At 38.7% G+C, this 72089-nt stretch overlaps 1 protein-coding gene across 1 annotated transcript; it reads left to right on the top strand.

Annotated features, from left to right (window-relative positions):
* The first annotated feature begins 25619 nt into the window (after nucleotides 1-25619).
* On the top strand, nucleotides 25620-64582 carry HECTD2 (HECT domain E3 ubiquitin protein ligase 2). The gene is made up of 21 exons (XM_050899038.1): nucleotides 25620-25841; nucleotides 31148-31277; nucleotides 37396-37534; nucleotides 39943-40045; nucleotides 40978-41067; nucleotides 41672-41736; nucleotides 42840-42885; nucleotides 43987-44096; nucleotides 45486-45634; nucleotides 47178-47301; nucleotides 49664-49760; nucleotides 50662-50769; nucleotides 52638-52770; nucleotides 56489-56577; nucleotides 57688-57846; nucleotides 58306-58380; nucleotides 59374-59461; nucleotides 59728-59834; nucleotides 61032-61147; nucleotides 61786-61929; nucleotides 64370-64582. The coding sequence occupies exons 1-21, from the start codon at nucleotides 25620-25622 to the stop codon at nucleotides 64488-64490; spliced, it is 2415 nt and encodes an 804-aa protein (XP_050754995.1). The 3' UTR covers nucleotides 64491-64582.
* The last annotated feature ends 7507 nt before the right edge of the window (nucleotides 64583-72089 follow it).

The following is a 72089-nucleotide window of genomic DNA, read 5'->3' as shown; positions in this document are numbered from 1 at the left end:
AAAAAGGAAATCAGAGGTGAAACATAATGCTGACCTGCGTAACGCACCATTTCTTTAAATATGTATGTTTTTATTAGCTACGAAAAGCTTATTTCTCCATTATAAAGTATTTTCAGTAGCAGCTTCATTACTGTGACAGAATTCTGCTTCCAGTTAAATTTGTAACACTAACAAAAGTTCCATATAGCCGTTTTTACAATGATATCTGCTTAAGATAAGCTTCAAAAACTGTCTGACATTTCATCCTTCTTAAAGACCATTCCTTGGCTGTTCATTATACTTGTTCCCCCGCTCCTCTTTTCTTGGAATTTCTGTATAAAAGCAGAGTATTGGTTTTCAGTTCCTTATTGTGGGTTTTCTCTTAACTGTGTAAAGGAGAAAGGACATTTTTCTTTTTAAATCCTCTGCAATGTTGGTTGGAAAACTGTTTTGGTTTGAGAATGTCCATGTTTGGTCTGAAAAGAACAGATTATAGTCAGAGAACCTGAAGACATCTCAAACAGTTGCTGAAGTTTGAATGACTTAGAAAGAGTCAGAGTAGATCCACTATAAAGTGTCTTCCATCTGGTACTTGCCTTCTTCAGCCTTGCAAAGGATTTAATATTATCCCTCATGGTTCTCATGGAGCTGTGCATGAGCAGCATCAGAGAAAGTGTTTTATAAATTACAGGGTTCGGGGTTTGTTTGGGTTTTTTGGTTGGTTGGTTGGCTTTGCTGTAAATAGGTTTGCATCTAATCTTGCTTCCATTGGTTTTAATGAAAGTAATGGCTGCTAGACTTGACCAAATGACAGTAGTATAATTCCTACCATAATGGAAGTCAAGCATTAGAAAATATAAAAATTAAAATCTAGTGGTCCCTGAATAATAAAGAGAGGTATTTAGCATAAGATAGATTTGTGATCCTATCTGTTCATTTTTGTACTAAGCATCCAAATTCTCTAAATTCTATCTTAGGTAACCTTATTGTCACCTGGCAACTTAGCAGATTTCCCTGAACAAAGGCTTTCAAATTTGGAAACACCTCCAGAACGGCCAGTTAAAAACAGTTTTGGTGGTGTTCATCTCTGATGTGATTTCTACAGTGGCTTCATAGCTCTGCAAATTTTGTCTGAAAGCAAAGGCCAAATTTGCTATTAATAATACCTTTCTTACTGTATGAACCACTACCTTACAGGTAGTAAGATGAATGTTTCTCTCCTTGCATTGCTGCAGTTCTTGGTATGGGGTATGCTGTGATGGAGGGTCTCTGTCTCAGGAGCAGTTCCCCAGGTGTCCATCACTGACTTGTAGCGGTTCGATTACAGTCCGGTCCCATCCAGACTGTAATGCAGATGGGGACTGGATCCAGCTGCCAAAACCCATCTAAGTCCCCTGTGTCTGAACAGTGACTGATGGCTGTTTTGTAAAGCCTGGGTGCATAAACGCAGTCTGATCTTTGCTGGGGCCATGGGACCCTGCAGTTCAGCTCCCCACATGCCAGAGCCACTGCCACCGTGAGCTGCCCGGGCCTGCTGCAAAACCTTAGTGAAGTGATGTCCATCTAATCCTCTGCAGGTGGTTGATAAATCCATTAGGTGGCTGTGGCTTAGTCTAACATGCAGCAAAGATGGGAACACACGAAAGCAGAGACAATCATGTGAGCCCTTTGGAGCTGCTGTGAGATGAGATGCATGCCACCCCTCATGCTGCAAAGGCTGATGGAGCTCTGCTCTGGTGCGCGTCCATCACAGGAAGAAAGACATAACAGCAATAGTGCTAGTGTTGGCTGCCAACCTGAGAAATCCACTGACTGTCGTGGCCCTGCTCACCTTTGCCTCCCTCCAACACATGAACTAGGCTGGTAATGGAAACAATTTACAAGGCAATAATTTTTAATTGCTGTCACTGATTAACAGCCACAAACACAGAGGCAGAGCAGAAACTCATCTATTATTCTTCCAAGAAATAAATACCTCAACAATTTATTTGGCCTTACAGTAAAAAAGAGCCCGTTACAAGGATTTATCTTAAATTTTCTGCTTGTCTGAGCACATAGCTGGTATAAAAAGTTCAACACTTTCTAACAAAACAGGGCAGGGCTTGCTTTCATTTTATAAAGACAAGAAAACAATCTTTGGCTTTGTAGAATGAAATGAAATACAGGGAGAGGTGGGAATACTGGCTGTGCTGGGTCCTTTGCTCAATTTTTCCCCCCATGTTTTCTGACCTCTCCTAAACTGATTATTTTGCTATTTGGTGTAGTCATGACGGTGGGTAGGACTGGAAGACTAAGTGGATGGCATCTCTCTCCCCCTGCTGCATTTTTAAGACCCTTTAGAGAGTTTTCAGAACATACTTCATCTCATGTAATTTGAACAGTTTTTTCTAGTAAGATTTATGACGTTCTCAATTTTAACTCTATTCCTTTTGCAAATGACAAATTATTTCATGTTGCTAAAAAGCGACATTAGAATCAGCACCAAACCCCAAAATAATCTGAGGTTTTCTGGGGGAAAGCTGTAACATAAGACAGGGAAAAAAGTTTTCCTATGTTACTGGCCTGCTCAGGGCAGCTGAAGATTGGCATGGCATCTGATGTAATTTTATCCCAGGCTTTGCTTGGAAAGTGATGTCTTGCTACACCCCTGATGAAGCCTGAAGTGCAGTACACTAAGCTAACCCATCACCTGGCCATCTTTGTCTCTGCTGTGCTGGAACGAGGGACAGGACTGACATAGCTCCTTCACTGGGGGAATCCTTCATACTGTAAATATGGTAAATTTTGGTTGAAGTAAATAACTCTTGAACTGTGGCACTCCTCTACTTGTGGAGCTGCTGCGTGAAAATCTTAGCTGAGGCCAGAGTTAGTTCCTTTACCTTTTAAACCTGACATTTTAACTTCATGTCTTTCTAACTCATTCAACTGTGAGCCACCAGTACTGGAGTCAATTAGATAAGGAGGTTCATTTGTGCTGTTGTTCATATCTGCTGTGATACTTCATTGGTTTTCTAGGCTGCGTGACAGGAAGGGAGAGGTAAGGTTTGTCTTCTCCTGCCTGCGTGTTAGCTATGCCAGGATGGGACTAACAGCATCCAAAATTATTGCTCCAATAATATTTGCAAAATACTTTGTCATCATTGCTTGGATATGTTGGAAATTATCATGGGCTTGAAGCAGAGATTCAGGGCCTGGGCTTCCTCTTCTTTTTTCTACATCTGCTACACAAAGTCCTTGTACTGTGAGAGTGAATAATCATCCCTAATGATCTCTGCAGACATGTTCCTACGTGCTGCCTATGTCCTTCTAATGTCATAGCCCAGTATTGGATTAGTGCCAGGATTAACATGCATTTCCTTAACACGGGGAAGTGGGACATCACATGAATATTATCTTTGAATTGCCTCCAGCTGTTTTTGCCAGCCATCTGTCCAAACTGTGCAACAACAATCATTTGTTTAGGCTGAATATGGTGCTCTGGTTCAGATCTGTATCACTGTTCCTTTCCATGGGATCTAACTTGCCCCCTCCACTCTAACCAGCGCATCCCAGCACAGAGCTCTCTCAAGACATGTGAAGTGCTTAAATTGCATTTTTGTTGTGTCAGAAAGAGAAGGCTCTCACTCTGAGAGAGTCTTGCTCCAGAATGGCCAGCAGCCTACTGCTTCAGGCTTATGCACCAGCAAGGCAGCAGACCCTGGGTGAAGCAAGGGCTCTGCCTCACAGGGAACAAGAACTTGGCCTGGACATCCCACGAGTGCCTTGAATGTCAGGCTGCTGTTGTTCAGAAGGTTTCTCTCTTTATTTATACCAAGCAGAGAAGCTTTTTCTTTCAAAGCTACTCTAAAAAAACAACAACAAAAAAATCTACCTTTCTTTGGCAACTAGTACCTAAGAGCCCGGTAGTTTAAGTTCCCCTAATAACATCTATGGGAAGTAGAGAAGTTCTGTTTTGTCACCATTTTACAGACCAGGAGATAAGAACAACCATCCCGCAAGATAAAATAGCCCTAATAGAGCACTGACACAGCTCTTCTCCTAGTTGAACCAGGCCATGCATCTCTTGGTCTCGTATCCTGAGCAACACAGGCTACAGGCAAGCATGTTAACCACTGAAACATTTATACCTAGTCCCCCTCTGTGGTATACCCCGTCTGGCTGGAAGACCTTTCCAACTTCTACCCCAGCCCATGTAACTGATGGAGTCTGGATCTGCCCTCTCATGTCTGATTATGGATTCAGAATTCAGGCTTGTATATACAGTTTGGAAAGATACTTCTCAAAACCTTCTAGTAAGGCAAGCTAAAAAGGCTACAATTTCTACAGGAAAAAACACATGAAGTATGCTTTTTAAAGGCCTAACTATCATGAAGTATAGTAATTGCCAACATGTGTATCTTATTTTCAAACTGTAATCCAGCCAATTTCAGTTAATAAACTGGATCATGTATTTGTTTACAGTACTCTGTTTAAAAGAGAAGTCACATTTATAATAATCACATACACATGGAAGTCTTTTTATTCATGTCTTATCAGTTGTTCATGCTTCTAGAATATTCCTTGTTCCAGTTTCACTGAAGCGAGAATTATTTCAGTTCAGAATCTGATTAAAGAAAAATTAGTGAAACAAATCTGTTTGCTAAGCACTGCAGATGAGGTGAGAAGTATTCCCATCCAGTACCAGATCTATCCTGGGGTTTCTGTTGATATACAACACTGGTATACTCTTTGCCTGCCCAAAAACTCGGCCACGTGCCAGGTAAGACTTTGTAGCTGCAGCTGAGTGATCAATATCACCTTATTTTCCTCGTTTATTCCAGTCTTTCCCAGAGTGAGCACGTTTCAAGCATTTGACAGATCGAAGTGCTGCTGTCACCCAGCACAACCTTGCAAACAATGTCTTTCAAATGCTGCTCTCCACATTGTCCAGATTGCATCATTCCCATGCAAACTAAGCCAAATTAATGACTTTTTAAAGTCCCTATTACAAAAGAGAAGAAAGTGTGTACATAGGAGTTTAAAGGAGCAAGGACTTGCTGCCAAAACCAATGGCGAACATAACATCATATTCAATTGTTTTCAACAGTTGCAAAACAGAATGTTCTCTTTTCCAGTTCATTTAAGTTTTACGATGGGCTTAGCCTAAACTATGATTGTATTAACAGAAGGAGGTAAATAGTGATGGATTTTCTGCTGTAACATATACTTTTTCGTTGTTGTGCTTCAGCTTTCATGTGAAGAATCATTTTCATTAATCTAGTCTTTATTGAATTAATATATTTATGTTCCCTATTTTCCTGTATTTTGCAATCCCAAAGTAAGTATTTAACCATACAAAAAGACCTTTTAATATTTCTGCCTGTTGTTGCTCCCCTAACTTCCACATTCCTAGCAAGCAGATCAACTGTGAGATACCCTTATTCCCTTTGAGCGGCGCCTTGCTTCACAAATAGCTTCACTGACATCAGTGCATGTCCTTGTTATGTCTGGCAGCAGCTGTCGAACTGCGATTTATCAGCCCAGTGAGATTCTGGCAGTTCCAACAGGGTGACTAGCATGACAGAAGTACAATTGTTCGTATAGTTTATATGGTCACAAGCCCAACAGAAGCGGGATAAAACAGAGGAAAATTTGGGAAGGGGTAGCGTAAAAGCTAAATAGCTGTGAACACAGATATTACAATCTGGCCCTCGATCATAAACAGTACCGTCGAATGCTGTAGGACTACTGCAAATGTTTTGTGATGCAAAATAACGGAGCAATCTTTTGCATTTGAAGATCATCTGTGCATGCCAGGATGCTTCGTCCATACAAACATTAAGTTTGTACCACAATGGCTATCTGCAGATACTATTTCAGCTTTGTTGCAGAAATTGTTGCAATAGCTTGTATGGACAAATGGAAAATATTATGCCTTGTTTTTTTCATCTACAATGTCATGAGGGATTTTTCTTTATAAGACTTAATCCTACTCACACCATGTCTCCCCAAATCGTCCTATTTGTTTTGCTATTTCAAAAAAACCACCTTACAAGCATTTATCCTTGTGTTTGCTAAGTAATACAATAAGAGCTCAGTTCAAATGCAGAGCTAATCCCACAACATTTCATTTCAGCTAGTTTATTGTTTCGTCATGTTTATTAAGTGTTTAAGAGGCCAAAGTCACTCTTGTAATAGTCAAGGAATGGGAGTTAGTTAAGATCCACATCTAAAACTAATAAACTTGTCAAAACCTATAGGGCCTGACAATAAATAGCAGGTTGTTTGGTGATGATAACTCCATCCTTACAGAAATCTGCACTTCATAAAACTGGAATTGAATTGTTAGTTTCATATGTCTGATTACTGTGAATAAGGATGCTAGGCACCTGGGAGACTGGCTGTGGGAACAGGTAAGGGCGTGCAAAGCCTTCTAGTTCTCCATCAGAAAACTTAGTGTGGATGAGTAAAGGCCATATGTAGGTATTGAGGGAAAAGCTGCCTCAAGTATTTGAAGCAGTGAAGTGTGGTTCTTGTGAATACCAATTTTAGAAAGTCAAAATTGATCTAGGTCATTCAGCTCAGAGGTTGGAGGACAAACAGTGGAAGTCTGAAACTCTGCCTCTTTCCTCCTTTGAGGTGTTTCCCCAGCTTCAGGCTGCTCAGTGACACAAAGAGTAGTGTGGAGAAATTATTGCCACTGTTGCTCATGCCGTTCACTGCTCTTTGGTTGCGCTGGTCTTACTTTATGCTGCTCTGGCAACACAGAGCAGCCATCAGCCCTTAATGCTCTCACTTGGAGGATTGTACCAGCAAGTGGCGGGCAGAATGCCACCATGAGCCCCAATGCTTTCTCTTGTAGGCCATTCCCAGCGGCTTTTGAGTTCTCAATGTGAGGGTCCACCTGAATGCTCAGCTAGACTTCGAGAGTCAGGCAGAAGCCAGGACGAAGGAAGACCCTCTTTCCCAATTGCAGCTAATGAGAGATGGGCTGCTGAACGTTGAGTATGAGTAAAGGAAGAACAGGGAACTTCAAAGGGTGAGACGAAGAGCCTGGACTTTGCCTTATACGTGTTTTCCTCAGTGTGCACAGTGCATGAAGGAACTGTGGCAAGAGCCACATACAAGAGCATGTGGCAAGAGCCTCTGAAACTGTGTCTGAAATATTGACACCCCAGGCGACAGGTTGTACACAGGGTTGTCTTGACCTTGGCCAAGGTACATGGAAAAGATTTCCAGCTTTGTACTGTATGTCTTTCCATTTGATCAAATGACGTAAGTGTTGGGTTTGGGGGGTTATTTTATTACCTCTGGGCCCATCAGATTGAAAAAGGAATACAGGTGGAGGGTTGACTGTTTGGGGTTTTTTTTACTACAACAAGAGAAGTGAGGTCAACTGGAAACTCTCTGAGTTTCTTAACTCCAAACGTGTAGGTGTCTAAGCAGACCTTGCTTCCTTGCTCAGGCAATACATAGTACTTCAAACTGACCTGGAGGGTTAAACATTACTTTGTTTATGGATACTGCTATGGGAATTTCCAGTATAGAAATTTAAGGTGGCTTTGGCTTGAAGAGAAAGGGAAGTAAGGATTACATTTTAGCAGTCTTGGGTTTTTTTACTAATGAGGCCATAGCTGGTTAACTGCAGGGTTTCCAAACCCTGTGTCTCTTCAAACTGTGTCGCTTCTTTATGCAGGAGACACTAAAAAGTGAAAATGAGGAAACACCAGAAATGAGAACTTTAACTGTCACATGAAGCTAGTTTTATAGTGTTAATGCAGACAATATAGAGAAGTGACAGGATTTGCCTTTACTATAGGCCTTGTTGAAATAATTAGCACTAAAGAGACGAAGCTTTGAAGAACAGAGTCCTGATATGCCATGAAATATTCATTTCTAGTAAGTCATTTAAATTAGAAGTGTTGAAAAGGGAAATTGTTCCAAGACTTCTCACAAAGTCTGTTGAACAGTTAGATGGGAATAAGGAGGGGTAGCGGGGAAGGAAGAGTTGTTTTGGTTTTGTTTTCTTTTTTAACTTAAAACCTGAGATGTAGCTTACTGCTTATATTATTGATGAATCCCTTGCTATTTCTCTCATGTAGTCATATGATGCTGACCAAAACTAAGAAGGAAATGTTTGAAATGTGTACCTAAGCCCCTTCTCCCATTTCAGCAATTTGTATTGTGGGATATAGAGTAATATGAACCAGCAAAACTGCCCGAGGTGTTGGTTAACACTGTTCTGGAAGATTTATTACCACCCAAAACATGAGGAATTCTTCTCAGCTGACTGACTTTATAGTAGTAAGATCTCAACTGAAAAAAACCATGCACTGTGGCAATGTTTGAAAAAAATTCCCTTTGTACTGCTGTGTTGTAACAGGCTGCCAGCCAATGTCATCCACATGTCTGCTTGGTAGCAAGAAAGATTTTCAGCATTTCTTCTTACTGAAATGAAACATTTTATATATATTTCAAAAGCATTCTGTCATTTTAAATTAGATCACATACATTTAGTTTTACTTTGAAAAGGAAAACAAGGTTCACACCACTTATAGTTTGGCTTCACTTCCTATCACTCACTTCTCTCCTTTTTCAATCATCTTTCAGCAGAAACTCCACTATGCCAACCAATTTTAAGCAGAATTCCTCAGATTAAATGGGCCCCAGTTTATACAGCAGAGAATAAAGGGCACAGTACTACAACTCTACTTAAGGAAGTGCCATCAGTGGAGTTACTCCCACAGACTGGGAGTCTGGAGTCTGACTTACCACGTGAGCTGAGCTCACATGAACCTCAAGTTCATCACAGTTAATGCTTTGCCCACAAGACTAGAACAAGCCAAGAGAACAGTCAGATAGTCATTGGAGACACTTGCATCATGAGCAAATGGAAAACTACTCAGGCAAGGACGTCTTGTGTCCTTGACCTGTGTTTTCAGTTGTACAGCAGTCTGTTACCATTAATAATTTTTATTTGTATTGTGGAGCTCCAGTTTGGATTGGGACTGTGTTATCCTTGGTGCAATACAAAGACCCAAGAGGCTTTTTTCTGCTTGGGATGCATTTGCCGTGACGCATGGACACTGGCAGCAGCCTGGTCTTGGGCTTATTCTCTTGATAAATCTACACCAGAGCCAGAGGTGCTGGATTTCCGTCTGCAGAGCACCACCACAGTGTACCATGATGAACTCTGGTGGGACCAGATTCAGCCTTAGGACAGACCCCTAAGGTTTAGGGGTCCCTCCTTAATCCAGAGATCACAACTTTGTGGCCATCCAAGAGGGTTCCACAACAGTTCATCAAACATGCACAAAGTATAAGATGAAATACTTCAAACTCACTAAATACCCATCAGTGTTAAGAGGAATTTCCAACCAGACTGTAACATGATACTGAGGAAAGTCCTGCTATTTGGAAACAGTCGTCTTGCTAGAAAACAGGAGGTTTTTACCCCCTCTCACCTTCCCTGCATACCAATTCTTCAGATCGCTGAGCAGTTTATAACAGAATTATTTCCTTATTTCGATCCATTAGCACTCATTTATTGTCTGTTGTATCACACACAGATTGCCAGCTTTCTTTAGGCCTGCCTTTTTATACCAGTTCTGTACAACAGTCAGCACAACAGATTTAGGGGCTCCAGAAACAGGGATGAATAATGCCTGTACACAACTCTGCTAGCTTCTCAATCGTAACTCTTGGAAGTGTGGATAAAAATCCAAATTAATATATTTTACCTCACTTTTCCCCTTTCATAGGGGCAGTAAAGGGAAATCTCTCCCTTCAGAGCTGTTGCACCACTGAGCCAGTCACCCTCTCAGTAATGCTCCTGAGAGGAACAGGCACAAAGGGAGTCTTCTGGAGTGTTACTTCTCATGGGCAGAATAAAAAACTGCCAGCCACTTCCTAAAAGTACCGTTGCTCAGGAAAGAGATGTTACCCACAACTTCATACAAAATTCTGCCAGCTCGGTTTCGCAGAATAAGTATTGTACACGTGCATATTAAAGATCATGATTTTTTACCGAGCTATTCTCCTGAATAGCCCTAAGTACTTCATGAATAGTATAAAAGAAAAGAAAACACACAAACAACTCTTTTAAAGAAAACTCGCTGCTTTAAGCCAATACATGCATAGCCACCCCTTTATCCTTAAAGTCATTATAAACATAAAAATGTGACAAAATAAAAAATATTTTAAAAACCTTCATAGATGTCACTCAGTACTTTACTAAAATTGGTACTTACAGTACAAGAAAATGGAGAGTAACGTTTCCAAATTAATTATTAAAGTTACAAAACCTTTGTCTTCGTACAGGTTTTGGATTGTTAATTTTGGGAGCGCACCTTTTAGATGCAATTATAAGGCACATCTGGTTTTATAGCAAATAAATGATTACTGTGTGCAAATCTAACCCCGCCGGTGTTTGCATGGTATTATGTTCAGCAAGACATGCGGTTCTGTGCGCTCAGCATCCCTCTTGCACATATCGGATGTCGTCAACGTTTTGGCATGGAATCCACTCAGTCCCACTTTCTGGATCCACGCTCATGGCCCCGAGGTGCCGCGTTGCTCCTGTGGGCAGAGTGAGCAGACGGTTGCATCATCCCGCTCAGGCACCTGTTCTGGATGTATTTACTTTTCCTCTACTTCTTCTGTGGATGCTATATTGACACTCAGACAGAAAAGGGAGATTGAGTGGTTTAACAGTGATGTGAAGAGTATTTTGCAACATGGGAGTATAAAAGCACAAGTTTTAATGGTTATGACTAGAATTATCAAAATGCACAACAATAGAGAAGCAAAAAAACAAGTTTAATTGTTTTTATTATAACTGGCAATTTACTAAGAAGCAGATTGTTGTTAATGAAACTACTCATATGGGTAAAATGGGCAGGAGCTGGCTCTACAGCTCTCTAAGGCTGAAATCTAATCACTTTGGTTAATTTGTTATTTATCCAGAACATTTTGTTTATTACCTTATTGTCCTTCACAAGTAACTCTGTGTATAAATTTCTCTGCTCCCTCTCTTCTGATTATATGATTGTAGAACCTGAATGTATCAATTTAAATAATTCAGCAGATGCCGCTGTCTGTAACCACAATTTCAAACGGGCTCATGGGTACTTTTTCTAAAAAGGTTGTCAGAACAACTCTTCTCTTCTGGCTGCTCTCTTAAATCACAGTCATTGTGTGCCACCCAGAGTTGCGAGAGTAGAGCCAGGGCACAGAGTGGGTTTGGAGGGGAGGATGAGTCACCACAGGCCTTGCGTGTCAAGCATCTCCTCCCATGTTTCTCTAGAGAGGAGTGACTTTAAATATAGCTAAAAAATAAACGCGTTTTCCCATGACAAAACACAGAGAGGAAAACCACATCTTCAGTAGCTACATAGATATGATGTGTGGCAGAAAATGCTTACCTATATATGTTTTATGTATCTATGACTCACTTCTAAACAGATCATTTCTCATCCTGCAAGGGACACAGGGGAGAGAGGGATAAAGAATGTCAACCCAATCCCAGCTTATCTTGCTGGCAACACAAAAAGGCTTACCTTAAAATGTTCAATGCTACGTTTTCCTTCTTCTGTGGTGACTTCTGCTGGGACTGACATTCCATCTCCCCCTCTGCATGCGATAACACTCTGCATTTCCATGCGCCCAACAGTATTTTTAGCACATATTGCAATTCCCTAGATGGGAAGCAAAACCACAATGTTGTATCTCAGTCCAATGGTATCACTTCAGACCGCTGCCACGAGCTGGTACTTAAGTCATACATCCTTAATTATATCAGATACATACTAGGATCGCATTCTTTGCCCTGGAAGGTTGCTGTGGTATGTCCTGTGTCAAATCACACCACAAGCAAAAAATATTCACTGTACCTTTTTTGGGCAGTTCTTGCAAAATATAACCTACGTGCACATTCCCCTTCTGTGCTGTAGGCAGCTGGGCACCAGAAGTGAATTTGGGCTCTGAATCCCAGGGGTGCCCTGTTTGAGTCTCCCCTAGGGGTTGAATTTAGTCGCCCTTCCCTGTACAGCACCTACACCAGCGTCGTGAGTTCCAGCCTTGGAGCTGGTGCCTGACCTTCAGGCACTGCACTGAGCCACCACTGAGCCCAGGCCCTGCTGCTGGCCCTCACCGTCTTTTCATGAATCTTTTACCAACCTTTCTTGGTGTTTCCCTGGTTTAAGTACAACCAGCTCTCCACGTGACCACACAAAATGCTCCTGCAAACACCATGGCAGCAGAGTGGTGGGATGACAGCACATAGCTGGAGGGTGGGGAAGGGTGGACAGCTTCTTTCAACACCAGAACTGGTTTATGCTACCTGAAAGCATTCATGAAACTACAGCCACTGCTGACTATCAACAGCATGAGTAACCCACCAAAAAAATCCAGCTTCTATTTGTCTCACTTGGAGATAGGTACAGAAGAAACTCTTGGGAGCTAGAAAGCTCTGGCATCAGCCATGATGTTTCCTGAGGGGAAACATTACAATGCAACCCGGGGTTCGTGAAGGCTGAGGAGACACAAAAAGCTTCTGGCCAAGGTGTGCTCCTCCGGCCCATCATTGCCTCTGATGGCTTGGCTCCGGGAGAGTCGTGGAGCTACTGCTGCTGCACAGCACCTGGAGCACACGCAGCAAGCACAGACGACACACTCAGAGCTCTGGACTGAACCGAGTGTCCCAGAGAGCCGTGCCGACCTCTGAGAGTGTGAGTGCTGGGCACCATGGCCATTCTGTGCTCCTCCCTAACCTGTGCCTAGGCTTCCTGCAACCTTTTTCAAAGGAGGGTACAGTGCTAAAGAAACACCAGTTTATGCCCACACAGCAGCAGCAGACAATGTATGATGTGAAGATCCCAGCATTCATGCAGCTCCGAGAGGTCACCTCGGCAGACACTGCCACAAACATGGATACTTCTGCCTGTATCTTTCTGGGCTGTCTCATTTTTATGCACATTAGGAAAAAATGCACTCTCTAAATTTTCATATACCTTTTCAAAAGCAAAGGATTGATAAAGAAGAATCCCTTGTGGGTTTGGGTTTTTAAATGTTTTTATTTGTAAAATTGTCGTGGTTTACCCTAAGCCAGCAACTAAGCACCATGCAGCTGCTCACCCCTCCCCCCTCCCAGTGGGATGGGGAGGAGGATCGGTGGAAAAAAGTAAAACTCGTGGGTTGAGATAAGAGCAGTTTAATAACTAAAGTAAAATAAAATATAATATTAACTAATAATAATAAAAATATAATCATAATTGTAATGAAAAGGAATATAACAAAAAAAAGAGAGAAATAAACCCCCCCAAAAGACAAGTGATGCACAATGCAATTGCTCGCCACCCGCTGACCGATGCCTGAGCAGCAATCCACCCCTCCTGGCCAACTCCCCCCTGTTTATATACTGGGCATGATGTTGTATGGTGTGGAATACCCCTTTGGCTAGTTCAGGTCAGCTGCCCCGGCTCTGCTCCCTCCCAGCTTCTTGCACACCTGCTTGCTGGCAGAGCATGGGAAACTGAAAAGTCCTTAAGATAAGCGCTACTTAGCAACAACTGAAACATCAGTGTGTTATCAACAGTATTCTCACACTAAATCCAAAACCCAGCACTGTACCAGCTACCAAGAAGAAAATTAACTCTATCCCAGCTGAAACCAGGACAAATGAATTTAACATTTTGAAATTATTAAAAAAGATTCAGATTTGTACCACAGAGGGTTGGGGTTTTTTAACACACATGATTTGGTTCAACCTCGAGGTTTGGAGAGTTAAGAAAACAGACCCCCAAGTTTTCTGTAAATAAGCTTTTAGAGAAATAATTCACAGAGCACACAATGACTAGAAATCATGTTTGCTATTTCACAAGGACAGCTGTAGCAGGAGGGGAAGAGACTTCTGACCAGGTTTTCATCAAATGATGACGTGAGATATGTGACCTTCTTAATAGTATAATGGAGCATCAGTTTGAAAAGCAAGCTCCTGCTGGCATGATTTCAAAACCTGTCCATAAATTAGCTCTCATCTACAGCTGTCTGAAACCCAAAGAAATTAGCAGAGGTTCTTCACATCATTGCTTCATTCTGACAGGAAGGACTAAGACATCTGCATGTCGTGAGTACTGTAGGTGTGTGTTGTTAAATCTTGGCTAACAAATAGAGCTCGATATGGTATCATTATCTACTATTTTGATACAGCTGAACATTATATGGAGTAAATTTTAGAGGACAAATTACTGATGAAAACCTCTAAAAAGAGGTATAACCAACGAGTGTTGAAATTCTACCATTCCTCAGAGAAAAAAAAATGATTGAGTATTGAATATGTATTACGTATGAGCAAATGCTTCAAGCTTATAATCTTGTGACTGGTCTTTATTCATATTTGGGTCTAGTTGGATTGAGTGGAGTGAAAGGATCTAAACTTAAAAATATTTGTCTCTAACCATTGTGGCAAATTCTCTTTGTTTTATAAACAGATGGAGCATGCCTCCCCAAGAGTGGCAGAATAAAGGGTAGTCATGCACATTAACTTGTATTGGCACAAGTGCGTCTACCAAGAGTAAATTGCTCACTGGAAAAAACATACCTATGAATTTGAAGATCATGTTAAACGAGTAAATTCAGTTGAAACCTGATCACAATCTTTGCATCCTGTAAGTATTCTTAAAACTTAGAAAATTAACAAAAACCTACATATCATAATACAAGACACTCTTTCTTTATATTTAAACATGTTTGCAAATAATTATGTGTATTTTGCCTCCATTTGTTACAAATGGAAACTTGTGCTGGAGACATCTCTGACTAGGCAGGACCTCCCTAGCTTTGTTACCTCTCCCATCCTGTCTTTCAGGGTACTTACAAAAGAAAGAGAACGGGGTGTATGTCATGTTTACATTGATCTGCCCTCTCCTGCAGCTGTTGGCAGGACATTCTGCAAGAAAGGTCCTGTGTTTTATAATCTCCTGGTTTTATTTTCTAGTCTACCAGCATGCAGGTTTTTTAACTTCAGGATATGGCAGAGGGCATTCCTTTGCCTGTGCGAAATGGAGCAAATGGGTCCACATGTGGATATATATTTGGGTTGGTTTATTCTATGAGGGGCAGTTTTTTACCATTCAGTGAGATCACTGAACACGTGATCTATGCTATTATAAGTTTTCTGAATTGTGATGCCTTAGACTTTAATACACAGACTCAATAAATATCATGGTGGATGTAGAGTCGTCCTCTGCAGTAATCACTGCAGAGGAGCAGATCGCAGTAATCCCTGGGAGGAGGTTCTACCTCATCTAAATGGGAATGTTAGGGAACCTCCACAGTGCTGAGGATTTGGTCTTCCCTTTCACTGTGCTGTCAAGCAATATGTCATCATTTTGGGTAACGTTCACTTCAGGTGTCTTCTCAAATCTTTTTCTTTATGGTGACTCCATGAGGATAGTTCTGTTTCATCAAAAATGACTGTTACTTACGCCTGTTTCCAGGGCACACCGTCCTTGGATTATTAGTCCAGCATGATCACTTGTCTTCTTATTCCTCACTCTTCAGGACTGTAATGTTGGAGAATGGAGGAGGGAGGGAGGTGATACAGTAAGCTTTTGTAGAGTTGAAAGAGCCAGAAAACTAAAGCACCTGCAACCACTGCATAAATAAGCCATTTGACACCTTTAAAAGCTTTAACATACTCTATTTTTGGAATAAAACTAGCATCTGTGCTGACAGCTTACATGGCAAGTTTCAGCTTGATGAAAATTTGAAAAGTCCTGAATAAAAACTGCTAAAACTCACGAGTGTATAAACTCTACCTGATCCTAACTGACATTCAAAATAGACAGTAGTTAAGCTGCAGTATTTATATAGTACACTACTTCATACCCTGGAAAGACAGAAAGTAATCTCCTTCTTTAGAAGTGCTTTACCAAGTATACGATTGGGTCACCTGAAAGGTTATTATAAATAGAACTACTTGGCTGAATACAAATGACGTTCTAACTTGGCACCACTGTCTTGGGAAGGAGCCTGTACTCCTGCGATGCTCTCCAGCAAATCAGACAGCTCTATACTCAGTAACAGTAAATTCTGCAATAGCAGCTGAAAAAGTGGGAGACTGTGCTGTAAGCACAGCTAGCTCCCTTGTTCCCCCGCTGCCAGCTCAGCCCCTTGGAGGCCGCAGGGCCATCCTTGCCCGGCTTCCCCTCCGCACCCTGCCAGAGCAGGCACCCCTGCTCGCCCCCATCAAGGCTTTGAGGCATGAGGAGGATCTACACGCATCTCCTTATTGCCTCTTCTGCTGGACAGAGGGTTCACAGGAAGCTCTGCAGGAGCTTTCCTCTGCCCCTTTTCTTCTTCCAGAGAGGTCAGGTGGAGCGGTGCGGGGCAGAAGACCGGGATGAGCCTATTTTGTCACTCAGATTGAAAAGGAAAGTGATGTCCTGCTCACGCTACCAGCACTGGCCAACAAAGCCAGGAGCTGAAGCCAGTCTCAAGAAAAAAGTGTCCAGATATATTTTTGTCCTGGTTTCGGCTAGGACAGAGTTAATTTTCTTCCTAGTAGCTGGTATAGTGCTGTGTTTTGGATTTAGTAGGAAAAGAATGTTGATAACACACTGATGTTTTTAGTTGTTGCTAAGTAGTGTTTATACTAAGTCAAGGATTTTTCAGCTTCTCGTGCCCAGCCAGCAAGAAGGCTGGAGGGGCACAAGAAGCTGGGAGGGGACACCATCAGGACAGCTGACCCAAACTGGCCAAAGAGCTATTCCATACCATATGACATCATGCCCAGTATATAAACTGGGGGGAGTTAACTGGGAGGGGGGATCGCGGCTCGGGAACTAACTGGGCATCGGTCAATGAGTGGTGAGCAATTGCATTGTGCACCACTTGCTTTGTATAGTTTAATTCTTTTAGTATTGCTAGTGTCATATTATTATTATTATCATTATCATTGTTTTTCATTCCTTTCTGTCCTATTAAACTGTCTTTATCTCAACTCACGAGTTTTTTTTTCCTGATTCTCTCCCCCATCCCAGGGGTGGGGGGGCAGTGAGCAAGCGGCTGCGTGGTGCTTAGCTGTCGGCTGGGGTTAAACCACGACAATTTTCAGTACACGGAGTTTTCAGTTTAAAGAATTGTAATAATTTATACAGGGACCTGGTACAGCTGTTTGTTCTAATATCTCCTATTTATATATGAAAAGTGTTTTGTAACTACAGGATTCTCTACTGGCTTACTACGTGTCTCAGTGACTCCAGTGAGTGTGACCCTGTCAGAGATTACATAAAGATCTTTGTGAAAAATGTTGGAATATTTATTTTTTAAGGAGAATAAGTGCAGGAATCGTACAAAAGGAAAACATTTCTTAAAAGAGAATTATTCAGGAAGAAGTCAGATATCTCAATCTAAGTATCTAGACCAATGCTTTGCTTTTATAAAGTTTCTACCACTAGAGTCAAACGCTGTGGTGGGGTTTTTTTATACAGGGATTCTGTGTGGGGCAAGAGCAGAAAATGTGATTATTAACCACTTGGTGAACATTTCTTCTGAAGACGACAGAAGCAAAACAGCATCATTTGTTCATTTATTAAGTAAATTCAGTCACCATTACATTAGTTGTGTTTACATCACTCCTTTTGTTCCACACACACCAAGGGGAGGGTTTTGTGCTTTATGTTGGACAAGGAGGTTTTACTAGAATAGACACTATTTAGGAAGGAATAAGTTTTGAGTGAGTACGGGTACTTATGTAAAAGAAGCTAGCCAGTATCCATAAAACACATCTAGATCTTATTTGCTTACATTTGTGCATTTTTTTTCAAAAGGCCCTTGGGGAATACGCTAGCGCAACCTGCACGGGAGGGCCCTGTCTGCAGCCACGTGCCAGCCGTTCAGGGTGTTCGAATGGCATCCACGCTGCACAGCACAGGGATGCCCTTGGCACCCATCCCATCCCATAAGCGCTTCTGGTGCTCCTGGAAAATTGAGTTGTGTCCCTTGCTGCCTCTTGCTGGCATGCAGGGAGCTTCTGGTGTCAGAGTCCACGCTGACTGAGGATATGCCCTGGAGCTGCTGTCTTTCCCCAAAGCTGCTGTGAAACCTCAGGTGTGCTCCTTAGAGGTATGGTGAACATTTCAGTATGTATGTGTGATGGGCCTATGCTGACACTACAGCACAGTTTGGGATCTTGTTGGGAGTTTTTCTCTCCCTTCTCTGGTTTCGGTCTGTGGCTGCCACAGCACAGCACGGTGTTCCTTATCTCTACTCCCTCTCACAGCTACTCCAGGCAAGCTGTTGAAAGGCAGCCAGTGGGTCTATAGCAGAGTCCAAGGGGAAATTTGCAACTGATAGCAGTGTGGGAAAGTTAAGAAAATCTTGTGGAAGTGGAAGAGTTGGGTTTGGAACTGATGGTGTTTATAGGAGGCAGGGGAGAAAGCCCTGGGACACATTTTGAAACGACTGACTTTCTCAAACAATTTACCCTGAGCAGGGAAGAAGGGAAAGTAAAGCAGCCCTGGAAGAGGGAAGGCTGAGCCTAGGAAAGCCAGGTACCTCCCTGTTTGACACAGCACCCAACAGCTACCGCTCGGCCAGGTGCCGAGCTGGGGACACATCGGTGCCTGTGCTACAGATCCACAGGTGGATCCATGCCTGGCTCCAGCTGCACGTGAGGAACAGGATTTGGGGAGAATTGTCCTCAGGGCTTGCTCTGCTGCAGGAACAGCCCCACTAGCACTGTGCGAGAGGCTCCCCCTCCACTTTGGGTTCCCATAGGGTTGTAGCAACAGATTAAAAGCAGAGCTGGTTTATCTTACAGACCAGCCTGAAAAGCGTGGCAGGGAAAAGGAGCAGATTCATCGGCAAGAACAGCACCATTCAGTGGGTGGGGGCAGCAACTGCCCCAGCCCTCTGATTTTAGTTACCGTTGCATGTCTGCCAGAGGCCTTCCCTCCTTGGGAGATTCAAGGCCTCTGTAAGTTGTTCAGACATCTCTCATCTCTCCTACTTATAAAAGTTAGCCATAAATAGGAAACACAATGAGAGTTAGCTAACCAAGATATTGGAAAGAGCAGGCATTGTACCCGTCCCATTTAGACATTACAAAGGGAATACCACATACTGCATTAAAGATGTGAAATTCTCAACAGTCTTCAAGCATCCAGCTCTTAATCCTGCCCAAACTAACATATGAAATTAATTTTGTCTATGCCATTTGCCCTATCAGTTTCCAAGATACTCATGCAAATTATTGTATACATGATCTGATCCCACATTTATTATCTTTAAAGCTCAAAATCTAGGAATTTCTACGATGTCAAACACATCTGTGAGCTAATAAGTAATTTCCAAACTCTAAGGAGTAAACCAGGAGCACAGCCGTGTGTGATGCTGTTTCAGCCGAGGCCGGCTCCCTTCCCGGCGCGACTCCGCGGCTGGAAACGCCGCCGTGCCGGCGCTGGAGGGAGCTGCAGCCCCGGTTACCGCCGCCTTCACCGGCACCGCTCCTTTCGGCTAAGACCTCTTATGCAAAGAGGATGAGCATATTGAAATTATTTAAATTTTATGTCTCGCTGTCACTTCAGTTCAAGAATGTTCTCTTTTTAAAGAAATCAGACTAGTTTGTTAACCCGTAAGTAAGCAAAGATTTGCAAAGCCACGCTAAACAGAAATCTTAATTCTAACAGTATTTTACAATTTTATAGGTCATATGATGACAAAGGTACAGAAGCAACTTTCTGAATTAAACATTATATACTGCCTCCTCAGTTGAACCTTCTTTAGCATGGCATACTTGTCTCTTATTTCCAGTTTGAATAGAAATTCGATAAAATTCTGTGTCTAACATCTGCCTCTATCTCATTTAAAAATAATTTCCAGATCAGACATGACAAAGATAGAGGGTTATCTCCTAGCCTTAACTTTTGTCCCTTGCTATACCTTGGGGAAGATCATGCTACTGTTATATCTTGTAAGAGTTTAACTGAAGTTAACTGAAGTTTAAGGATTGAATAACCAACACCAACTTTCTGGAGAGAAGAAACGGAAACCTTAGTAAAAGTTGCGTGGTCACTAAGTTCATTCTCTTCACTTGGTGAACTTTTCTCTCGCCATGTCTCTCTTCTAGTGTTTGCATACACTGTGTTATTACAGATAACCTCACTCTGGACATCACTAAAATAGCCATAGTGTTTCTAAAATAGAGGCTATTGATTTCTTTCAACCCAAAGGTCCTGTTCCATGGCAAGGGGTAATATAATATTCAGCTTATTCAGGCAGACAAAAAAGAGTTAATCACTAACCTAAAAAATCAGCTGTTGCCTAGGCACCAGTGTCCATGAGCCTTTTACAGTTAGCTGGTACAGATGTTGTATTGCACCAGTCAGCAGTGATGACAAGGAACCCAAAATGCAAATGTAATGATGCAGATAAGACAGAACTGCTGATTACCTCTTCCTTCTCTGTACTAGGCATGCCCAAGCAGGATGCATCCCATCTGATGATGTACCTTCAATCAAAAGTTTACCATTTGCCAAAGAGAAAGATATAATTGAGTATCTGCCAAGACAAAACAACAGCTGGGTAACTTCCATGTGAGTGCCTCAGACAAATTAGCTGAGGAGTTCTTGGCACCACTTTTCTAAATGTTTATAAACTCTTTAAAAAATGGGGCTTTCCAAGTACCAGAGGACAGCCAAAGGGCAAGTGAGAGCTATAGATTAGTTAATCTAACGTTAATCATAGGGGAAATAATGTGGACTTAGCTCAGGAGCGTTTGAGTGCACCTTGCACATGTGCTCCTGGAAAAGAGGGAGCTTTTTTCTCTCGCAGATGAAGGTATATGATCCAGGGACTGAAAGACAGAGTAAGACAAGTTCAAGTTTGACATAATCTCCTATTCCCAGCAAGAATAATAAGATAATTGGACTAGCTTGTCAGCACCAGCAGACGGATTCACAATCATTTAGATTCTTTAGGACAAAATTCCCCAAATTTATACCTTAGGCCAACTTCAAGGGAAACAGATGGCTGCCAATAGGGGAGGTCGGATGAGACTGGGGTCATCCCTTACAAGCTCTGAGGCTGTGCAGTCTCAGAGCAGTCATGACTTGTGGGCAGACATGAACTTCCATCTTCCCTAATGGGTGCTGTGGGCAGGTGGCACAGGAGGGTAGAGCAGCTTGGGAGTTAGCTGGCCGGGGAGTCCAGAAGTCATGCAGTCTCTGATTTTGATGATTCACATGGCAAGTGTGGTGAGCTCTCCAACTGAGTCAGCAGAGTAGCAGGTGGATTTCGGTGGCATCTTGCCTGAGTTCTGCTAAAAGGTCACTGAAAAAGATGCTTCTTTGTAAAACATTTCCATTTCAATGAATCAGGTCTTTCTCTTGCAACCGAAATGTTTGGCTGAAAACCTGTTGTGTTGGAAAACTCCCAACCATTTATCTCTCTCCTCCTCCCATAGAGAGGAAATGGATTGTCTCCAGCCTTTGCTTCCCCTTCCGATGTTTAAGCCATCCTGTGCTTCCCCTTGTGCCCACTCAGGGTCTATCTCACAAAGCACACATCTGTTAAATGGTCCAAATATTTTGTACTGGGAAGTGTACGAGATCTTCAAACAGTATGAAGAGAAAGAAACAGTACTACTCAATAAAAGAGAGAGATGCAGTACAGGTGTGTGATGAGAGCATATCACCAACTGAACAAGAAATTCAGCCTACTTTTTCTAAAGGACACAGGTCACTTCAATTCCTGAAATGCCAGTTTGCACCAGGGACCTTTGATACTCTTTGACTGCAAACACTAGTAAAGCATTTGAGGGATGGGGAAAAACCCATAATAGGCCAAAACCACTCCTAATGTTACTGAATTAAACCAGGGCTGATTTTGGCTATGGCTGCATTTTGACTTCTGACTGCAGAGGAACATGTGAGGTACACTCAATTATTTGTCATGAAAATACTAGCCAGGGATTTAGCCCTTTTTATTTTTTTCATTTGTGCCTCACTCCCAAATGCCAGTCTGCGAGTGTATCTATTACTTGTAAGCATTTACTAATCATTTGTGAACAAATGTTAGCATTTCATTTGTTTCCATCTGTCATTCCTAGTGGCAGTCTGTGCCTGGCCACGTCATTGCACAGAGATGTGCCATTGACTTTTTCCCCTTCCTCACAACTCAAACTCTTTGGACAGAAGAAATATATTTGTGAACAATTTTAAAATAAGTTGTCAAGAAGGTTGTCTTCTGGTTAAAAGGATCAACACCCTGCTAAGGCAGGATTGTTCTCCCATAAGTACAAGAAAATATGTTCAGGGTCACGTACTGTCTGTGTCCCCACTGTAGTCATTCAGGGGTGTTACTGCGGTGTATGTATGCTTATCTGAGCCAGCAGCGTGGCATGCCAGCGTGGGGTCCAGCGCAGGCTGCAAAGTCATCCAGGAATCAGGGTGCTTATGTAGGCCCAGGCAGCAGGTACTCAGCATGAGCAACAGTTTTCGATTGAACTTTACCTTTCCCCAACTCTCCAAAAAATACTGTGAAGTAGCTGGCACCATGTGATTTAAGATTTTTAAGCTGCTCTGAAGAGATTAAAAAAATCAAGGACAGGGTCCTTGGAAGGATAAAGGAGGGAACATAGTGACAGTTGAGAGTGGAAAAGCAACCACTGAGGTAAGCAAAAGCATTATCAGCCTCAAAGAAAGAACTGGAAATATTATGAAAGGTGATGCAAACAAAAAGCCTGCAAACACTTTCAAAATAAAGGCACTGAGTGTGCATGGCCCTTTGTCAAGGCTCCCAGGCCATCTGGCCAACAAATTCGTGAAGTCTTGTAAAATGGCAGTTGCATACCTCTGTTTAGTTTTGCAAAATTTTGTACGTTGTATATCCCACAAATCTTGTCCGTTAGAAGACAGTCTTTATCTTGTTTTCTGACTGCTCCATTGCCCGCTACCCTGGTTTATCACTTTGGCAACAAATGATTGGAGGGTTTACATGCATTGCCTCATTGCAGGCAGCACTGCTGCACCCAGCTAGCATCCATCCATGCTAGCAAATTGAAAGCCAGTTTAGACATGCCTTTCCCAGCTGTGGTTACATCTTTCACTGCCGTGTGGATCTATGAATTACATTGAAATACTTTTAGTTACAAACCCTAGGCACCAGATGTATGCTACCTTTGTTAGAAGCAGGAAAATGCATTTGCTTCTCCTTCGGTACGTAGTCCTTTTACTTTCTTATAAAAACGGGAAGAAATTTTTTTTAACAGTAATTTGTGCCTATTTTTGTAATTGTCATGGGTCAAAACATTCACCTGAATTAGTTTAGTTCAACAGAACACTTTAGCTTCAAAGAGCACAGCATGGTATGGACAGTAAAAATTGATGTCTTTGATGTTGCATTAGCTTTTTGTGAAATAATCCTGGTAGAAGGCTATTTCAGCGTTTTTGAAGCTATCGAAAATCAGGCCTTAATAGCTCAATGGAATTGAAGAAAAAGCATTATGAATTCGTTTGTATACTTGCCTTCCTACATTTCTATTTCCCTTTGCTTCATCTCTCTCTGCAGGCACAAAGGAGCAGATCCTTCCATGTTTCAAGTTGGCACAGCTCCACAAAACAGCTGTGCCAATTACTTCCAGTTGAGGACTGCCACTGGGTGTATAGCTGCTGGTACTGATGCTGTTGCAATTACTATCATTATGTTATTTCTTGGCACGTAAAGGAAAAAGATGAGTGAGTGTTTGGGGGGCTTTGTTTAAGTGCAGCAGGCCACTTATTCATGCAAACCACTGAGAGCAACTGGGAAGTAAGCACAGTGAGGAATGAACTTTTTGGAAAACCAGCTCTCATATTTAACTTGGTAAGAAGACAAAGCGATTTCTTCATGAAACCTAATAAACTCCAGGCCTGCCAGTTCCTTCAAAAAGGGAAAGCATTTTTCAATGTGTTAGATTAACACTGCAGTACCTATTATGCCCTTGCTTTTATGCAGCTTATAGAGATCTTTACCACAGCTCCAACCTGCAGGAGCTACTTGTGTAATGCCAATGCTGAGAAAAACTATCACGTGGCTTACCTCCATCTGAAAAACAATTTTGAAGATTTGTTTCAAGTGGTCTATAACGCTATTCACACTCCTTTGATCCTGAAGCTGGAAGGGGAACTCTTCTCCAGACACAAAATTAGAGTGGTCTGAAAGCAACTTGTTTCATCTGGCAGCTAATGGTTTGAAGGGCTTAAATTTTATGTAGCTTAGCGTACACAAACATGTCACCCCTCGCACGAGGAAGGACTCCCATGCCTTGGCACAGCAAGCCAAGTGGTAGTCAGTACCCCACAGACAAATACTGTATTACATCTAGCCTAGATGTTGTATTGCAACTAGTTGAACATAGCACGTCTTCTGAAGATGATTTTTTTTTATATATTATTACAGCAAAGCTTCAGCAAGCCCAGGCTACCGCACAGAGGCTCTGACGGCAGGTGTTACCTCAGGCTTCCTGAGACCAGTCCAAAGAAAGGGCCAAGACCTGCCATCGCACAGGCCCTGGCACCCCTCTGGCTTTGCCAGTGAAAGAGACATGACTAAGCTTTTACACTTCATTTCTGTATTTTCCTCGTTAGAGTGTGACTTGAAGCCGTGATGAAGGTACCGTGAGGTGACAGGCTGGTGTGAGAGGTGCCACTAACAGCGCAGTCCCAGCCAGCAGCGCAACACGCAGCACCGGCCCAGTGTGAAGGAGGAGCGGCAGTGCCGTGCCGGTACCCACCCCGAGGTCCCTTCACCGCAGTTTTACACTTATTATTCGTGTATTTACTCGCTGCCATGCCCCGGCCCGGCCTGCCCCCGCGGCCCGGCAGGAGGCCGCTCCCCGCTCGCGGGGGACGCGAGGGGCACGACTTCGCTGGGAGGCGGGAGATCCCGGCCGGCGGAAGCATCGCTTCACGGGGGTGCGGCAAGTGGGTGCTGCAGGGCGTCCCCGCCACACCGGGGCCCGCCGGTGCCCGCCACCCGCGCCCCGGCGAGCGAAGACGCCGCGGGGGGGCGGCCGCCGCGCACCGCTCGCCCTTCGCCAGCGCGGCTGCGCAGAGTGCGGGGGCCAGCCCGATTCCCGTACGCCCGGCGCCGCCTGGCCGGCACCTCGGCTTTTCCTGCGCTACGGAGTTTCCGTAGCCGTGTCCTCCGCTGCCCCCGCGCGGCGCCCCCGGTCGCCAAGCGCGTTTCTATGAGCCGCCTATAAACAACATGGCGGCGGCAGCGCCGGCCCCTCTTCCTGCCCGCGGTCTGTAGGTGGCGCGGTGGCTGAGGGGGCGCAAGGGCAGCGGGGTCCGGCGGCGCCGGCCGCCTCCGCTCCGCTGCTTCCCGCGCTCCCCCTCCTCGCCGGGGCCGCGGCGGGGGCGGCAGGCCTGCGCTCCGCCCCGCCGTGCGGGGGTGTCTGAGCGCCCGGGAGCAGCCCGGCTGCTGCATTGCCGCGGCGGCCCCGCGCGGAGCGGAGCGGAGGAGAGCGGCGGCGCTGGGGGTGCCCGCGGGGGCTCCTCGGAGGGGCTCGGGGGCGGCGGGAGGGAGGAGAAGAAGAGGGCGCGGGGCCTCGGGTGCCGGCGGGAGCTGAGGGGCTGCCGTGAGGAGAGAGGCGCGGGGCGGCCGGGAGCGGGGCCATGTCGCTGCAGAGCCCGCCGGCGGCCACGGCTGCCGCCGACCTGCCCCCCGGCCCCGGCCAGAGGCTCCCGCCGAGCGCGGAGCTGAACCAGGGCAGCGCGGCGCCCCCGTCAGCCGAGGAGGGCGGCGAGGATGAGGAAGAAGAGGAGGAGGAAGGGGAGAAAGAAAAGGAGCGAGAGAAACTGCCGCCCATCCCGTCGGCATCCAGCGCGGCTGCAGGGGTAGGTGTCCTGCGGCCGCCGGCGGGGCCGGGCGACTCGTCAGCGCCCGGGCTGCCGCCCGCCGGGCCCCGGCCCCGGGGAGCGGGACCGTCTTTGCGGTCCCCGCTGTCATTTGCTATGTTTGCCGCTCTGTTCGTGGGGGGGGGGGGAGCATCATGTTCGTTTTCTTTCATGTTCTTTTCCCTTGAGAGGCTTTCATTCAAGTTTCTTAAAAATAACAAGTGCATCAGTAAGCAGTGACATAATGAAGCTATAAATTCTCCGTCTACTTATAGTTCTTTAACATTTTACAACGGTCTGCTCTTTTGGGTTAGTCATGACTGAGCGTTTGCAGCATTGTGAATGTTCGTGAAGGGGTTTGGGGGTGGAGGGTTTCAGCTCTTAATACACTTAATAGCAAGAGAGCTAGCTGGAGTATACTTCTGTATTTTTAACTTTTTCTTAACAGGTCTCTTCCGGTTTTTACTTTGTGTTGAAGCAAAGATGACAAAACATTTTGATAATTGATGAATGAGTTAACATGGGTAGAAAACTGAGAGAAGGATATTTGCCAGAGTAATTTCATTTCAGAAACCTCGTTTGAGATTTTTAATTTTACTGGAGTTAGGATTTTCTTTCTGCTGACCATACAATATTACAAAACATAAAATTTTCCTGGCATGAGTTGAATATCTTATGTAGCTCAACGTTAAAGCTTGCTGTAACTTACTTCAGTCCAACAACAGAGCAAAAATTTTACCAGTCCTATAGTAATACAGTTATGAGACTTTAATTCAACAGTTCTGATAAGTATCTGACTTATTAGAAATTATCATTTTACATAATTTGAGTTTAAAAGATAGAGCGTCTAATGTTTATGACTGCCGTGAAATAATTGTAATGTTAAACAAAGTAATCGTAGGCAAACTGCAAACTCCTTTGAGCAATTCTGCCAGTTTTGTGTTTTGCCTACAACATTCCAATTTTCTGAAAGACTTTCAGCTTTGCAAATCTGTCTGAATGTGGAAGAATGTGTTTGTTCTTGTGATTCAAATACAGATTTGGTGGGAGAAGTCTGTAATGGACAAGTGCCCAGGAGTTATTTTTACCTCTGAAAATCTCCACTTCAGAATTTGAATGGCAAATGCCAGTCCCTTAGAATAAAGATACAAGTGCTGGTCTAAAATGTGTCAGGCTTAGCTCAGCTAATGAAAAACACATGCAACTGAGCAGCCGTGTAGAACTCCCACTGCCTTAAGGAATCAGGAGAACTTGTTTGTAGCTGGACATCCTTCCTGTACCTCTAAACTGTTGCCCACAGGTATAAGTTGTCTAAGTTGACGTGCTGCAGAGGAGCTCGGATCTGGCTAGGTGTGATTGCTTGTCAAATGCTTGTGGGATTTTGAATTTCCAAAGAGCTGCATAGGGGTTTTAATAGTATGTTACAGAGAGAGAGTTTTGCGGACACATGTAATGGACATTTCCATAGCTCTGGATTTCTCTGTTTGTAACAGAATGCAGTTTTTGATCCAAATATATCAAGTAGGGAATGCAGGTATGCTTTTGCAAGACCTTTGTAAGTTGCTGTGAAGAAGGTATTGGGCTGTTGGTCTGCTAAGCCCTAGTTATGACCAACCTACACATCTAATTCCAGGGCTTTGTGAAGTAGATTGTGAGATTCATCATATATAGCATGATTTTAATACAAGTTCTTGTATTAAAAGTTCTGATTGAACATAAAAAAATGAGTGTTACTTAATCAAATCCTCTCAAACACTTTTAGAGAGAGAAATACGTTCTCAGCTTCCCCCTCATTAAACTGGGGAAGAGTTTGTAATATGATATGATGACAAAAGGGGGAAATTATTGTCTTTTAAAAAAAAATCTTTGCTTAGTCATTTTTTTTCCCCATTAAAATTCCCTTCCTTTAAAAATACATGCCTGATAGAAATACAGTGATACTCCAGATGACCTTAATTTTCATATTCTCTTTGCCTATTATTTCTAAATTTATAGCCATCATATGATGACTATGGTGATACAGATACTATACCTTGTTTCTATATGAAGTGAGCCTCGAATATTCTTGTCTCAGAACATCTCCCCAGATTTTGTGTAATTGACATTTTCTTTAGTGCACTAAAGACCCACCATAGATTTGTGCAACTGATGTGGCACGAGTAGAGCTTTCTCGAAAGCAATGTGAAGGTGTGAAACATCCTTTAAACAGCTTCCATTTTCCACAATAGCTGTGGAAAAGGTCAGAATTTTAGTAAGTCAATAGATAACTGTGGTATCCTTTTTCTCCTAAGAGCATGTGCGTGAAAGATGTCTCATCTGGAGTTTAAGCTGGCTGCAAGTTGGAATAAAGGGATTATTTGACTATTACTATTGTCATTCATATTGTGGCTTTTCCTAGCCAAGGGCCATGTGGAATTGTGGATGAATGGTTACTTTTTTTTTCTGCTTTTATTTCTAAGGGAAGTTGTGGAGATTAAATTAGTCCATGAATAAATTAACATGATCCTGCAAAGAGTTCAGGCTTTTCTTATGGGCCAAATGGTGATTAGAAATAATGCATAAGGGCTGATGGTTTGGAGGTCAGTATTCAGATTCTGAAAAGAAACTTGTGGGAAGCTAAATAACTTGCCCCCTAGTAAGCAGGAACAAGTAGAGGCTTCTGTAAAGCAAAACCAGTCCTACGTTACACCTTTCAAAATATGAATGGAAGGGAAAATCCTACTTCTTGCATAGGCTGTTGCATTAACAGCTGCCTTTAGGTAATCTGAGTGTCCTCCATGTCGTCTTGCACAGGGAAGAAAACCTTTTACTCCTCACTGGTCTTTGCTTGCCATGTACATATGGGTCTTGAGTGAGTTATGTTGGGGCTAAAGAGTAGGATTTTCAAGAAACTCTTCTAGATGGTCTTTTGCCTCTTCCCAGAAAGTACTCTGTATGTGCTCTTTGCAAACAGTTTGACTTATTTTCACCATCTAATTTAACTTCAATAATGAAAAACATAGATTTATAAAGTATAATGCTAGTACATCTCCAGTCTTATGGAGGGCTTAATGCTTTGGAAAACTTCCATTAAGAAGCCAGCAGAGTTGTGAGTTATTAATATGCTCTTAAAAAAGGGATTAAAGATTACTTCGATCCACTTACTCCCTCTTAAGCATACTCATTCTTTATGTGGGTGTTCAGTTTTCTGATGGCAGTATGTGTGTAGAGTCTTGGGCTCTAGAGGCTCACTGACCTCCTACAAAATTTTGTAAGTATGACATGGTGCTGTACCCTTGTCCTAGATTACTCTCCCAGGAGATGTCAGAGATCCTCATTAAAGAGCGTGTAGTTTCCCAGTATTCCTCCAGGGCTTTCCAGTAAAGCCTTTGTCCATATGTTTGTTTAATATTGTTGGAACTGCACTTGGAGCAGGATGATGGAGTTAAATAGCATGTGCAATTTTTGTTCTTTCTGATCACTGCTGAGGAAGGTGGCATTAAGAAGAACGTTTTTAAATAACTGTTCATTTATACTATTTCAGTGGCATGGCTGGAGTAAAACCTAGAAAGCCGAGTCAGTCAAAAAGGTTGTCACAATAGTCTGTTTCATAAAAGCTCCTCTTCTCAATTATCTATGATATCTATTCCCTATTAATCGTAATTAGACTAGTCCAAGCTCCACCGGTTTTCTACCTAGAGCATACATTTTGTGACACAGCAGATTAACCTCAGATCTGGATTTGTTTAAAAGTCCTTTGTCAGTCAATCATGTCTTGACATGTTTTTTCAGGGTCTGTTTTTCTCCAGTCATGTGCCAGGTGATTTTTAAGAAGCATCTTAATGATATTTCAAGGATTATAGAATAAAAGAAAAAGTTAATGTGAAAATTATAATGGTAATTACATTTTATTTTTGAATGTTTGTTGCGTACAAGGAATTTGGAGCTAGAAATTGAAACTTGGTATTTTTAAAGCCAGAAGTCCTGCTGATTGTTCAAATTTATAATTTGCTGAGTTATAAGCCATGGAAAAATGGCTGTATGTGCCACAGTTATTTAAAATTCCTGGCAGTGTACCAGCTTGCGTACACTGCGGTATGGCAGGTTTATGGGCTGTGTTATTACCCTCCTGGTGGTATTTTAGGATGTTGTGGTGGAAGTGCTTTCCTCGGAACTCTGGTTGTATGTCTTAGTCCAAATTTACTGCTCTTAAGGGGAAAGGGAAATGTATGGGTTTAAAAAAATTGATAGGATATTACATTAATTATTCTAGAATTTTTATTCTCTTTTGGGGAATTACAGTTTTGACTTGCATGAAAACATTTTTTTCTAACTGAGAGCGCAGATACCAGATATCAAGCAAACGAATCTTTAGGTTAATGTGAGTCTGGAAATCATGATGTGTGGGGAGAGTGTATATATTTTCTTGAGTTGATCTACCTTTGCCTGATATCAGCTGATGGCTTGGAGCTGAGATGGAAATTAAAATCTCGCATCATGCGACTTCTGCCATCTTGGGCAAGCCCCTTAACCCACCTATGCTTTGCAAATTCTCCAGAGTAAGTAACTATATCTAATAGCACTCAGTGTCTAACAGACCAGTTGGCACAATCCTTTGGAAGTCTGTTGTGTGATTTCACTTCTGTTCACTGCTAAAACACATTAGTGCTCAACACTTCTTAGCAAGGGCTTGTGCAGACTCCTTGGTGGCAGCACATACAGGTACTCAAGCAGGGGGTTTTTTGTTAACAAATGTTTGTCGGCTAGCCTTTCTTCAGTGGTAGCTGATGCTGACGATTTTGAATCATTAGGGGGTTTTACCCAGGTAGCCAGTATTTAAATTTTATTAGCAGGTTAGCTCACACAGAATTTTTGGCCCCACGTTTCAAGTCTTGGGAAATTTGTCTAAACTATTTCAGTATATTAGGGTTATTTGGAAAAAGGAATATGTGACACTTTCATCTGTTTAAACTGAGCTAGATGTAGTGAGGAATATAAAAGTGGTTAGAAATTAGGATACAGAAAGTGAGAATATTGTTGAAAGCATTCTAATCGTATTGTGTTTTCCTCACAGTAATCCAAGGATATCTTCATATCCTGAAAATTAATACTTGAGTTTTTGAATGTAATGGAAAGGAATTTTATGGTATCCCTCCTGATTCAATTTGAAACAAACTTGCAGAATCATTATTTATGTCTTATTTAGGTATTACCACTGTGATTTCAAGATAAAAGGTATTTAAGTATTCTGTGTAATACCTCATGAGTAAGATTACTCTTGCAGTAATGTATTAGCCCATTATAGCGTGCTGTCATCTTAATTACAGGGGTTGGAGAGAGGAGCCAAAAATCAGTTTTCCACTTTCAGCAATTTCATCACAACTATCAACCAAAAGAAAGAAGGCATCGGAAACAGAAATTCACCTACGCAACTTGTTATACCCAACATCAAAAATGGTAAGAGAATAAAAGCCCTGTGTTACTTAGTTACCAATTTAAGAAGGTGCTCAGTGTTCTGCCAATATTTGTATTGTGGTAGTGCCAGAAAATCTAGAAATCTAGATTTCATTAAATTATGCTGTGCTATACATTGTACAGGCAGTGATATGTATGATAGTCCATCCTCTGTAGAGGTTATGTCATAGAGATAAGTTGGATAAGAAAAACAAATAGACCTGGAGGATGAAATAATCGTCTGAAGTTTTAAAGAAAGTTACAGATTCAGTAGTCCATCCGCAGATACTGTTTGTCTCACTGCAGTCAGATGGCAGTTTCTCTAGAAATTGTGTCAGAACTTTGTGGAGATTTTTCTTTCACCATCTGAAGGATGGCAGCGATGAGGCAAGCATAGGGCTTTTAAGGGAGGCTGTTGCTGAGAGTTGCTGTTTTTCGGTGAAGATGAAGGCCAGTGATGACACAAAATAAAATTCACAGGCAAAGATTGGTAAGTTCTGAAGAGCTTTAAAGGTGAGAAGGAAGGTTGTTGTGGTATGATGAGGTAACGATAATTGATGAAAAGATAGAAAGTGGAGCTGTGTATTCAATATGGTAGGCTAGAATCATGAAGCCTGATGAGATGACATTGTGATTAGACCTGAAATTTTTATTCATTTTTGGGCTAGGGTATGGAATTTCAGTAATTTGGGACTTTTGATAAAAGGCTGTACAAACATTTGTCAGGTTCGTGTTGATCTTGCCTGTGAGCAGGTCCCTCTCAGCCTTATTATTCTGTGGTTCTCTAAGTCTTTATAGCACTCAATGAATTCGAGGCTAGAAAGAAAGAGACTGCATTAATTAAGAGATCTCAGTAGTGTGAGTTTGAAACAAAACTATGGACAGGTGGTGTCAGTTTCAAAGTTGTGCAGAAAAAGGTGGCTTATACTTTGCAGGATTGGATCCTTACTAAAATAATCTTTGTATCCTTGCTAGCTATACTGCAAAAGTAAAAGTCAATGCAAGAGTTTTGGGTTTTTTTAAGCAATTTTTGTTGTGGAGTAAGGAGGTGCTCTGTACTTTTTAAAAAAAAAAAAAAGTACAATCACTGAAACACAAAAGGCAATTACGTGTAAATGACGGCTCAGACAGGATTCTGTACTTTGCTCAAGTCACTTTGTACTACACAAAGGAAACCAAGGTGGCTGGGGATGGCCAGTGAAGAATTCTCCCTCTGCTGCATAACTTAGAAGTTAAGGTAAAGTGGTGTTCTTGAGGGCAATACTTGGGGTAAGGCAAAAAGAAGATGCTGCAAAGCAGGTCAGAGCTCTGCTGATTCTTACAAAGTTCTGTAAGGTTGAGCTAACAAAACTGGAAGAACAACCTTCAGGTGGTCATTGTTCTCACCTATATATTTTTAAATAAAAGTCTTCGTATGTGAATTGCATGTAAACAATTGCAATATTGTTGGAATCTGAAAGTCCTCAGAGAAATAAAATGTTTTGCCTTTCTCAGATAACAGTATTTTCCTGAGAAGCTAAAAGTGATCTCTTGTCAATATTAACTACTCAGCTGCTAGCCTTTTTAACAGAAACATGCGTGCAGTTGATTAATAGACTCCAAGCTACTGTCTTTCATTATTTAAGCCTTAATTGTTTCCTGTCCAGCTTCTGTCTGAATAGTTGCTTAATACAATCTTATGATATGAAAGCCTGCTGCTTAATAAAATTTAGGACAAAGTAAAATTAAATCTAGTATTGGGCCAAGCAATGTGAAAAATACAGTACCCTTTTGCAGAATTCATTTCACTAAACAGAAGAAATCTGTGCCCTCCCTCCCCTCCCCCCCCCCCTTTTTTTTGCACCTGACAAGAATGGTAAACTCTAAACACCCCTCTCTTGAAGTGCCCTCAGTTCTTGCTGCATGTGATACTGTCCTGGTTGTAATTACTGCCCCCTAAGTACTTAGTTGTTAATTTTCACCACACTAATGCATGGCAATATTTATTATACTCAAGGATATATTCTTAAAATAGAGCTCAATGTGTAAAATTGAGCAGATATTTTCGTAGTTTCAGGATCAGGGTAACCTGCCTGTATAAAAACAGATTATTTTTACTAACAGTCCAAGGTGCAGTCAAAATTTTTTGAGGACGTATGTGTATTCTATGGAAAAAATAATAATTGAAACAAACTTCTCAGTTAAAAATGCTTCTTTTGCTGTTCTGGAATTCAGGAATGATGCTTGGTTGGTGGGGTTTTTTCAGTTTATCTATACACATGCTATCTCTCTGAATATGTGTGCGTATAGTGGTAATACTTTAGGCTTGAGGTCAAACAATGTTAATTTCATTGAAAAACAAAAGACTGGAAAAGGTAATGCTGGTAAATACAGCATGAAAGCTAGAGTGATGTTTGTTTGCTATGTAGCTGCTGGAGATTGAATTTATATAACAAGTCTTCTAATGCAACAATGATCTGGTATGAAATGTATATATGAACTAGATTGTTCTAGTTCTTTTATAATGTTACAAATGCAAGTAAGATTTGTTTGCTTTACCTACTTTGAAAATTTTGATTTGCCAGTAGCTGTGTTGGTCACCATGAAAATAACTGCTGTTCAAAATCCATTCACCCTAAATTTCCTTGTACTAGTCAATTCTGCTTTGTATCAATGAGATTTTCTTCCTCAAAGTTTTTGATCATTCCCTAAGCAGTCATGCATTGCTGAGTCTTTTTACTTGATGTAACTGGGCAAACAGCCAGAAATGATTGTTTTTTCTGATCTTGTAATATTGTGTTATTGCTGCTTATCAACTCAATACATAAAGTTTCAAGTTTCTCCTCAATGGAACTCAAGTGACAGATCTTAATTAATATTTTTGAATGTCAGACGAGCAAATAAATCTATTTACAAATAAACTTGAATTATGGCTAAACATACTGAAGTTGACAGTATTTGTTAAACATATTATTAAAACTCAGTTTTAGCATATCTAATTTAAGCTGCATATATTTCAAAGAAAATTGCATCACTGACAGGGTGCAAGTTACCAGCTTAGCACCTGCACCTTCAATTTACTGAAATGAGAAACAGCTTCTGTCAGCAGCTGTCTCTTCTACAGATGTGGAGAGAATATTTTCCTCATTTCAGTGTATTCAGCTGGCTATAATTCAATGTTTAATCCATTTAAAATTGAGAAGACAGAATGAGAGCTAAATGAAAATGACTTGTCTTTCTCAGAGTATAAAAATAAGACACAGTCTTAGTTTCTTTTAAGTCAGTCCATCCTGCTTTCAGACAATGATGTGCAATAGCAGAGCACCTGCATGGCAGGATTGTTTGGCACCTTGGCTTGAATTAATTTAGTATCTATGTGTCCACTTTGTTTTTTAAATTACTACTCTTCTTTTTAAATAGCTTTAAATTCCAGCTGTGACAGTGGGCAAGGTTCCATATCTATAATCGATGCCATACTCAGGAGATTGAGGGCAGCTCAGATCTGTTATCGTCTGATGAATGGTGGCTGAGTTAAGTCACAATGACAATGTCTCTGTCATTAGCATGAGTGAAAAGAATCTACCTTTGGGTTTTGGGGATTTTGTTAGCATCTATTTCCCTGCTGTGATAAATGGAGTAGGCAGCAGAGTAGTGATACTACTTTGATGTTTAGTTAATTTTAAAAAACAACTACTTTTGGAAAAGGCTTAGAGGGTTCTTAGATAATTCGTAGAGGATTTTAGTTTATGTTTGACTTTTGAGGACACTTTTGTATAGTGTCTTGTATCCCAAACATACGTCATAATTCATATAAATGCTTTTAAAAACGTGCAGTATATATCAGACTAAAAAAGCATTTTAAGGATATTTGAGAAGACACTGTCAGTAAAATGGATGTTTGTGTACACTGCATTGGAATATTTTTTTCATGGTTTTGGTGGGTTTACCTTGGCTGGCTGCCAGATGCCCACCAAGCTGCTCTATCATTCCCCCTCCTCAACAGGACACGGGGAGAAAATAAGATGAAAAAGCTCATAGGTTGAGATAAAGACAGGGAGTCCACTTTCCAATTACTGTCACAGGCAAACCAGACTTGACTTGAGGATATTAATTTATTGCCAGTTGAACAAAACAAAAACAAAACTCAGAACACCTTCCTCCTGCCCCCCCTTCTTCCCAGGCTCAACTTCACTCCTTTATTCCCCACTCTTCTACCTCCTTTCCCCCAAGCGGCGCAGGGGGGTGAGGAATGGGGGTTGCAGTCAGCTCATAAAACTTCATCTCTGCTACTCCTTCCTCCTCATGCTGTTCCCCTGCTCCAGCATGGGTCCCCCACGGGCCACAGTTCCTGCCAGCAGCCTGCTCAGGCGTGGGCTCTCCATGGGCTGCAGGTGGATATCTGCTCCACCATAGTCCTCCACGGGCTGCAGGGGGACGACCTGCTTCACCATGGTCTTCTCCACGGACTGCAGGGGAATCTCTGCTCTGGTGCCTGGAGCCTTTTTCTCCACTGACCTGGGTGTCTGCAGGGTGGTTTCTCTCTCTCTCTTTTTGGTTTTGTTTTTAAATCCCTACTCTGTCTCAGCTGTTGTGCAGTGTTTCTGACCTTTTCGTAACTATATTATCACAGAGGTGCTACCAGTGTCACCAATGGGCTCAGCTTTGGCCAGTGGTGGGTCTGTTTTGGAGCTGGCTGTGTCTGACATAGAGGCAGCCCCATCTCTCCTCTCACAGAGGCCACCCCTGCAGCCGCCCTGCTGCCAAAACCTTGCCACATAAACCCAATACAATGTTCTTGGATCAAATAGAAAGTAAGGAGTAGAATAGAAAGACCTGGTTAAAGCACTGCTATTTGTACTTAGAATAGGCAGCCGAATTTATTGAGCAGAAGTGTTTAAAGATGCTACTGTTTCAGCAGTAATTCTCTGCAAGATAGAAAACTTGCATTTCCCATTTAATTTATTGGAGAGATTCTTTTAGGAGGCTGTAGATGATCCACAGTCAGCTCTAGCTAAAATTATATATCACAGTATAGAAAAACTGACTGAAGACTTGTACGTTCAACAGAAAATATTTGGACTTTGGTGTGGTTGTGCTTGAAATTTTTCTTAGGTGTAGGGAACACCAGTGTCACAGTTTGTATATTACAGTATTTACAATATATGTTGTAATTATAATAATGATCACTGCTATCCATGACTAATAGCTACCAGTCATGGACTGCTTGTTTTGTCTTTCAAATAGCAACTATAACAGGATCAACCTGCATAACTCTGTAATTCCATGACATCCTTTGACTTTTTTTTTTTTTGTAATTATGTTCTAACTTGCTTAGCTTGAGTTCCTCATATGTTCAGGTAGATGTGATGTTCAGAATAGGCACTTTCTTTATGCATCTGACTTTAGAAGGCACTTGGCTTAATGTTCAGAAGGTTGAGCATCTACAGCTACAAATAGATTTAATGAAAATTCTGCAGCACTCATTTCTGAAAATGAAACTATATATGAACTTGGGGTTTTCTTGTGTGATGTGAATACTGCTGTGCGTATACCAGTGCATGTTACTGACGTAATACCAGTGTGTCTTATGTAAGTACAGTATTTTGCTATTTTCCCTAAGAATGAGTTGGAACACAGTCACCAGGGTTGTTTTTGTTGTTTTTTTTTTTTTGTTTTTTTGCCAGCAGCATGTCAGCAATTCCGTTGTGAAAATCTGGCTTGGTTTTCTTTCTTTGTTTTTGTAATAGGTAGATAATTTGTTTGCAACTTGGTCCAGGAGCTTGTTTATAACATAGTAGAGACTCGCTTCTTTCAGAAGGCCTTAGGAGACAGACTGGCCAATTTTTTCCCTCCATTGGCAGGAGGGAGCACTTTGTTCACAAAGACATAGTTACAAACTCAGGACACAGCTTTTGTTTCTAGGGGTTTATTTCCCTTCAATTAGTCAAAGTTTCCATCGTGTCTGGGATGAGCATGTGGTAAGAAAAGTACTTGGATGAGTAGAGGTTTAAAGATGTAGAATCAACCAGTGTGAGTTTTCTTTTTTTTTTTCCCCTAGTTCCTATATATCTGTATTTTACTAGCTAAATGTTTATGTATGTGATTCATTGTATTTATTGTTCTTTACTTTTTTTTTAATAAGCGAGAGACCTACCACCTATTTGCCTCGATGTACGACAAAAGCAGCGCATCTCTATAGATACACTACCCCAAGAACTGAAAGCACCGATTCCTCCTGAACCTTCCCTTCCCATCCGAACCAAAACTGTGAAAGATTTTCAGTAAGTTACACTGGTGTTTCTAAAAGTGTACTTTCTTTGGACTTTCTTCATTTTGTCCTAATTCATACATTTGATTTTGTTAATCTCAAATGAGGAAACAGTTCAGTAAGACTGACAAGTAGTTAGTCTGGTTGTGATGATGGGATTGATAACTGTTACTGTGAAAATTATTGAAATACTTTCTCTAGCTTGAAGTGTTGTTCTGTTCAAGAAATGGCAGAGCTTGTGTCAGGAATTGAGTTCCTGACATTCGGTGGATGTTTAGTTTTGGAAAAAAATATGTATGGCTTATTGTAGGCTGGAAAATCCCTTTCAGTCTTAGGGTTTGTACTGCCAATTATGGTGTGTCCTGTCCATTGAGGTAGGGCATTCTCAGTCTTGTGTGTAACACTGCACATCAGACAGTTAAACGTATAACATCATATTTGAGGACCTGGAATGGTGATTATGTGGACTGCACTATTTCTAGCTTTGGCTAAAAGTGCAGGTGACCTTTCCTCATGCATTATGTTAAAGAGTGTTAATTTTCAATATTAGTTTTATGGCAAAAACTTATTTCTTTTTTCATATATCCTTGCTGCTTATGTGACCACAATTTTAAGCAGTGTAAGTGTAAGCTATTCTGGCACTTCTCTGAGAGGCACTATAAGTTTGTCTAAGTAAAAATAGTTCTAAGAGTCTGTGCAGACAATATTTATGCTGCTGCCCCATAACACTGATTTAGCTAGAAGCAGAATTGATGTGAAATAGTGTCTTGTGTTCCATTTCTCTTTTTCCAGATCAGTACAGACCCTTAATCAAAACTGTATCTGCATTAGATTTCTTCCAGCACTGTTATGATACTCAACACACGATGCTTGATCAGCTTAGCTAGGCTAGCAGAAGTCCCCAGCGAAACCACCTGAATTGTTTTTAACTAGTATAGCCTGTTTCCCTGATGCCAGGTCTACACCACAAAGTTTTTCTGGCTTTGCTTGCTTCGCTGTGGGCACAAGGCAATAGGGAATGTTTTTTCTCTGCTTAACATAGCTATGTTCCCAAAAATTGTGATGTTGACACTGTCATTTGAGGAAATGGCATAACTTTTGTTGAAAAACTAATGGCATAAGGTGTGTCTACACTAGGGGATTCTGCCTGCAATATGTGAACATATATTGGCAGAGTGTTTCTTTAGTGTGGATGTGTTCTTAGAGGGGTATTTACTAATTCATTGACAGTGTGGGTTTTGGTTTTTTTTTTTTTTTTTTTAGCTGTAGCACCCACAGAGCAGCATTATGCTGCTGTAATACCCTTGAGTGTTTTACAGTAGGATAATCTTTGTCAGGAAATGGGGAGAAGTATTCCTAGGAAGAAGCCTGGTTCTTCTATTTTTCAAACAGATGGAAAAAAAAAAAATCACAGTTGCTCCAAGAGATGTATGAGCATATACTCTTCATTGCTCTTTTCCATGTTTGAAATTTTGTGCATTCAGTGAGGAAAAGGAACACTTTTTGATTAGTCAGTGTACGCATTTGGTGGAAAAGGCAACAGGTATAAAAGAGAATTTGGCAAGAGGTGATCCTTTGTTGGTATTCAGGTGATCTGAAGAGCTGAAATTTTTTCCACATTCAGATTTTTGTATCTATTGACTGCTGCCTAATTATGTAATTATCAAAAATTTTATTCTTTCAAGTAAAGTCTTAAAGTCATTAGCATTTTTGGTATGTCCCACTGATAAGTATTTTTTAAATATCTAGCACAAAGAAATTATGTAGGAGGGAGCAAACTGGGATTTGTATCACCAGCACTGTAGATAGCTAAAATAAAATTCTGCTTCAAAGGTTGGTTGAGGGTTTTTTTGTTTGTTTGTTTTAAATGTATAATATCATACAAAATTTCGTATACAGATACTTACTTTAAGGTCCAATACTTAAAAGGACTTTAAGAGTAAATCCGTAGATTTTGTTGTCCCCTTAAGGAATATGTACAGTCCAAGATTAAGTTTTATTAAGTTTTATTTGAAAAATTTGAAGAGAAATAAAATTTTGTACGAATGATAATGAATTTGACTAGTTTAGGAGCCCGCATACTTAAATAAATTAGTCTCAGAAATTTTATCATGTCTGTATCTTCAGCGTAATTCTGTTCTGCTAATTATTTGTCTTAACATACTGAACTGTGACACCATGAATTAACATTTTGAATAAGAGACATTGCTCAGGTGTATCAAACAAACTATGCTTTTGTTCTCTTGTAATACCATGATCTTAAAATGACAAGGAAGATGTTAGAAAGATACTGATATTACACTTGTCTGTTTTCTAATTGTGCTTAGTGAGGAAAGCTTAGAGTTACAGTGCAGTCTAAAGTCTAAGCGGTTGGGAAGATGGAACCCTTGTATTACCAGTATTTTAATATATTCTTTCTAGAGATGATGTCGAAAAGGCTAAGTCATCAGGAGATTGGAAAGCTGTACATGATTTTTATTCTACAACATTTGATTCTTTCCTGGAGATAAATGCTGCATTTAAGGTAGAAAATAATTCATAATACTATTTAGTACTTATGGTGCTTTATATCTTCAAAGTGTTTACAAAAACATCAGTTAAAGGCTTGCAGCTAGTTACTCAAGGCCACTAAGATCATTTTGTCACGATCTCGCCTACCTTTGGTAGACAATCTCTTACTGCATTGATTTATTGATTCCAGTTTAAACAACTATATTTCAAGTGTATGTGGAGCTTTTAAATTCCAGTATGTAGTTCGTTTTGTGACACTATGACTGTGTAGGTACTTTCTACGCAAACTACAGTTTAAAAACATGCAAGCTAATGCAGCTAATATGGAGGCCCAGGCTAATCTGGCAACAGAATTTCCCTGTCCCTAAAAAAACATGTGCTATGGGCTCAAGTAGTATAGCTGTTCTTGTGTTGTGATGGAATACTCAGTTTTCCTTGGGAAAGATCGTATTCACGTGTGAAAACTTTCTGAATTCATGCTAAATTACTATTTCCTGCCTATTACAGAGCAAAATGTGCTTATGATATTTAATATGGACAGTAGGGCCTGAACCTAGATAAAATAACCTGTGACTTTTAGTTACTTAACAAATATTGAATGCTTATGATTTTGTCGCTCTTGTCTGATGATGGATTGACAACAAAGATGAACGATGAAAATTCAATGTAATTCATTATTTGAAACCCTCTTACATTTTTAAAATAGAACAACAAGGTAATGGAGTTACATGAATATTACCAATGTGCAGGATTACTATTGTTTAGCTTCATCTTTCACATATTAATAAAAGCAACTTAGATGCTTATGTTTTGATAAGGAAAATAAATAGTTATATCTGTATGTGTTTTGTTTAAACTTGCTGTTAAACATTTATTTTTCAAAGATAGCTAAAATATTCAAAACATTTCAAAACCAAAATGCTTCGTGTATTATCTAACTTACAGAAAGATACCAATTCTCCATTTAATACCGTTGAGGACTCTGGAATCAATGCAAAATTTGTGAATGTTGTCTATGATGCCTTATTAAATACTGTAAGTAGAAGAAAAGAATTCATGTTTTAAAACATTGTAACAATTATTTCAGCAAAGAAATATGATAAGAAGCAATTTATACCAAAAGGTTTTCTCAGATAGGCATGATTTCTGAAGAATCTCTCAAAACATACTTAAAATGGTCCCATGAGAATTGCCATAGAATCAAGAAAACTGCTCTAGTAAAAGAGGAGGAAATTTTTGCTACTAGTAATGCACAGTTTATACTGTGGTATATCTCAAAGACCGCTTGCAAGATCTGGCATGACTGTGATGAGACACTGCATGGTGGGAAATAAGGAAAATGTGAGGATGGGGGTAGCAAAAAGTAGGTACTGTGTCTTGTAAACAAAGGACGGGAGTAATTTAGAAATTGTATTTACAGTTTTTAAGTTGTTTAAAGTGTTGAAATCCACCGTTGGCACAACTCCAGGCCTCAGCTAATAGTCTGCGAGGAAAGACACTTAGGAGCTCAGCATCATAACACAAAGATTTCTTAGCTGGCTTGAATCATAAGCAAAACAAACTTGCTTGTTTGTACAATATCTTGTATAGAATATGTATAATTACAGTAGATATGATTTTTCCTCTCATTTTTCCATAGCCTCAAGATGTTCAGAAGTCAGTCCTAAAAGGAATAATTAATGGTCTGCTACAAGAATGGAAAGGGTAATTATAACATGTTTGCATTAGTGCTGTGCCAGCACTTACAACTGATATACGTTTTGTCTTTACTGTTTTAGCCAAAGAAAGAAAATGTTCTGATACAACTTATTTGACTCATAAGAACTTGTCTCCTTTTGGCAGGCAAATCTGCTGAAATACATCTTGAACTCTGTAAGCTGACATTGAACCTCTGAGAGACAGACCCAGACCCAGCCATACATTCCTCCACAAAACCTCAGCTGCTTGTTGCCAGGGCAATCTTTTGGGCATCTGAACTGTGTGAGATGAATTAAGGAATTTATCTAGAGTAAAACACATTCTCCCCGCCCTCCCCCCCCCCCACCCCCCCCCCAACAGCAGCTAGGATGTTTTAACCTAGATAATTCCTTGATCCAAAGTTTACTTCACAATACCATTCATGTGTGGCAGCAGCATAGAAAGGGCAGTGCAGGATGCAGAAAGGGATAGCCCAAAGGCAGGAGGTTTGGACATGACAACATTTTAGCAAGAAGTAATAGAAGCGAAAATGCATAGTTTGATTCACAAAAAGATATAGCAAGACACAGCACCTTGTTGTCACTCACCTATGACCCAGCCCTTGGCTATTCCTTTCTCCACCTTATACTACCTTTTCTGTGCTGTTGCTGCATGTGTATTTGTGGTTATGTAAAAGCCTTGAAGCAGATAAACAGCAAGAAGTATAGAGGTTGCAGTGGTAGAAGCGTATGGAGAATTCTGGCAGGAAATACCAAAGATGGGGCAAATAAGCTCTTCTGTGGTGTCAGCCGAGATAGACAAGAGCATAGACTTCCCTCTTTGGAACACCTCTTACTCTTCAATTCTGACTCTTTTTTTTTTTTTTTTTTTTTCCTTCTCTCTTGTGTTATGCCACAAAAGACAGATGGTAAAATAGCCTACTGCGTTTAGAGAGTAGTCAGAATCTTTGTGTCGTTTTCAGTTTCTGAGAGCAGTGAAGATCCTTAAATATGGTATTCTACATGTATTGCTGAAGCAAAGTTAAATCATAGGGTGCATGATTTCATGACTCTTAATGTCTGTATATGATGTATACATATGGTTCTGCTTATTATTTCATTCATTCATAGGCCACGAACAAAAGATGATCTTAGAGCATACTGTATACTTTTACAGGTAAGAAAAATACAGTATTTTTATTTAAGTATATGTCTGCTTAATTTATAATCTATAAACCAGTATACTATGCAAACAAGATACTTTGTATAGCTGAGATACTTCACATTTAATTTCCTGTTATAAGCATGTATTAAAATATGGAAGAAGTGTAGGGTATGCATGATGGGAATGGGAGCTTAATGGAAGATAGTTGATGGGGAAAGATTGTATAGATTAAAACTATGAACTAACAGACATGTAATTGTTTCCTATCATTTTGTGGGTTGAAAGAACAAATGTTTTAGCAGGTTATTTGCTCTTATTTCTTCCTTATTCCCAGATTTCCTGTATTGGTATGTTGTAACTCTGATCTTTCCAGAAAGTTTCAGTATATGCACTTTTTGATATTGCTGTAACTTTCTCCACTGTTGCATTTTATCCAGCAGACTCCCTCCAGTCTGACTGGCTACATTGTTTGATTTCTGTTTGTTTTAACCTATTACCTTTGCTACTACAGTTGATTTGCATTTGTAGCAAATTTCCCCTTTAAATTTTGCCAGTAACACCTCTCCACACAAGGGGAGGTTTCTGCTGTTATTTGAGAAGATCAGGTGCTAATTTAATTTTTTGAGACAACAGTTTTCTTCTCTGGGGTGGTATACTAGCTGTGAATTATAAGGAATATATCCTGCTGAAAAGTGGGAATGTGTGAACTCGTACGTAAGAGGGAAAATAAGTTTGGATTGAAGTGCAGGAAGACAGGAGCTATGAGAATCCTTATTACTAAGATGGAAAGCACATTACTCAGAGGAGTGTAATTTATGTGCTACACAGTAAATGATAATCCAGAAAAATATATTGAGTACTGCCTTTATTACCTGTGGGCTTTCTTTTGAAGCAAAAAAAATCATACTTTTACAATATAGAAGCTATGTATTTTTTATTTGACTAGAAGTTGCAATTCTTTTTTCTTTTATAGTTTTACCACTGTCACACCAATTTTGTGAATTCCTTTCCTGCGTAATTGTACTGACAACAACAAACATAAGAAAAAATCCTAACGACTTTTTTCCCTTTATGCAGTTTATTAACCTAACACATTTTTTTAATCTTTTTCAGAATCCTCAATTTAGTAACACTTCTACTTATGTCATCTATGCTCACTTGCTAAGACAGATAGCAGCCTTAACAGAAGCTGACCATCATTTCCTAGTGCACTGGTCTAAAAAGTAAAAAAAATAAAAAAAATAAAATTAAAAATTCCATTTTTAGGATTACAATTGTTACTGTATTTCCATTGATGTTAACTGTTTTATAAATTATATGAAAGTTAATTGAGTAAGGAGATTGTTTTTGTTGTTTTCAAAGTACATTTGGACATAGTCCACTAAGTGATACTGATTTATAGATGCAAACTGTATATAATGTGTAAAAATGAATATCTTTATGCAAAAAAGCCTTAATTGCAAAATAACTTATGTAAGTTATTTTTCCATAACACATGCAGAATAACTTATGTATGTAAATTTTTTAGATACATGTTTAAACAGTATTATTAATACAAACATCTTTATGATCTTTGTTTAAATAAAGGTTTATCTTGCATAATTTGCAAAAGATACTGTAACTTTACTGTATTGTATGAAAACCACAAATGAAATCGAGTCCCTGCTTTGTAGTGTAATAGAGGTGGTGAGAGAGTGTAGTTAGGGCATTAGATTTTTAATTTATTGAAATAACTCTAATAGCACCTCACTAAAAGTCATATGAGGGTAAGTGCCCAAAGAGTGGCTTTTAAGTTGGTATGCAGGTTGCCTTCCTTGTAATGACTGTGCAAAAAGTTCAGTCTGGGGTAACGAAAAAGTTTGAATGGCCATATTCACAATTCCCTTGTCTCCTAGGGAATGTTAATAAAGGATTTTCTTCTCTGCAAGGATGGAAATTATATTGCCCTCCCCCCACCCTGTAACATATCTAGATTTGCTTAAAATTGTGGTAATATATGATTTCATTTGAATCGGTGTTTACAGATAAGGTTTACCTTCTTGGTTAAGGATGCAAGAGGCATATTGATGTTTTTATTCTTAAAACGTATTAGAAATCTAGATCATTAAAATAGGAGAGCTCTTACTTAGAAAAGGATGCTTTAATATATCTACACATATGTGTATTGTTGTGATATTATCAAGTGGTGCAGCACATAATTTAAAATGTGCACTTGTCACGAGCGTATGAGGTACTTTCCACTCTTTATGCAATAGGACCAAGTATCTCAAAATAAAAAATTCAGAATTCCTCAGTATTCAGATTGTAGAGCGAAATAGCTAAGGATTTTTGTTTTCTTTTTGTTTACTAAAAGTCAAGAACAAGTAATGATTCTATTGCTTTTTTTTTTTTTTTTTAAAATCACAGACACTAAAAAGCATAGTTAGGGGTGCACTGAAGAGCATTGCTGTGTGCCAATATTTAAAAGCATGCTTCTTCAAACTTTATATTTGGAATTTTGTTTTTCTGTATAGGACAAAAGCATGTTTTTTAAAAAATAACATTGAAATCTGATAATATAAACTCTAGTGTGGACAGTGATCACAAGAGTAACTGCAGCATGTTTGTTTTAGGATTTCACAGAGGAGGTTCAAGCAGCTGGTGGACAGGTTACTGCAATTTATTTCTTTACGCCTGTTTCCTGCAAAACCTGAAGAGTTTCCACCTATGGTGAAATGTACCTGGTGGATTCCATCAGCAACCAAAGTCCTGGCTTTATTTAGTAGGTATTTTTCTTGAACTGTGTATGCATATGTATGTGTATGTATATATATGTATGTTTGTGTGTATTTATTCACATATGGGGGAGGATAGTTTATACCTCTCCTTTTCTGGGGGAGACTGACAATGATGGTGGCACAGTATGAACTACAATAAAATGCCAAAAAGTAGTAAGCAACAAAAAACATTGTCTATTGGCAAGTCTTCATACTTGCTTTCCAGTAGAGGATAATTGCTATGCATCATTTTCCTGTAAGAACAACTGAAGATCATTCAAACAAAAATCCACAGAAGTAACTGATGGTTAAGGTTTCCCTTAGATTTATCAAAGAAACTGTTTTAAATGTGTAATTGCCCGAATTTCTTCTGTAACTGGCTTACCCCCACAGAAGTATTCAGCATCTAAGAGAAGTTAGGCAATGCATATGCCTCAAGTCCAAAACTACAGCTTAAAAAAAGTGAATCCCTGTCCAGTTCAGCATAGAGCACAGCAAATTTGGCCACAGCAAATGCAAACCTTCTCCTCCACTCATCCCCAGTAGCTTAATGATTAGAGCATTTACTATGCAAATGGAAGGCTTAAGGTCAGTCCCCTTTTCTTGAGGGGAAAAAACCCTTTGTCCTTTCTAGGAGAAAATGAAACCACCAAGTGGAAATTAAGATTGGAACGGGGATGTTTTCATTTTGCTGTCAACTTAAAACTTTTACTTAAAAGCATTCTGTACAGTCCTGCCTGTCCAGAGCAACAGTTTAGACACATAAGCTCAACTGTATCTAAAACCAAGATGTGTGTTGTCTAGTCATCTATGAAGGAGTTGCTAATTCCTTAATTCTGGGAAAAGGGATATTTAGTAATTCCAAATACACTACTTTCTGTCTGACTGATCAAAATTAAATTATGTTTAAGTGCAAATAGAGAAAACTTATTAGCTGTTTGACATTATATGAATGTTACATAATGAGATAGGCAGCTTAAATGTGAATTGGTTTTCTTCATTTGGTCAGGTACTTAATTTTTATACTGGTGAGACTAGATGGTATAGTAGTTACCTGAGGAAATAGGCGTATCTTTGCATACTGTGTTTTGTGCCCCTCCCTTTCCATCCCTTTTGCAAACAGGCATCAAACTCAAACAGGTAATTGTTAACTGGAAAGCAAGTAGATGTTATATCCATAGCTATGGTTGAAATTAAATGAAGGTGTTTAAGAAATCCATCTGTCAAACTGCTTTTTCATTGATTTCAGCAGAACATAGCATTCTTTATCCATGAAACCTTAACTTAGTGTATGTAATTAAGTGGACTAGATTCAAATGGAGGTTCTTATCATAAACATGCGGAACTAGGGATTTACTATTTTCTACAGCAATTAGTATGATGTCATATGGTGTTATGTTATAGTTGTAATTCTGTAGCTAAGACTGAGACAAAGTTACTAGTAGCTGATTTGGCTTAAAGTTTCTGAGGTCACTGGTGCTCAGGATGCCTGAGAACACATGTGCTGAATCCAGGCAATATTTTAAGACTTTTGTGTTTTCTTTGTAGATGCTGCAAATAGTCTGATCAGTCCTCCTATTATTTCATATACGGATTTCTATAATTCTACACTTGATCATATTGATCTTATGGAAGAATATCATAACTGGCAATGTTATGGAAATTCTCACAGGTAGGAGGAATAACTGATTGTTTCTTGTTAAGTAGTATTTCAAAGCACCGTATCTACACTATGTATATCTATCTTATATATAGTGTGTATATATAGTATATATACCCTTTATGTGTATACATAGCCACATTAAATACTGTATTTTATTGGAAAAACATAGTATAGCTACTACTTGCTATACTTGCTACTGCACAGATGCGAGATTGACTGTAATAAATCTCATTCTGCCTTTGGAAACTGGAGAAAAGGTGTAAAATATAGATGATGATAATAATATGAGTTTATTATTTATTGGCATAGGCTTCTAATTTTGTCTTACTACAAACATATTTTGACCTCCAGCCCATTCGTAGAAACTGGTGTGTGGCATACTTACCACTTAATGATGAACATGTATCTAATTACCTATATATATGTGGCTCCGATCATATTTGTTCCAGTGAAATCAATTGTACTATTTCTGTTAAATGAAAATAAACACACAAGTTAAATCTTTACAGACTCAAAGCTTGCAAAGGTATTTCTCTTCTTGTGAGAGGCAGCCAGCAGTATGATTTAGAAACATCTAGAGAAACAGGCATTTCATCTTTCTGCTAAAGTTTAAAATCTTATTAACGTTTTCTTAATAAAAATGTTATTTTGTATAGCTGTATTTTTCAGCATATCAGTATGTATCACTCAGTCTTTACAGCTTGAATCACAAGATCAATTAAAATTTCCCTGTATTTCAAGACTTTTCAGTAAGTTAAGACGTCAGCCATCCAAATGTAGCTTTTTGTTTACTGTGTGTGCAATTTTCCTTGCCTTAGCAGCAGTTGAGGAAAACTTGGAGAGCATAATTTGCTCCACCAAAGCAGGTATTTTAGGCTAGGTTTCTGTCTGATACCTGATATTCTGCTTGGGAAGGAAGGGGAAAAAAACAAACAAACAAACAAAAAACCAAACAAAAAAACCCTACCAAAACCCATGACACATGATAGCAATAAATGTACAGGAGGCTTTGCATAGTCTCAGTCAAAGCATTGCAATCTGAATACTGCTAAGCTTCAAAAAAAATTTTTTTTTTTTCATTGGCACCATCTGGCTGTTTTGGCACCCACATCCACACTTATAAAAGGGCTGTGAGATTTCCACCTGCTCCAGTTCTTTTCAGTTAGCTGGGACACTGGGAATTCAATATATATCAAAACAAAGTTTGTTTGATACATAATTTCTGGAGTAGCTGAAGTGCAGACTAGCTATATTATTCTTAAAGTAAATTTAATTCTTTTAGTTTGTGACAACAACACTTTTTTCCAATTTTACATCTTTTAACTCTGTGTTGTTCCACTTTAAAAAAAAAAAAAAAAGAAAACACAAACTAAAAAAACAAAACAAAAAAACCCCACCAACAACAAAGAATCGCAATCAAGACTATATACTTAGAATTAAGAAGGCCAAGTAGGAGCAAGTCCTGGTTTACCTTCCATATGAAATATTTTTAAGTACATAATTCTTTGAACTAAGTCAACACTCCTTGGTAAAACATTTTGGATTAGGATTTCCAGGAGACCAAATGAGAATATTTTTCCTCATTTTCCTTTCTTTCCTAAAGACATCAGAATCCAGAGCTTCTCACAGGCAGGATTCAGGGTCCATATGCAGTCTAGATTGAAGATGTACACATAGAGTCTGAAGCTCTGGGTATTTCAATATGAACTTCTGCTAGGTGATGCATGAGCTAAATCAACAAAAAATTACCAAAATAACCAGTAACAAAAAAATCTTTTACCTTGATGACTTCTGAAGTTTTTCAAAATTATTTGTATTTGATTGCAGTGGAATGTGCCTGTGATCTGATATTTTAGAAGTCCTAAACACTTGTAACTTCAGGTTAAATATGAAGGACCTGTGGAAAATCAGTTCCTTTGAATTCTGCAGCAAATAAGCCAAACCAGAAATATTTCTACTGTGTACCTAAGAATACTGCACTGAGATAGCTGGTTTTCTTGTATTTAACGAGAAGATATTATCGTTTTCTTTAATTCAGTGTAGCAATTAAAATTTAGTATTTAAAGCAGAAGATGACTTTTTTATTTAGGTTTATTGATAATGGATAAACAAAAAAAGAGCTTTATTGAGGACAGCTATTATTACTAATTACAATTTCTGGTAGTATTTGCAAATAACAGTTCGTTCTACTGAATTGAGTATCTATGTATACAACACAAAAAAACCCAGCAGCTATTTGCAAATTACTATCAGTGGAGGGAAAGTAGTTACTGAATGATAATGCAAAGATTCACTCCTGTATTCTTAAAAAGAAAATAATATGCTAGATGCTAAAAAGGAAATATTTTATCTTCTTTTCTCTTGTTGTTAGGTTTTCTTTCTGTCAATACCCATTTATTATTTCTATAGCGGCAAAAAAAGTTATTATTCAAAGGGACTCAGAACAACAGATGATAAGTATTGCACGGGTAAGTCATTTAGTGATAAATATTTGTGTCTCACCCATTGGTATTTTATGAGTTTTTGTTAGATTGATATTACATACAGCCTTTCATCACAACTTCTAATATTTCAGACTACCCTGAAAAAGAACTTGAGCAATTTTACTATTACTAGTCTACAAATGTCCATGCTGGATTCTCACAATATTTTTTTATTTTAATGTGCTTAGTGTCAAGATGCTTATAAATACCAGTGTTGTGGAGAAAGAGTTAAAGTAATTTGTTTTTTTCTTTTTTGAGAAACCAGCATAATGTGCTAGCATGTTAAATTAACCAGATAATTAAGGAAGAAAAATTCCATGAGAATTTTGGACTGTTTCGTATTTTATTCTGTGAAGATATGTTGTCATGGAAGACCAAGATGCAACTGTATGTCACAAGTCACAGAAGAAGTGCTGCTTCTGGGCAGCCTCTTCTGTTTAGAAGGAGGCGTTGTCTGCCTCCTTCAGTGGTAATTTTGTTCAGGTGCTAGGTGATACTGGTTTCCTCGGTGCTCAGTGTGGCAGCACCACCACCTATCCATTCCTGTCTTGCTGGATGTGTCTTATGAATAGCTAAGTAAAGCACAAGCCAGTCTCCGGAATCTTATGGATATGTTTTTAACTATTTGGGGAGTTTAAAAGGTTGCTGCACAATTGCTGCCTTCTTGTTAAACTTCCTGATAAGTTAGTTCGAATATGGTGTAAATGCTATCTGCAGTAGAAAAGAAATTGCTCTCCATCTCTTAGAAGATATTGAAGCAGCTATCACATTATGGTAGTGTCTTTAATGCAAGATACTAAGGACTTTTTACATTTAACAAGTATGGCACTTTGTTTTTTTTAAATGAAGATACTGCATGTATGATGTTTCTTTTTCATTCAAATAGCAAAGCCTTGTGGATAAAGTCTCTCGCAGACAGAAACCTGACATGAATATGTTGTTCCTAAATGTGAAAGTGAGGAGGACGCACCTTGTTAGTGATTCACTTGATGAGGTAACGAAAAAATGTAATTAAATGGTGTGTTGCTGCAGAATAGCTATTGCACTTAGATTTCAGTTTGATAAGTCATATTTAAATCTTTCTGCGCTAAGAGATTGGGAATATAACTGTATAATACTAAACAAAAAGAATTGAATTACTGTCACAATAGCAGTGCTGCAGAATAGATTGGGTTAGACGTTCTGAACTTCATTTTCCGTCCTCATACTGCTGCATAGCTAAGCCCATAACAAACGTACATGTTTGCATGCCACACAGTATGTATTTGTGTTTGCAATTTTTGTCTTAAGAATACAGTGCATAATTATCAGGTTATGTAGGACTTGGTTCCATGATAGGAGCATGAATAGTGACTAATCACTAATGAGTTTGTTCTGTTCTCATTCTTGGAATATTTTTAGTCTTTTCATTCACTAACTTCTCTATCCTATAAGAATTATTTTAGGCTTTCTTTTCTTAAGTTCTTATCTTGATTTTAATTTATCCTTCACATTCTTGAATGTAACTTTTCCTTTTTTAGAAATGAAAAAGATATGTCCATTAAAGTAGGCAATTCTTCAGTATCCAGTGAAACTTGCTAATTAACATTATTTAAGGAAATCTAGTTCCCTACTCTCTCAACACTAAAAACAGCCTGATGATATTGAAAAATAAGTCCAAGTGGTGAAAACAAGACCAAACAAATTCTGATTAGTCATATTCAGAAAATATAAGTTTAAACTTCTTTTTCCTAGATTAAAGCCTGGGGCCTTCTCTCCTAAGACAGAGGAAATATGAGTGGTAGTACTGCTTTCTCTCATGCATTGTAGGGGTTTTTTTACCACACTGAAATAACCAAGAGCAACTTCAAGAGTTCTGATAGCCACAATATTCTGTTTATTTCTGATGTTTTCTTCTGCCCATCTCAGGGATGAGTAAGAATATATTGTATGATCCATATTCTCAAAAAGTGTGGGGAATGGAAGGTGGGGGAAAGATGTCTTATTTGTATTTCAAATTTAAAAAACTAATTTGCAAAGGAAAATCACTTCAGCTAATAAACAGTTTGTGTCAAATAATACAAATACATATAGTTAGAAAATTTGTGCAACAGGAATTTACTTGAGCAGCTAACAACGTAGAAATTTTTTTAGCACATGCATCCTCTTGACTAGTTTAAACACTTTCTCTGGAGCTGGCCAGTAATTAATGATTTAACGAAAAATTGTATAGGGACTTGATCTGAAAGATCACTGCTAATTGTGAAAGGCTGTAATGTAATTCTTTGCAGGTCTTTTGCATACCTGGATGAAATGCTGTCTCTTAGGACAAAGAAATGAAAAGAGCTTGTTACCATTGTCTAAAAAACAGTTTTACAAAACAGCTGATACTTGCTGGCAGGTATCTTACGCTGAACAGAACGGTGTCCAAATATTGAAAGTTTTAGCTACCTCCTTATTTCTAAATATCTCCAAAGGATGTCTCTTTTTTTTTTTTTTTTTAAAATCTATCATTTCTTCCTGGCAGAATGTCTTCTGTGTAGGTAAAAAAATCATATAGATCCAAAATATTCCAGACAGACTCAATTCATTGTATCTAGTAGCTTACTAAAAGTCTGTTTGCATACCACCTAACTTCTTTTCAAGCCTAGAGAGTGGCACCATGTGCAAGGTAGTTGATGATGTCAAGTAGTCATGATCATCTTGCTTCTGCAATTCAATCATTGTTTTAATATAGTTTTGACCTATTAGTAGGAGATGATGCAGATTACTAGTTTAAACAAAGCCAGAGCAGTGGAGACAGAGAGATGTGTTCTCTATGGCTAGAGGTAGTGATAATATGTTAAATCTCCTTTTTCTTCTTCCCTACCTATTTTGCAATAGCTAGCAAGGAAGAGGGCAGATCTGAAAAAGAAGTTGAAAGTCACATTTGTAGGGGAAGCTGGTCTTGATATGGGTGGCCTGACAAAAGAATGGTTTCTTCTTCTGATTCGCCAGATTTTTCACCCAGATTATGGTGAGTCCTCATAAATGTTCTTAAGTACAATGTGAAATTTGTTCATTTTAAATTATCAAAACAGTGATGGATAAGAATTCTTCATTAATCCAGTATTAGGCAGACCAGTTACTAATTTATGTAAAAACAAAAGCGGGCAAGTTAGAATTGTATATAGATGAGAAGAAGTTTTGGCATAGAGGAGGTGGAAGAGAGTGGGAAGTACTTGAAAAGCTTTGAAGATCTTGGCTTTTGACAAGGAGGTTCAAGCATTGCTGAAAAACTGAGATTTTGCTTCAGTGGTATGGCAAAATTAGAGGGTGAACAAATCTCTGATCAATGGAAAGGTTTAGAATTAAAATTAGGATTCAGCTTTTTAAGACTTTAGTCATGCTAAACGTTGTTTCAGAAACCAGAGGCTCAATGTTTATGGTTTGTTTAGTATCCCTAGGCTAGTGAGCATATCGGATATGAAGCAGGGCGATTCAAGACTAGCAGTAGATTTTCCTTGAAGTTCTTCCTCTGATACATCTGTGTTGTTACAGTGTTTCCATCTCAATCCAGAGACAGGATCTTTATTTACCTCTGGGCAGATGGGAGAAGGCCATCAACTATTTTATGGAGTAGGACAAGGATAATTTAAATCTGTTATAACTCAAATGGAATCGGGCCTTTGAAAGGGTTGTTTCCATTTCTCTTCTGAGTAGAAAGCTCATAAGAGTTTTTTATGAGTGTTAGTGAATTGCTAGACCTACTAACAAGCTAAGAAGAATAACCAAAAGCTGTGCAAGCCATTGAAACACGCTTGTCTGCCCTTGGAAATTTTCTAGAATTCACACAAGTGTATGTGTGAATTCTTATATTTGGATTTAAGAATAAGTTTCTCCCATTTAGCTTAATATGATGTTTGGTTGCAATTGGAATATGATATTCCTGTTCCAAAATAGGAAGAGACATATAGCAGCCTCTGAAGTAGATGGGTTAGCAAATACTGAAGTGGAGATAAGGCCAAATGTATTTGTTTGTCACCTGCCATCCTTGCCTCTTTCTTCTCATGCTGCATTTTCTGTTTTTACACTGCCCTCAGCTGTCTTCATATTGCTAGTTTAGGGAGTTTTCCTGGTTGTCCTAAGTAGCTACAGTTGGATGCTGTTACCGTGCTCAGTTCTGGCAAACTACTGACTCTGGCCTCCCGTGTATCAATGGTTTCCAGTTGCACTGATAGTTGTACTGATAGTGTCTGCAAGTTCTAGCACTATTTCTGTGATTAGTATAGGTAGAGGTTAGTTCTTACTTGAATCTTTGTCATCATATATTCTGTTTGGGATATCTGTGTGGCCAGCATTCTTAAAGTGGTCTGAGATGCTCTCAGGAGAGAAAGGTCCTTCAGTCAGGTTCAGAGACAGTATAGGCAGATGTGAGACTGAATGAAATAGCCTGCCTCTGCTGTTACCAGGACCTGTGAACCCATAATGATATTTGCAGACCCGAGGGGGGAAAAAAAAAGGAAGATTTTTTTGAGTAAATAGGAGATTGGAAGACATGAATGAGCATTCATAAACAAGCAGTTCAATCTACTTGTTTTATATTGCTGTAGATGGATCTGGGTGGGGTTTTTTCCCCACTGTAATTTAATTTCTCAAATGAGTCAACTTTCCTCAACTGTGCATGGATACATTACTGATGTTTTAATGGGTTAAAGTGTTCCCAGGCTGGTTCTTAAACTAGAAACATTGATTTCCAGGGACTTCAGCATAACTGATAGTCATTGGTAGAATGCAAGAGTTTGTCTGTCTTTGCCTGGAAGTGTTCATGTCCCTTAAATGCATGGTCCTCTGTTGTTTATAGGACTCCTTCTAAAGGTCCAGAGTTTTAAATCATAAATGTGTCCTCAAATCTGCTGAGATCATTATTTGCCTATAGCCCTTTTTCTAGTAAAAAGGGGTCTGTGTGGAGAGATAACATTTGGTGGTAACAACCTTAATAGGAAACAATTTATCCTGGAGAAAGTGTTCTGTAAGTTTGACAGTTCTGTTAGTAAAAATGTGTTGTCAGCAGAGCTTGGTAACTGATGAATTTGGAAACGTTCGAGAGTAATTTTTTTTTCACCAGCTCTGGCAGGCTTCCTCGCTTTAAAGTGTAAATTCTTTCATTGATGTGACTATCAGCCAAGTGTGGGAGGAGTTCAGAAATGTGCTCGTCCCTTGGAAAAGGACTGTATACTCTGCTGTCTTTAATGTTTAAGTTGCAAATAAGGTATGTCAGAAGCTTGGAAGGAAAAACATAGAAAAACATCACTGTTATTACCCTTTCCAGGTTAGCTGGAGATTTAACCCCTGAAATTAAAGAACTCCCAATTAACTCAGTTGTCTGCCCTCCTATGCGTGTTACGATGCTTTCTTCATCTCGATGTGAACAATTAATAAATGGGATTTGAGACCTATTTTGTTCCAGCATCACTGCCATCTATCAGTATGTGAACCTTGCTCTGCCTCACATGCAACTGTTCTGTTGCTTCTGGTAAAGGCACTGTCTAAACCTTTTGTGATGAGCACCTTTTTGAGCTGAAGTTCAAAAGATAAAGTTAGATTGTCAGGAGAGCGGGGGAGGGGGGGGAAAAATGAAGGCAGAGTTTTACCTATAAATTTTCATAAGAACTAGAAGTCCCTGAGACATCAGTTGGATTTTTATTCTTTTTTTAATCCAAAGGAGTTTGATTTTTCATTTAAATATTGTTTTTCCCCAACTTCATCTTCAAACACGGATGCAGTGAGCTACTGCATACAAGATGTCCTTAGAACTATTCAGTGCTTTGGTTTGTACACTGACTGTGGAAACAATAATAAACTGTTGGTCCATTCAATCCCAACAAATTAAAAACAATCATCACGTTTTATCCAATTTACTTCTGCATTGCTGAAGTTAATTTCACTGTTAGTGCACACTTAACTAGAGTCTAAGCGTCTTGCTTCTCTGACCAATACTTCCTAGGCGTCTTAAAGCTGTTATGTGGTTTCATTATGTAGGTTTTTACTTTCTATCACTCTTTAAAACAGAATGATCCATATCTGACACAAATAGCAGTCAAACTAGTCCATAGTCATGATTTCAGTAGGATCTAGCTTGTCATTTAGACCAGAGTGGCCTTCTTAGGGTATTGGTGTTTTAGGGTTCCCTGATGTAATTTTTTGACAGAAAATATGAAACATACCCTTTTGCTTCTCGTGTGCGTATAAGATAAACCTTTTACAGCTCTTTATTCTAAGAAGGTAAAGCTTATGGTATTTGTATCACGGGATTCATGCTGGCATTTTTAACGATTGTCATCTGCTACTGACCCAGGAAGGGGGGAAGAAATGGGTTTACATTGCAGCAAGAAAATTTTTGGTTGGACAATTAATGTTTCTGGCTGTACAGATGATGAAGTACAGTGAAGAAACAGATTGCACAGAGACAGTGCAGAATATCCACGACTGGAGGCACTGAAGAACGCATTGCACCAGCACCCAACAGGGCTGGTGGGCTTGGGCCAGCTTCGGGCTTGGCGCTGCGCTTGGTGGTCCTTGCCCAAGCACCTGCAGGCTCCTGCTGTGGGTGGGAAGACAGGGCTGAGAACAAGCGTGGAGATATGGGCACTCCTAGGAGCACTCTTAAGGGTGCATATGTGAGAAAGATGAGGTTTTGTACGACTTTTTGTTGAAGCTCAGGCTTTGTAAAGGCCACTGTTCCTGTTCTGCAGGCATGTTCACCTACCACAAGGACTCACGCTGCCATTGGTTCAGCAGCTTTAAGTGTGATAACTATTCTGAATTCCGATTGGTTGGAGCTGTATCCTTTTATGTCTGCTAGACAGTGCTAAACAAACAGCCATTCAATGAGTTGGTACAGGGATGAAATAAGGCATTGATTAAAGCTCATTCAGACGTTGCATATACAAGTGTGTTCCATTTTAAATGTATAAAAAGAATGTCATTCAAGCCAGTGAACTAAAAATAGGAAGAAAATGGTGGTATGTGGGTACGTGGTACATTTTACAGTCAGAAAATACTAGAATTACGATTAAACATGCAACTTTTTTGGGTGTAAGTTGTAATTTTTAATGTACTTACACCTCTGAGTTTCATTCAGTAAACATAAATGAGCCTGTATGCATTAAATTTCATTTAAGTCCCCGTTGATCAGTATGTGCTTTTTTTGTTTTGTTTGTTTTACTGAATGGAAACGACGTGCTATTTTGAGCATAAGTTTATTTCCTAGGTTTTCTGTTGTGCTCATTTATGAAGTCCTTGGACAAATGATTAGTGATAATATATAATATATGCTTATAAATCCACTAAGATGAGATGACAATGTCCCCATTTTGCTGATTGCAGTTGGACCAGATGATCGTTGTAGCTATCTTCCAACTGAACTATTCTATTCTAGTGAGAAGCTGCATCATGAACTGGATTCTTCTAATTTTTGGTATAATTTCAAATTTGTTTCACAAGATGCACTTAAATGTGCTAGCTGATGGGCTGTAGTGCCAGTGCAGGTTTGTCTTTATGCTTTTATTTAAAAGAAAAATTGCTATATTGAGCGCGCTCTAGAATTTTTGGATTAAAAATATATATCTACATTTCTCTTTAAAAACTTTTTTCATAACGATACTTTGGAACAAGTTCTTCTAGGAATGCTTGTATAGAATATTATGATGAAGATTCTCAAGTGTTTTGTCAGTGTGCATCATTTGACCGTTTTGACTACTACTAAATTGTAATACAAAACTGCATTTAAAATTGTCAGTCCAAAAAACTTAAATAATTTCCATTCCTTCTGTTTGTTTAGCATGTATTAGAGTATGCTGAATAAAATCTTAAAATATTTTTTCCAAGTTACTTAAAATATTAATTATAATAAGGATGTGTGGGGTTTGCCCTTAACATCTGACACGTATAGCTTATGGGACTTGCTGTATATAATAGCATCACCTTGGATATTCGTTTCCCACCTTGCTGTTACAAGAAATTATTGAGTCCTCCCATTGTTCCCTGCGATCATAACACACTTGTAGGCATCTGTGATGTCACATTAGATGACCTGTTTCAGATTATGCCTGTAAGTATTACGTTTTTTTAAGAGGCTAAATTACTGATTTAAAACCTGTTTTATTTATATTTAATGCTTGCATTATAAACTGTTTGAAAACAGCCTTTTTTTCAGCACAGGCTGATAAAGTCTCCTTTTCTTCTGTTGAAAATAGAAATTCTCCATGTTTTCTAGCGTAGCAGAATTTTTGTTGATCTACTTGAAGTTAGAATACCAAAATCTGATATGAGCATTCTAGACATATTTTCCATAGTAAAAAGAGAAATGTAACAGTTTATACTGAAATAAAAATAAATAAATATATACACACATATTAATTAAGCAGTGAGGTTTTTCTTTGTGTACGCATTTTGAATATACAGCTTTTTCCAAGATACTTTCTGCATAAAGTAACGATTCTGGCACGTCCTTGCAAAGTACATCACTTAGTTTTGTAGATTTACTAAAGAGTTTTTACTCATATTGTAGGAACTGGCCCATGGACTAAGTGAACTTCTATCCTATGAAGGCAATGTCGAAGAGGATTTTTACTCAACCTTTCAGGTCATTAAATACACAATTATAAGTGATTCTCAAACTCATTCAGTAATTTTTACCGATGTTTCAGCAATGGAGTGGCCTGCTACTGTGTGGTTGCTGATTGGAATACAACTGCATGGGCATTAAAGCTTGCTTCAAGACCAGTCTAGTCCTGGGGCTTCGGAGCTTACAGAGGCTGGCTCCACGACAGGGCTTTAGGCTGTTGTCCCCTGGCAGTGTAGGTGGATCTGCACTGACTGCCAGGGTCGCATGGCCAGCTGCTGGTGCATTTCCAGCTCTTTGCTTGCTCTGACACCATCACCTTGTAATCGGTGACCTGGTTTGTGGAATTCATCTGGCTGCAAAACAATCCCTTTTCTGTCTAACCCAGATGCTAGTCAAAGCTTACTCTGGTTATTTTATATGCTCTGTACAGGAAATCTCACTTGAACAATAGCTTGTTCAAGTTACGACAGTTTTGCCTGACCTGTATGTCTAGGTGCTACTTCAATCAAGAAAGCCTTTTTCATTTATTCATTGTTTTAGAACACATACTAGTTACTAAAATTTCATGCTGGTTTATGGATGTGTATTGGACTAGTATTGGCCTTTTTTCCCTCAGCTTTGAATTACATTATTGTCAGACCATATGAGAATTTTTGTAAAGCGGCTACTTTTCAGTTCCTAGGTGACACTGGAACAAATACCTTCTTGATTGTATTTGATGCTCCTAAATTTTTCTTTTGTATGAGAAACTCTGTGGCTCCAGAGCCTGCAGGTCAGTTTGATATACCACTGTGTAACAGGGTCAATTTTTCTACTTTGAATACCAATTTCTTGAGCAATTTGTTGAAAATTGTAATATTTAACTTTTAAAAACCCCACAACCCTCAGAATTACAGCATGTGCTAGAGAGAGAGACAGGGGAAATACATGAAATAATAAATACAAGCTTTGTAATTTGTGAGTGCATGAATGTATTTTCCAGTACTGACCTTGACTCCTCTTTTTCTCCAGGTTTTTCAGGAAGAATTTGGTGTTATAAAATCTTACAACTTAAAGCCAAACGGAGATAAAATTCCAGTCACAAATCAGAATAGGAAAGGTACTTCAATACATATTAACTACACATATTTGGCAGATTTAAGTTTGTCCTTTTTTTTTTTCCTTCTTATAAGCCTAGGTTTTCTTTAACAAAGTGTGAAGAAATGAAATTACTGTAGTCCTTTCTGGTATGCCTACTAATTTAATAGTATCTATCTAAAATGAAATGCGCTCATTTTTCTTAATTCAGTACAATTTGAGAGAGCACAACAAATTATTATTTAAAATTATTATGATGTGACAAAACAAAATATTTTTCTTTTTTAGAATATGTACAGCTCTATGTTGATTTTCTTCTCAACAAATCAATCTACAAACAATTTGCAGCTTTCTATTATGGATTTCATAGTGTCTGTGCTTCATATGCATTACTGGTAAGAATAAAATGAAACATAACTCTTCACTTCTGTTTCAAATATGTGACAATGACTTATCTAAATTAAATCAATTACGCTGGATGATTGTAGGATTCGTGAATAATCTTGATTAATCAATGTAGTTGATTAATCCAACATAAGCAGAAGAAATTAAGCAGGTAATCAACTGTTCTCTGTAGTGTTCCACTGAAAACAGATAAATAAAGCTCCATAAGTTAGGTTTATCAGTATGCATTCACAGACACTTCACGGGCTCTCGTGTGAATGTTTGTAAGGATTCTCTGTATTCCCTACAGTTATGAGCAGCAGAGCAACTATGTCTGTGTGCTCTTGAGTGACTCCTCTGAAAAAACCTATTACTTTTTGCAGGAAGAACACTCAGTGAGGTTGAGATTAAACATTCTTCCGTATTCAGTCCTGTTTGGCTGTTGGAATGCCTTTTGTAATTTACATCATCCCTTGTGCAGTAAGAAGAGAAAGAAGAGGCAATTACAATTTGCATGAGACTTTCTTCATTCCTGTGCGATTAGCCAAGTATGACACACTTGCAGCAAAATGAGATGTGACTAACTGCAGGGAAGGTTCTGGAAGGAGAATGAAAATCCATTGAAGTGCCATGACATACTTTCATGCAATTTAACGATGTTGTAGTAAATGAATAAGTAGGTTCTGCAGGTGTAAGTTTAGCAATTGTTAAACATGGTTTATTATGTGTATTTGCTTTGCACAGCAGCGTGTACAACTAAAAGTCAAGTTCTGTCAGCCACTGCTACTCATCAACCTACGTTGGGACTTTTCACTGTAAATGAAATGGAAGTTGTAACCAAAATTGAGATCAAGACCCTCCCTCTGAATTCCATACGTACAAACTTAATTTTCTTCCTGACCCGTTTGTAATCTAATCAGATGACAAGCAAGTCAGTGTAATAAATGTAAGAATGAAAAAGTGAGGAACAAAAGAAATATGCAAATTATCCAGTAATTTGCTTTTTACTGTATACAGTAGTAAGAGATTCTTCAAAGTACTGAGGAATTCATTTTTCTATAAAACCGTATGTATCTAAGTTATAGATTTATATTGAATGATATTCTGTTATTTTTTCTATAATGCCAAAAGAAAAATTAAATCTGAATCTAGTAGCATAATTTGTCATCTTTAAAAAAAATAAATATTTTATCCTTAATTTCTGGCAGCTACTTCGTCCAGAAGAGGTTGAAATTCTTGTCTGCGGCAGTCCTGAACTGGATATGTCCGCTTTACAGCGAAGTACCCAATATGAGGGCTACCAAAAAACTGATCTTACTATACGGTAGGCTTAATTTTTTTTTCATTCTAATTACTGAGTTTAAAAGCATCATAGAACGGTAGACTGTTGGGAATAATCTCTTCAAGGATAATCTGAGAATGATTGAAGCTTTAAAAACCTATTTCCAAATAAGGCAAAGACAGTATTAAATTATTTGTAAGTAGGAAGAGTTAGATCTTTAATGGCATAATCTGTTGCTGAATACCTTTAAAAGGTTATGATCAGATTGAAATGGAGACAGTTTTAAAAGAGGAGCTTGAAATCCTGCATAGTGAAGTCTGAGTCTTTATTTTTATTATTCAATCTTCTAAAAATACTTTTTCTCTTCCAATTCTATTTGATACTAAGGACATTTGTATTAGTCAGTAGAAGGCATTTATATTTTTATAGAAAAGTGGGTTTGAGCATCATTTGACAAGACATCATTCCAAAATTCATAAAACATTGTACTTGTCAAGTCCTTAGGAATTTATTTAACCTTGCATATTAGGATACTACTGATGTCCTATATATTACATTAAGTAAAGGCTCAGTAAGTGACATTCATCATGTAGTACTTGCGGTCGTATTATTATCCTCATACTGTTTTGTCATGATATTGCATCTTACACCATTTTCTTCTCCCTCTGCCCTGAACATAGATACTTTTGGGATGTAGTACTTGGATTTTCTCTTGACCTTCAAAAGAAGCTGCTACATTTTGCTACAGGGAGTGATAGAGTACCTGTGGGAGGAATGGCTGATTTGAATTTCAAGATTTCAAAGAGTGAAACATCCACTAATTGGCAAGTAGTTTTCTGGATTTTTAAAATTTTTTGTTAAATTATTTCCTGAGAGCCCTTATTGCTCTTGAATGTCTTTTTAAAGAAGAGCAAACTAATGTGTAAGGAAGAAACTGCACGGACTCCTTTAGTTTGTCTTCAAAATTTTATTATACCCATTTATTGATTGCATAAATTTTGCAGGTGACTATCTAATACAAAATTGATTCTCCAGTCAAAGTTTACATTTGAGGCCAGGAATTCTTTATTTAGAGAGATTCCTTACATGTTTTCAATTCAAATAAATTATTTGTTTAATTGTTCCTAACATGACAGCTGAGCTAATGAAAATATACTGTGAATCACTGTAAATTTTTCTGAATTCATTGTGTGTGTCATTATGTGTAGCAGCCCCTGCAGTTGCAGAAAATGCTTGCATTCTTTCTTGATGGTCTAAATAAGAATTTTAACATGTATGGCTGAGAAGATGTAGCATTCCTTTAGGGTCTCTGGTGAGTAAGTGTATGGCTGATACAGAGGTTGCTCAGAAGAAATAGGAACAAAGCAGCCTTGTAATTTCATTGTGAAGGTTAAATTGTTCATGCCAAGTTCTTATGTTTCTGGTAGTGTTTTATTTTGTGTTGAATTGACTTGAGAAATTCCACATACTTTCCAGCTAGTATTTTCCTTCTCAAGATTGGAGAAAGTCAGTTTAAATAATTTGGAAAGCTGTATAGAAAAGCTTACTGCTCTGAGGCTCACTGCTAAGCAGTAATTGCTGCTAAGCGGTAATTACTAGCTTGACCTAGATTTCTCAAACATTTAGGGTAATCAAAATACTTAAATGGAATTATATTTTTAAAGTCAAAATTTTGTTGGGTTTTCTGTGGAGAACTGAGTTAAATGCATAAACAAAATAAATTTTGGGTTTTTTTTTTTAAATTTGGTTTATCTCATTACTGTGGTATTTCTAATGCTTTATTCAATGAGCTAATAACTGGTTCCAGTAACATGTTAAACGAACATGAGGATCTGATGAAGAAAAATCAGTCAAAGTTGAATCTCTGTTTAAGGTCATTCTCCTCTAAATTGTTCTTTTTCTTAAAAATGGGAAAATGTGTTTTGAAATAGTGTGCCTTTTAAAATTATGTAGGTCTGTGTTTTGCAAGATAATTGTTGCAGTCAGACTGCCTGCACAGGGATGAACGTAGACATGTTGGCATTGCATTGCTCACACAATAGGATCAAAGAATATAATAACAATAAGAATTGCCAAATTAATATCCAGTTTCCCAACTTTCCAAATTCTGACGCACGTGACTCCAGTCTGATTAACAGATCTTTGCTTGCTTGTTTAAAGGGCGGGGAGGGGGAAGTAGCTTGGGTTTCCAGATCTGGGTGGATTACACCTCCTTTCAAGAACGTTTGCTAATGACCAAAGGCCAAGCTGCTGCCATTCAAAAGACTAAGGGCTTCAATGAAAACAGAACTAGAGAGCTTTTGAGTCCCATTTTGAGTCATAAAATTTAACTTTTAAGTGTCCAAGTTTGAGAAATTTTTCAGTGTGCTGGGTTAATTCCAAATGTCAGGTTGAGCTTCAGCTCATTGTCTTTCTCCTCTCTCCCCCACCAAGTAATCAGTTGTAGGACAAGTCTATGTCCTCAGTGCTGTCCTGCGTGTCACTTGAAAATATAAAGGCCAAGAAGATCCCATAGCTGCTTATTGCCTGTGGCTATAGCACAGGCATCTCATACTGATGGCAAAACAAATGCATCTGCTACTGAAGAACAGTTCTCATCGAACTAATCCATTCTAGTGAGGAGCAGAGTTTCCAGTGTTTCAGTCAGGCAATCCTAAGAAGTATCTGCAATATATATTCAAACTCAGCTCTCAGAAGAAACTCGCAACTGAAAGTGTTGGTATGGCTAAGACCAAAATTTGTGAACTGTTGTTTTTCCAGGGCTTCAATCAGCTCCTCAGTGCTCTGCACTGAGGTGTATGTCTGTAAGGATGTATTTTACCAGGCTGAACTCTGAGTTCTGTATCCTTACAGTAACTGTGGTTCATCTAGGTGTCTCTATACCTACTGCAGGACCCACCTTCCTTCTTCATGTTGTTGATTCTGATTATACCCAGATTTTGTATTTAAAGAAAAACTGATTTTGAAGTCACGTGATACCTGGAGTTTCCAAAATGTGGAAGGAGATGTTTCCAACTTAACAAAAAAAGAAAGGCGGGGAGGGAGTTGCAGGTGAACAAATTCACCTGAGGTGCTTATGACCAACAGTGATGTTATTTGTGTTCAACAGAACCTGAACCAACAACATTAAGATAAATGTACCTTTTACAGGGTTTATTGTTTAAGTAATGTTTAACTGAAAATGTGTAGGCAGTTGGCAGTGTTCTGCTTCTATTGTATTATTACTGAATGTGTTTTGTTGGGGTTTTTTTTAAATTATTTTAGGTTACCTGTGGCCCATACGTGCTTCAACCAGCTTTGTCTCCCTCCTTACAAGAACAAGAAGGAACTGAAGCAAAAGTTGATCATTGGAATTTCAAATGCAGAGGGTTTTGGTCTAGAATAAAATGAAATACTTCAAGAACAGCATTTTTATGTAGCATTCACTCTCTTCTAATTGTGCCTTTAAGCTTTTTGTTGTTATGTCTCTTGATACTGTGCCAGTCTTACCCAACTTAGATTTTTTTTTTTTAAATTAAATATGAAGTGTATGTTTTTTCCTGAATGGCAATACATTTACTGCTTGCTTCATCACAGAAAGTAGCTTTCTTCATCCAAAAAGCTAGTCTGTTTGATAAACGAAACCTGACTAAGACAATTTCTAATAGTTTGTTTCTGTGTTTTCTTAATAGCACTTTATCATTAATCATAATTCCTTTACACCACAGGTATCCCACTGGGAGAATAATATACAGAATATTTCTTTATTAGCTAATCCCAGTGGTAGAATGTTTTCAATTAACGTGAATAATAGAAAAAAATATAAGATACAGCATGTAGCCATATTTTCACAACGGCAAATAGGAATTTTAGTCTTTATAAAATGTATGCAGTTTTAATATTCTGGTTTTCCTTCTCAATGAAACAGGCTGTCTAAGAAGCATGTAAATAACTGCCTGTGAACAACTAGGGTTTTGATAGTGCCATTTACTGCTAAAAATTTATTTTTTATGAATAAGAGGTTTTAGATGTTCTATATTCAGCTTTTACACTTGACTGTACAAGAGTGTTAAAAGGTACTTTTTTCAGCTTGAGGGGATTCAAGTTCAAACTACAGGTATTAAGCAACTTGTATGTTCATTCTTTGACAGCAAAGTAACCAGATCTATTGTAGCGTTATAGTAAACAAAATTAGATATTTAAATTAAATTCCATGTATGGTGAAATATTTCAGGAAAAGAATTAAATCCACAACACATGGAAAACTGATATAGTGTATCATGCCATCATTTTTTTTCAGCAACTTTGTTGAAAGTCTTAAGCTGTGACAAAAGTGAATACAATAACATTTCAGAAAAATGTTGAAGCTTTCATTAACTTGAAGGCGAGCATTTAAAGACAATGTTTTGTGGTTTTCACTGCACAAACTACATTAAAAGAATTCTTGGTATGCCTACTCTGAGTTAGTAAATTAGGAGCTGGAAAAGACACTGGTTCTGAAATGCTGATGTAATTATAAGTCTGGGTTTTATTCATTAAATGGAAAGAATTTATCAGCATGCAGTATAGTATTTTTTTAATATGAATAGCTACTGTGTGTTCTATAGATTTTTCTTTCAGCTGAATGAGGCCCAGATCGTTCAAGACACTTTGCATCTAATATGTCAGCTTTCCCCATTGACTTCTGCTGGGGCATGGATGCTTAAATATCTTATAGTGTCTGTACTCAATTACTTATTTGCAATAACAGTAAAATATTATATTATTCTTGTTTTCCCTCTCTGTATTATTTACATACAACCAACAGTTTTACACATGATGAACACATTAATCTGCCTAATCCATAGTTTCAAAGCTGTTGTGGATTTTCTTCAATAGCTAAGTGTATATTTTATTCTATTTCCTAGAGAAGGTACTGGTGATTTTACTGTTTTATTAAAGCAGAGATACATAGTAGGATATTTGGCACTGTATTCATTGTGCTCTCCCTGAAACCAGTAATAAAATTTCCGTTGCCTTCAGCCTGGAACAAAACTAGGTTAGCATGGAGAGCGTTAAAAGCAACACTTCAAACTTGTGCATTTTACATTGTTTCTCCCAAATGGAGATTTTAAAATAAATTTTAATTTACAGGATTTCAAATGTTAAGAAATAAATGAAACTTTCACCATTGCACTGAATGAACTAGATAGCTTCAAGCAATGTTGAATTTCTAACAGCTGAATGTGGAGGTAGGTAGGAAATCTGGAAACAAACACCTCCCCCCCCCCCCTTTCCCCTCTCTGTAGAATTGGATTCATGGAAGGTTGGCTTATGAATAAATAGCTATACAGTTTATCTGAAAACATGGCAAATTAGCCAAAATATTTTTTTATGGCTTAAGCCCACTTTTAATAACTATTTATCTATTATTGTTAAAATAAAAGCTTTATCTTCTTATTTTCACTGAATTGCACTTTGCCTTGGGTTTAGTTTTATTTATGGAAGCTTTTTTGATTTACTGTGTAATATTACCTCAGAATTCTAAAAAGGCTATTGTATTTGCATCAGTTTTTAAATAAGATTGTCATTCAATGACATTTTATATATTTCCTGATGTTGATAAATTAAATAGTAAATTTTGTATTTGTTAAATGAAAGCATTGCACTGTATTTATGAAATAAGCCTCTGATCATTTTACAACTTCTCCTCAATGATGTTTTGTTGTTCTTTTGTCTTGCCCTGTAATCCAGCAAATCTTTTTTTATCTCCATCATTGTTTTGTACCGTACAAAAGAAATCTGGTTTGTAAAAACTTGTTCATTACTAAGTATCTATTTTTATGTATTAAAATTGTGCAGTCATTAAATCAAATATTTCAATTTCTGGCCTCACTTGTTTAATTTCAGATTTCCAAAACTGATCATAATGGGCTTAAAAATATGATCAACCTATCTGCTTTTGTCTTATTTTTCTTTTGAAAAGTTTTCTTTACAGTAACAGTTTTGCTAAAACATTGCATGGCTTACTGAAAAAGAAACTGAGTTTCAACGACCAGACATACACCCAGAAGTATATTCCATATTTATAGTCAAAATTACAGGTGTTCCAGTGCATACCATGGTGTAATAATGCTGTAAAATAGCATGGATCCTCAACTTAATTTTCCTTATTTTTTTTATTTCCTCAGTTGCAAGATTACTTTGAGGTACAAGAAGAGACAAAGCTAAGCTGTCGTATGTTTTTATCTTTTTCTGACTAATTTTAACATTCAAATCGGGAGGGGCAGGTAACAAGAACATCATGCTTTCTGATGGACACAGGTCCTGATCACAGGACTAATACCTGACCAGATTCAAACTTGCTTCTTACCTCCTTTGTACCACTCAAGTTACCTACAGGTGGCAGCAAAGATGAGGATTGAAACCACTTAATTAGATGTCAGACTTTCTTCTTAACTAACAGTAGATATTGTAAGTACAAATAATGAAGAAAAAAGTTATATCTTATAAATGTATATCACAAATAATTTCAGATTCGCAAAATCAGCAAATATAAATTGGCTTCTAGCAAACGGATACGGAGGAGGGAGAAGCAGTTGCTTCTGTCCAGTGTTGGGTTTTGAAAATGTCTTCCTTCCATGAAGAGTTCCCTAATGTGTTATTGAGATCAATGAGAGACTCTGCCAAAGCCTCAAAGAGAGGAGATTGATTGTTACTGATCTCTGAACAGTCAATAGCCTCAAGACTGGTATGTAGAAAGAGGTTAGAAAACCTAGCCTGCCTTGTCCTGTTCCAACTAGGGATCAGATGGCTGATGCTGGGGCTTGAAATTGAAATGTAGTATTTCCTTAAGTGGTGAGGTTCCTTCTCTGTAGTTGTAGGTGGTGGTGGTACTGGTTGACTGGCTCCAAAAGCAAATGCTGTATCTGTTGTTATTTTTCATAGCTGTGGTATTTAATATTCTTTCAGAATCCTTCCCTAAAAAAACTGAAATATCTTAAAGATCCCTCAAAGCCTCTGTTTTCATGTCCTTACTGGCAGACTGTAAGAGCATGTGTTTTTCCTTCTAGAGCAGCTAGTTCCCTTCCAAGAAAATTTCTTTTTTGTTGGGTCAAGTAATGTTCCATTCTATTTGGATTTTTTTTTTCTTCAGAATCTGTGCTGTTGTATGTGTTGTTGAAGTTCCTTGCACTTTTAAAGATTCATAGTGTCTAAGAAAATAATAATGGGATGGCTGGGACTGCCACAGCTGTTTCACTTGTGTTAGAAATGTTCTAATTCATAGTCAGGTGGGTTTTGTTGTTAAATTAATGAGCAAAAATGGGCCCCCAGAGATCTGCACCTTTCAAATTGTTAATTAAATTCTTAAAGTCTTTAAACCCCAATGGCTTTATGTAAAATATAACGGGAACAGGTATGGCAAGGGTTATTATAGTTTGATATAGTTAGTGCGTTCATAACTGTAGAATGGATATTTGATTCAAAAATAGCTTCTACAAACTACATCTAGGAAAGAACTCTGAGGTCAAGGAAGATGGAGAGATTTTGTCTCTGAGGATCTGGTAGAGTAGTTGCTCATTAAACTCTGGAAGGGTGGGAGAAGTTCATGTAAGTTAGGCAGCACCTAACATAAGTTCAGTTCTGGACTCTTCTGCAGTACTAATGTTAAATAATACCTATATGTGTAAGAATAGGATATATACATTAATGGTTTTGTTGCGTGTTTCAGGAGTCTTATGTTCTACCACAGCAAGGCTTCATTTACCATTTTTCTTTTTGGCGTCAATTTTTATGATTTGATATTTGTAGTGAGTGATGAATAGACTTTTACTTTCTGATGCAATATTTTCTTCCCATGAGAGTTGTCCTAGATTATGTAGATGTATGATGGTCAGGTTTAATTTATGAGCTTCTTGTTTATATGGTGCTTTAACTTTATAGCATGCTTTCCTATTAACTAGCAGACATGCATCTGTTCTCACAGACTCCTTAGTATCTTTACACTAGCATCTCTGGCTGCTACCACACTATGGATAACAACAATCCAGCCTCTGCTGGTCTCTGTAGGCATTATCAGAACAGAACTATTTGTAACTGTGTGTAAGTTATTCAAACCATCTTGTCAACGAGCGAGTTTACTTGATGTATATTCAATCTCTTTGTTGTAGCGGAGAGCTAGAATATTCGTTTATTTTGCTATTCATTTCGTGTCAGTAGCGATACTGTGGAGGGCAGGAACTGTGTTTTGTCCCCTGGAAAATCCATCCAGCTAGATATAAAGTAGCCAAAGCACAGTCATTTTGAAAACTGTGTGGTTTAAACTCAAACATGTGGGTCTTGGTTTTGGTTGTCTTCTAGTGATTTTATGTAACCTCACACACCTTATTTTCAAGGACTGTGGTGGCAGCATGTATACTGCTTGGGGGTCTTAATAGTTGGCCTTGATTAGTAGGAAGAAATGAGTAGATAGGCCAGTAACATATGCCACAGTGAGCAGAGAAGGCACTTAATTTTGTCATCTCACTCATCTACTTCACAGAGGGATCTTTTCCCAAATCTTTCTGGATTCCAAGATGGAGGAGTATCCTGCTCAGATTTTAAAATTCCCTGACAAGACATGTTCTGTGATACTAAATGCTTCATATTCATTCTTAAACATTTCACTTCATTAATAGAAAAATTAATTAATCATGGCAGATAAATGTGACCCATGTAAAATAGAGATGAGCACAGGAAAAATTTGGTTAGTAGTGGAAGAGAAAAATCTACTTTCTTATACAGTAGTTCTATAGAATTGCTTTTGAGTTGCAGAAATCTAATTTTATTCCCTTAACTGATGAGGTTTAATTTTTCTAGTGATTAATATCTTGGAGAGTTTAAGAACTGAAATTATTTTTCTTCAATCACTATGTTAGATAAAGCTAAAACTTGAGTAAACTGTAATATTTTCCCATGTGCACCGCTGTATAGTGCTTACTGCATTGTCTAATTGTACTGAAATCAATAAAATGTTCTGCATCACTTTTCTTTTGGCATTCTAACTTTTGTGGCAATTTCTACAGTGAAAGAAAAGCTTTCCCAAGCATCGAAAGCACTTGGTATTCATTCAAACTGAAGCTTTTAAAGTAATAACATACATTTGTTCCTGCTGCATATAAACATCCTCATTGCATTTTGGTTTGGGTGGTTTTGTTTTAGGATTCAGAATCTATTCAATATCATATTTCTGCATATTGATTGAAATGCATTAAGCTATTATCTCAAATGGCATGTTCTGGAAGGTGAAAACTCTCTTTGCAGTAGCCTGTGCTACTGGAGGTTACTGTAAATCTGTGAAAAGGATTCCAAGTTAATAATTTCTTACTTTGCTCTGTTAGTTGCCAGATATGGGCTGCAATCTCCTGGGCTATTACACCAAGCTGTGTTTGAATTACCTGGGGGATGTTTGCTTTCATCCTATTGATCATCTCCTAGCCCATGCTTGCCCACTTTCTACTGGTGATGGGTCTCACAGGCTTACAGATTTTTTAAAATTTATTTCTTACACTGAAATATTCAATACCCGTGAATTCTTCCTTTCAAAAAGTGAACTCAATTTCTTCGATAGTCTGTGATGTTGGCCAAGAACTCACAGGTACAGAACTAAAATCTCAATGAAATTAGTTTAGAAGACCCAGTTTTATTTTCCTGTACTTGATTTTAAGAGTTAAACATCATCCTATAATCAAAGCTGTTCAGGCAGCATCAACTCAGCTATGCTGAGAGCTGTGTCTTCTGCTCCTCATTCCCTGGTGTTTTGTGTAAACTACTGTAGGCATGTAACCAAAATGTGAGAGATGCAATAGGAGTAAGTTTTTACATTAAAGTGATAGTGTTGGAATTTCTTGAGCTCTTTGCTTGATTTCCCATCCCCGTGTGCTAGCTGTAGTCGTGTGTGTTTTTCATTTGTAACTGTTTTTGCAATGGGCACACTGCAATTGTGAATCCGAAGGTGTCATTGCTTGTGTCACTTTTCATATCGTTAGTTGTTCAAAAGAAAAAATGAACTTCCTGGGTTTCCCTTCCTTGTCTCCGGGGCACCAACTGATGCGTCAAGGCTTTTCTATTTTATGGTGCAAAGGTATCCTCAGTTTATATTTTGCCCTTGAATTTCTTCTCAATTTGTTTGTTGCTGACTTTATTAGTAGCGCTTATTAATTATATATGACATAAGCATGGATGCTATGCTTAATCATGCATACAGTTAGCATTTTCATACTTGTAGGTGTACCGTGAAGGAGAAATTACTACTTTCATGCAGCACAACCAATTTGTGGCTAATTTCTCCTGTCACTACTTATAGTAACAATCTGCATTCTTTGCATAATGATGCTGCCTTTCACTATGTTCAAGATCTACTGTCATTCATAATAAAACAGATATGTAAATGTTAGAATGATAAAGAAATGGAAACTTTCACTTTGAATTTACCTAGATTAGGAAATCATCCCTTAGGCTATCCGTGACAATTTTTTTTCTCCTTTTTTTTGACTAGACCTCAGGTTTTATTTTGTATTTTCTCAAGACATAGGGTAACTTGGAGGAATTTAACAGATATTTTAGAACTGAGTTATCACTTACATAGATGAATTATTTGGCTAGCTCTCTTGTCAGTCCTTATCCTAGCTACACGCAATGTCAATCCTCTATTTGCAGCACATTTTCATAAATCAAAGTGATTCTAATATTAATGAAGAACACACAGATAAAGCTGCCGAGAAAGGATAATGAGTTGTTGTGTGTCTAGGGTGCATCTTGTAAATGTGGTGTTGCCTCTTCAAAGAAGAAAAAAAAAAAAAAAAGACTGGTTAGAAACAATGGTGCAAGGTGGTGGCAGGGGGAAGCGTAGAGAGTCGCTATGCTTCATCTTTCATTTCTAAGGAGCTACACAGGGGCTACATATTGAAGAGAAACTGTCTGGGAGAAAAATCCCTGTGGGATAATACTACGAGTTTCAGATCAGTCATTGTAATTTAATCTCCTC

This window comes from Gymnogyps californianus, chromosome 6 (genome assembly GCF_018139145.2).
Source record: "Gymnogyps californianus isolate 813 chromosome 6, ASM1813914v2, whole genome shotgun sequence".
Classification (NCBI taxonomy): Eukaryota; Metazoa; Chordata; class Aves; order Accipitriformes; family Cathartidae; genus Gymnogyps; species Gymnogyps californianus.
The sequence above is the reverse complement of the archived record's forward strand: the minus strand, read 5'-3'. Positions and strand labels throughout refer to the sequence as shown.

Coding starts and splice junctions, on each gene's coding strand:
- HECTD2 (XM_050899038.1), top strand. CDS start 25,620: ATGTCGCTGCAGAGCCCGCCGGCGGCCACGGCTGCCGCCGACCTGCCC. Junction 31,278..37,395: donor TATACCCAACATCAAAAATG/GTAAGAGAATAA, acceptor TTTTTTAATAAG/CGAGAGACCTACCACCTATT. Junction 59,835..61,031: donor GTGCTTCATATGCATTACTG/GTAAGAATAAAA, acceptor AATTTCTGGCAG/CTACTTCGTCCAGAAGAGGT.